This window comes from Citrus clementina, unplaced genomic scaffold, assembly GCF_000493195.1.
Source record: "Citrus clementina cultivar Clemenules unplaced genomic scaffold, Citrus_clementina_v1.0 scaffold_3, whole genome shotgun sequence".
Classification (NCBI taxonomy): Eukaryota; Viridiplantae; Streptophyta; class Magnoliopsida; order Sapindales; family Rutaceae; genus Citrus; species Citrus x clementina.
The window spans coordinates 41,684,757-41,747,227 of record NW_006262339.1 but is presented as its reverse complement, the minus strand read 5'-3'; the positions used below and the strand labels follow the sequence as shown (position 1 = coordinate 41,747,227).

The following is a 62,471-nucleotide window of genomic DNA, read 5'->3' as shown; positions in this document are numbered from 1 at the left end:
AATGTTTTAGCCCCCACAAAAATAACTGCTGCCCTCTCAACCAGGCTGCCAAAAGCCGAGTGGCGTGTGTGGGTTGCACCTAAGGTTTCCCCCTATAAATGATACAGACATTGAAACTTGGGTTGCACGGCAAAACCACATACACATAGCTCGTCCTTTATTAAGGAAGAAAAAAAATAGTTGTCACTTCAAGGGGGACTCACTTGTCAACAATGTTGTGTTGTACTTTAGCAATGGATGTCCCATTTTTCATTATTTCTTCCTAATAAAGCAATCGATAACAGAATATTAAATAACGCAATAATATTCTTGTAACCGAGTAGTTGAGGGTGATGGCATTTCTCAACTAAAGTATTAAATTTTAAAATATCTTGTAACATATACACTACTCATACTGTCATACATATATATATATGTTTTTTTCAATCTAAATATCTATATTTTGTAAAATAAAGACTTGTAAGATTGGCAAATCAACACGAACTCATTAAGATATAAAAATATCCAAATTAGATAATAATTATTTAAGGGTATATAATTATCGATCGTCGTAACTTAACTTTTCTCAAATATAAAACCCAAATAATCCAAATTTTATTAGAAACCCCCCCCCCCAAAAAAAATCATAAGCTAGTACTAAATGTTTATCGTTAATTTATTTGTGGGTAATTTTCTTAAGTATTTTTAAGCAATCAATTAGTGAGAAAAACACTTGGGATTTCTTTTTCTTTAAAAATAAAGTTAATAAGTTGTTGAAAACCGCCTTAATTGAAAATGAAGCTAAGGTGTTAGTGCAGGCACCAGGGATTTGTTTGGTTACAACAATTATAAGCAATGGAATTTGCGATAAAATTGTCATTGATTGAACATTTGAACGTGATGAACCACCTCATCCACCCGACAAGCAGAATTAATTGCATAAAAGGTTTTTATTTACTTGGGAAAATGACAATTAAAATGAAAAGAATAAAATATTGAGCAAGTGGGAATTATTATTATTATTATTATTTTGTTCTATTGGGTCAGCACTCAGCAGTGCCAGTGCCCACTGGGATGATGATAATATGGGTACGTGAATAGTGAATGTGACAACGTTAGGCCAAATTCTATGAAAGACCGAAACTCACAGTTGGCTTCCATTTCTTGCTATCCAGCCTGTCTCATGAAAAAATTTGTTCTATACACAACTATTTGACCTGCTCAATTTTCATGTGATTCTTCTCAAATATGTATGATTTTGAGGTGTTGTTATTTTTAAATTCTATTTCTCGGCATACTGAATGAAACTAAAGTTGATCAGTGGCGTGTGAGTGATTGTTACAATGACAAGTGGATTGCCGAACACTTTTTAAGATTTTTTCAAATGATTCTTTTTAAATATTAATGATTTGGGGTGTTATTTCTTTTAAAATGAATTTACTAGTTGTTCATTAGTGTGCCAGTTATTGTCGTAATATCAAGTGGATTGCATAGCACTTTGCTTTTTTTTTTTTAAATAAAAAAAATTATATGACATTATTGATCATATTCCAACTCGTATTTACTTATATTTTATGAGATTAGTATACTGATATTTATAATTAAATAATTTTGGGACAAGCACAATCCATATTTTTATGAGACTGCTTTCACTCAAATTAGAGAAGAAAATTAAACCCCCACAATGTATTGTTGTGAGGGTTCGAACGCATAATCTCACAATTGTAAGGGTTGTGTTTTAACTACTAGATTAAACCCTAGCGGCTTAGAACAATTTGCTTAAATGTAGCTGCGGGTGTTAATTAATTTGATTGGAAAAATTTTTTAGATATAGTACCAAAGATATGGAGATCATATACACTCACGTGACTGGGAAAAAAATGGGTATTAAAATAGTATTGTTAGTAAGATCTTTTGTTACGTTAAGTTTTGGAATTGAATGATGAAGCTTAAAAACAATCACGATGCAATCGTGTAATTAAGCAAAATCTTAACCGAAAGTCTTTTGCTAATAAAAAAGGCAATAGTATTTCATATAATAATAATATATACCAATATGCCTAATTGGCTAATACAACATCTAAAACAATCCAAAACAACCAGCTATCATTATTCCGAATATAATATTGTCAGTGAACAATCATGTTGATTACTTCATTCAATAATTTTCCAGTATCTGTCGGTACATTTTTAACCCTTCATTCTCCTTAATGGAGGTATTACAATAGGGAAAGCAATTTTCATGGAGTTTTTTAACAATTAGAAACTATTGAGAATTCAAGACCCACGTAATAAAGAAGTGATAAAAGAAAGAAAACAAGAACAAGCTAAGCATAAAATTGAGAGCTTTTTTTTTGCATGATGGCAATGTAAAGGTGGTGGGAAGTCCATGTCCCATGCCATATCACATCGTCCTTTTTCTTTTGCTTTCTCTTTTCAGTTGTTAATAATTCTTAGAAAATTTCAAAACTTCAAACCCCATCATAATTGAAAATTCATTGTCAGAAGATCTTAAAAAAAGATGGGTTGTTTCTTTAATTATAAGAAGACTTTATTTTGGCCATAGATTTGAGTAACTTTCTAGTTTAGAGGGACCTTTAGGACTTTCCTAGTGAATGAACATTGGATAGTCAATTTGATCTTGTTAATTTAGAGAATCAGATTGGGTTGATTTTCAAATTATAAAAAAAAGAAGATATTATTAGTTTATTACAAATTTACACCATCTCAAATTTACTAACGCGTATGGAGAAACACGTAACACCAATGCATTCAAAAATATCGAAATTCAAAATTGATTTTTGACAATTATTGATGGCTACTAATTAGTAATTGCGCAGATTCTCGAAGTCAAGATATAAATTAGTGAGCAGCTCAAAGTTTTTCCGTATTAGCAAATCCCAAATTAGGGCGTCAAATATGAACAGCTTAAAATTCCTGGCTCCCTCCGTTTGGCCCATCGCGCTTGTTAATGAAACAGATCTTCACATGTAAAATATTGATTTTGAGGTTATTTTTCTATTGAAAATTTTGAAAAATTTCCAACCTAGGAGCATACAATGTTTGATATTTTAATTAATTTTCAGGGCCCATGGTATATCCATCAACTAACCTATGATTGCAAAATGACAATTATCAATTAAGGTTCTTCTGAAAAGTTTGCTGATATTATTGTGGCAATCATTGAATGCAAAATCCCAAGTTAATTACTGATCAGGATTGCCGCCATGGGAATGTGTAGTAGTCGGTTACAAGCCCGGCCCATTGATGTAATATTAAGCACTTCTCGGCGCGCTCGACAGCCCAAGTAAACATCTCTTGGGAACATAGCAACACCAAGGCCCTCGACAGCCCAAACCTCCATTTCTCCTAAGCCGGGTTTGGACCTTCCTCTAAGGGAACTATGGCATGAACCATGATTTCAATGGTACAGTGTACTCAAGTAATCAAGTTATTAAAGAAGATACCGGGATTAAAGAGAAAAAAGAAAAAGAAATGAAATTTTGCTATTAACATAGTGAAAACTCAGGTCAGGAAACAACGTAATATATGTGTATATATAAATACAAAACCATTGACTAGCTATGAAACAAAAGAAGATAATGCGTTGAAATTTTTTTTTATCACGCGACTGTGGGCTGAAGCTAGTTACAGCTACTACTCAATTATCTGCGGTCCCAAGTACTCAATTTCATCCATGTGTGAGTTCTCTGGCACCCCAATCTCTTCCAACCACCTACAACTCTCACCACCATCATCCTCTTTTGCCTCCTGATTCTCTCCATCTGCATTAACAAAATCGGTGGGTTTAATTGGTAAGACCTCTGAAAGCGCTACTCGAGGAGGTTTAAACGAGGTTGTTTTTAATCAGTAACAAGTGGTTTTGTTTCGCTTACTTGGAACCGCGGGAAGTGGCAACTCCTTGTAATATGAGCAGTCCCGACCATCGTCCTTAGAGTAGGGAGGTCCAAGCACATCGAGCACGGCACATGTCGTAATGGCTGTGAATTCATGGATATTGCCTCCTGTTGTTGGATATAGCACAGAAGTGTTGCAAGGTGCTGTGAAATCACTGTCGGCTATCAACTTCGCCAATCGCGCTGCAAATTAATTAAATCATCACTTTCAGTCACAAATGATCATCCTAGTCCGAGCTAGCACATTCAAGTTATCGTGTTGTTTTGATATGTGAGTGTGTGTGTGTGTGTGTTCGTGTGTGCATTATACATGGACATATATGTATAAGGTAAGCGGTACTCACGTTTTGTGGGGGCTGCAGAATCGTTTGCGTCAACAGGATCGACCCAATCGTACGATTTTATGTGCATTGTCCCGAGCAAAAGCTTGCTAAAAACAGTCATTCCCGGATGGTTGTGCAAGGGGATCACAGCAGTTGGAGGAAGAAAGAAAAGACACAACTGCACAAAAGAGAATCCAAAAGGTAATCTATCAAGTTCTAAATCAAATTTGCACTATTAATTAGTATGGTTTACAAATTAGTATACGATAATAAAAGAATTTAATTTAGCCCAATATGAATAGCTTATGTCTTTACCGAAAAGTTCTGGCATTTGTATATTGTAGTGGATGTGACAATTGGCGTCCCTTTCATTGCATCTTTGGCACTAAGTAACTGTAACTTACTGCTAAGCCCAACATCCTCTGGCTTCATTTCATCTGTAGCATCATAAATTTAAAAAGAAAAGCTTGTTTGAGTCACTGGCAATCTTTATGATAACGAGAAAATGGAAATTTTAACTTAGCCAAGTGTCATGATCCATGCATTTATACATATTAAAAAAAAAAAAACACACATATATATAATGTGCCAATGCTTCCAGTTTTGCAACCAAACCATTGCACATGTACACGTAGCAACAGTAGGCAAATGTGCTTATGTATCCTTTCTAATGCAAAGATTTTTGCGTCGTCAGGTAAAAAAAATAATCACAATGGCTGCTGAGTAGGATCCCATGAGATTGAGTTACGAATTAAAAAGGAATTTGGAAAAAAAAAAAAAAACAAATATGATATTTTTGTCCCCTCAAGCAACACTGTGGCTGGGTAATCAACCAAAAGGTACCATGTGTCCGCGTGAAAAAAATCTGGATTCACCTAGAAGCAACCACTTTGTTTTCTGAACCCACCTTTTCTCGAAGAATCCATTTCGGATGGTTTGGTTTTGTAATTTCAACTGGAAAGTTAATTAAACTACATTTTTGAAAATTGGTACCATCCACTTAGATCCATAACCCCATCCACCCCAAAAAAAAACCCCCCCCCAAAATTTAAAAAAATTCAGTACAGATTTCTAATCCTTTTCCCAGTACGTCCTATGAACACACATGACATTTCGGCACTGAATCCAATAAAAAGAACCAAAAACTGGAACCAAATTGACAAACTACGTAAACATGATAAGTGCACTGATGAATTGAATTGCTCAAAACAATTCATTACTGCCAATAAAGTAAAGCCCCTTTTTTGAGAAGGTTTTCGTGCTGTAAAGAGTATTGCCCCTTGCTTTTTACGTGGCTATATGTATTATTACAATTGATTGAAACACAGACGTGACAGGAAATGAAATAAGGAGCAGTGCTCCTTTCCCATCTTTCATAGATCATCTCATGAAACAAAATGGTATTGATTTGATAATATTGAATCTTTCCTTTTCTTTTTTTTTTTCTTTTTTTAATGGCTGATTCAAAATTTCTCATGACTGATAATATATATGTGCATGGATGAAGGATGATGATGGGTTCAGATTTCACAACATACACGTCATGCGAGTGCAGCGGCCAAATGAAAAACAAGAAAATTGGACCAGAAATGATGAAGTGTAAGAAAAAAAACACTTACCAAGAATAGAGCACAACATTTGGACATGAGAAGGAGCGGGAACGGTTCCAGGGCCTCTGAAGACGTCTTTGCAAGAAAGAAACAGACGCTGCAGCGCCATCGGCACCGTTTTATTATCGGGTGCATATCTGTCGTGATTTCTTCTCCTGCATCGACCTCGATAACCGCTCTTCTTCTTCATAGCAACCTTACTATGCGCATATCCAACCTTGCTGACCGCTTCCGTCGTCATAGATCGATCTTTGATTAATTAGCAAATTATACCCAACAAGCTTAATTCAATAGAAAAAGAAAATTATAATTATATTTCTGAAGAGGGGGTTTGTTTTGTTTTTTTTGTTTTCGTTGGTGGGGTTGGTGATGAAAGGAAACCGTATGGACTGACTGATAGATGGAGATATTTATCATGAGTCTGCGTAAAAGGATTAAAGAAATAGGCAAAACCAGGGGCTCTATTGTGGAACTGGGAGTATTTTTTTTTTTCTTTCTTTTTAAGAAAACAAACGGAAAAAAATTAAAGCAAAAGCAAAAGCTGTTATTTCGTTTTGCAATTCCCGCCCCCAAGTTTGTGTTTTGGGTGTTGAAACTGCTTATCGATGCGTCCCTGGTTTTCCAACGTGGGGGCGGGCAGGCAATCCGGATTGAGGCATGCATGACGGCGAAATGACTCGGTTACCCTTCCGGATCAGATCCTGTTGGCATCAACTTGCCTTGTTTTTTGATTTTTCCTTTTTCGAAAAAAATAAAAAAAAATTATAATAAATGATGGTTGCTTTTGCTTGACACGTGGTTCAACTTACACTGTTGAAACTATTTAATTGTGAAGGCATGTTTGATTAATCAATCAATTAATTAATTATACCAATAGAAATAAAATAATTTAGTGAATTAGGAGGAGATTAGATTATTTAGTTTTAGTTTTTATCTGTTTGACTTCTCGATTAGTACTAGTCTGCTGCTTTTTTCTATTAATAGCTGTCCTGTCCTTCTGATCAAGTTGATGAAGGGGCTTTATCAGGCTCGAAATTGTCAGGTCATCAGCCTGTCTGTCTATTTTAATTGTAAAGCACAAAAGCACTCAAGATGGACCCACATGTGATTAACGTGGACTCCCAAATGAAGGACATTTCACGGTTGTGCTATCACGAGTTCCATTGCCAACGTGCGAACCGCATTTGCTGATGATTGATTGAATCAGAGCATTTCACCAGAGACTACATTTCCATTGTCGTAATCTTCCAACATTTTTTTTTTTTACATTAATTTTTCCAAATAAACTTTATTCAAATACGTCAAAAGAACAATCATGATTTTTAGTAAATAATTTCAAAATCCCATTTTTAATTTAAATTGATCATCTTAGGCAGAAAGAATTAAACTAAAAGTGGATAAATAGTGATATTGGAAAAGAAAAAAAAAAAAGATAACTTGTTCGTAGTTTAAAAAATAAAAAAAATTATTCACCATAGACAGATAGATATGAATACTTGACTTTAAGGATGAAGTGGGGAAGTGTCTAACTAACCTAAATTTTAAGTTGATGTTCGTAATAAAAAAAAAAATTATTTAGTTAAAATTGAAAAGAATAGTTTGGAGAGGGAAAAAAAAAAAAAAGGAGAAAAAACACGTCAAGCGAGGGCAGCAGTCCGCAATACGTAATAGACTTCAAAATCGGGCAAAGTTAAAAAGAAAAAAAAAGGAGTAAAAGATAAGGGGTAATTTGGACATTGGGGTAAAAATTATGTGAAGAAGCTACGTTCACGTGGCATTCACATGCGGGAGTCTGGTTTGCCTGAGGAGTGAAGGCATCGCACGAACGTGTCAATGATTTGATTCCACCGTTTTTGGCTTAAACCCGTGCCGTTATATTAAAAAGTCATTTTCTTTCCTCCCTTTTTTCCTCTGGTAAAGAACCCCGTTGGGCGGTTTCAGGGTTTTACTGTGGTCTGTGATCACCGAATTTATGTAATCAGTATAAAAATATTATGATTTTTGTATATACGCCCACCAGGTCGCCACTAGGTCGCCACTAGGTCATGATTTTTTGTAACTACAAAAAATATATATTTTGAGATTGCTTTTGTAATAAAAATGCTTCTTTTTTTTAATAAAATTACATTGATCAATTTAATCATATTTCTTTATTTTTTTTATTTTTTTTATAAACTATTATTAGTAATAGACACCTCATTATTGATGTTGAGAATTCAATTTCTTCAAGTTCATTGTAAGAGTGTGCAACTTTAATTATAAAACAATGAGACAGGTCCGTATTAAGGTGGATTCATTTTTCGACAAGACTTTTTGATACATCTATTTATGTTTATAATTTTGTATTGTAATGTCAAATGAGTCATTCTATAATATACTATAATTGAACATAAATTGTGTAAATAAAATATAAGAGGTGTAAATTTAACATAAAACTTGTAAATCAACATTAAACGTAAAATAAAACATAATAAATTATGTAAATGAAACACAAGACTTGCAAATTGAAGGTAAAATAAGTAAATTAACAGTGGTAAGTTGATATATCATTAGTAAATAAAATAAAAACTTATATCAATATAATATAAAACTTGTAAATCAACATTAAGTATAAAATAAAACATGAATTAAGTAAATAAAACATAATACATGTAAATATAAAGTAAAACTTGTTTACAAATGTGATATAAAACTTGTACATCAACATTAAGTGTAAAATAACATATAAATTATAAAAGTAAAATAGAAGAGTTGTAAATGAATGTAAAATAAGTAAATATTATAAGAGTTATTGAAAAAATAAATAAAAACTCACTATAATAATGATTACATTATATATTTACTATTTTTATTTCTAAATCAAATAATGATAATTCTGTGGTTATGTAATAGACGTGATAATATATGTGGAATTTTATTAAGGATAAAACTTACTCTCAAAATCAAATTTTAGAAATTTTTTTTCATATTTTATTTGTGATATAAGTGATTTTGCATCATTTTAAACCTCCTCGATAGCAACCTCAAATGATCTTTTAGTATAAGAAGTAAAATTTGAAACTAGATGAATTATGTATAAAACTGAAAGTTAGATTCAATTGTATTAATATTCCATATATGTCTAGTAATATTCAAATGTATTTTTATTTTGTTTTGGCTTGATCCACATAAATAATAATAATAATACTAATAATAATAATAAGTTTACTTAATCAACTTGTATAGTAAACAAATACTATGATAGAAAATGAAAAAAAAAAACAGTTTATAAATATCCTGACATGAATATAAAATTCATGGTTAAATCAATTAATAAAACTTATTCCCATTGTTTTCAATACAAAATTTTTGTTTTCAATTGATGAGTAAAGTTTTTCTTTGCTTGAATAAATTAAATAAATAAACTATTTTTACATTAAAATTTAATGTTGATTTATAATTTTTATGTTATTTTTATAAGTGTTTGTTTTGTTTATAATTTTAAAACATTATTTACCACTCTTATATTAATTAATTTATTTTACATTTCACTTACTAGTCTTATATATAATTTCTAAAATTTATGTTTATCATAGTATTGATACAATAGTTTAATCACGACATCATACAATTTTTCATAATGTAATAATGTAAAAGAATTTGAGTAGATCTCGAGGCTCGAGCACACTCAAGTTTTCAAAGTCATTTATTAATTTCAAAATTTTAAATATATTTAAAATTAAAAAACAAAACAACTAAGAAAAACATTTTTTTAGAAAATAAAAATGTTAAGCTTTTTTCTTTTTTTTCATTTTGCCTAACAATTCAATTTTCTTCTAATCCTTGTGACTACGTGAGGGGATTTGAAACTCCAGTACTTTTACGACACTCTAATTTTCTTCCTATCCATTTAAACGGATTCCAGTCCAGACCATTTGTTTGCATGAAAAATTTTTAGCAAGTCAACTAATTAAGTAATTAACTATTCTTATTTTGTAACCCTTAAAAATGAAAAATTCTTTTTACTTCATTTTATTCGTTTATCATTTCCACTTATCCTAGTTATCTATATTACTTTCATAGCGCGTCATTTGGACTTTTCGTGAAGCATCGATTTGAAAGTGAGTTTACACCAAATACTATCAATAGTTTACCGTGTGCACTAAAAATAAAGAAAATAACATGTGCCGAACCATTGGATATAAATTTAGAAGAAGAAAAAAAAAACTTTAATTTATCTGCGACTCATTCAAAGCCTTTTCTCATAGTTTATTTAAAGTTAAAAAAAAAAACAATCAATGAGCGGCGATCAGAACTTCGCACTACTTAATTTTACTGGTTTAACAAACACACACCAGCCACGTGGACACCTTCAAGTACGGACGCATAAACAGCAGATACAATATAATTGTTCTTGATTTTATTTGACCATATTATTTTCCCAAGCATGCCCTTCAATAACTGCAAATCCACTACATAATTCCGGATTTAACCGTCCACAATCAGGCCGTTTTTGCGTTCTGACAACAAAACAAAATTGGCGCATTTCTTAGAATCTTCGAACTCTGTAATTCCCCTTTTGCCAAAATACAAAAACAACTAGCACGTTTCGTCAACTTCGCTCTAAATGTTCAAGAATTGCAAAGAACCTTCTTTGGGAGTCCGTCCTATACGAGTTAGTCTCTTAACAAAGAATGCTTTATACATCCTCATAAGAGGATAGTCTCTCATCAAAGAATGCCTTGTACATCCTCATTAACCCTCTTATGGGGCAAATATCAAGAACAAAACTTAATCATTCCAAAGTATGCGGATTAATGATCTATGCGTGGCTAAGTATGAAGATCGGATCACCTAGTCCACCTCCAGAAGAAATATAAGATGACCACTGTAGAAACCATTCCTACGTATTTGATCCATGTATCGACACGGTTCCTCCTCTCAATGAGCCTCAATACTGAATTGGACAGACCCACAGTGTTGAGAACATCCAGAGCTTTCCTTTGTGCTTTCTGAACCAAAGATGGAAGTTAATCAGTTAAACTCATTATCAACATCAGTGGCAAGTGCTATCAATGATAGCATGACTATTTTTTTTCTGTGACCTCTATAATACCATTTAAAAATCTGTTTCTTTTCGAGAAGAATCAGTGGCAACAGTGACATCAAAGCATCACCAACTATTCAAATCTAAACAGCTAATTTGATTCCTAGAACTTCGTTTAGAAGTTCCCTTCTACCCATAAAAGAATTTCATTTTAAATAAGCAACTCAAATTACACTTCATTAGAACAAATAATCTGCCGTTTCTCACAATTGGTAATGGATCATAGGTTGTGACATTTAAATTTGTGAGAAATGGTAGATGGTGTGTTCTTGCGAAGTGTAATCTTGAGTTGCTTATTCAGAATGAAATTTTTTTATGGATGGAACGGATCTTTTAAACAAAATTCTAAACATTGGAGATACTAGATATGAACAGTTGCTGATCATTTTACATCACTGTTGCCACTGAACATTTCAAAGCAGAGATCGTTTTTACTTTAAACCTTAAAAAAACCAAGTCTTTGCCAGCCATTATGAAACTAAATTCTGGAATATTGGAGATATTATATATAAACAGTTGGTGACACTTTCACGTCATTGTTGTCACTGATTATTTCAAAGCAAAGTTTGCTTTTACTTTAAAACTTGAGGATTGTTTTTGTCAGCCACTGTTGAATATTTGGAGTTACCAGCTTTTAAAATTATTACCATAGACAGACTAAATTCTCTGCAGCCATTTGTGCAGGTGCTGCAAACACTTATAATTTCTATAGCAGTAGTATAAATCAATATTAAAGATAATTGCTTTGAGGATCTAACATTGTTCTCATTTAAATATTTAATCATGTTAAGAATACAACCATGACAAGAATGTAAATTTCTCATTTGACCCTGTTTAGTGAACTTTGTTTGCACACAGTTTGAGTGAGCTTGGCAAAAATTTCTAGTGTGCACTGTGCATGTAAACAAGGAGCTTAAGTGTCAATACCTTTAGATGCTCCCTTTGTTCTGCATATTTGGCAAGAATGGCTGTCCCAGTTGCAAACGATTCTTGCAACATCCTCGATGAATTGCGTACTGACTGCATTGCTTGCGCCTCCTCGTCAAAAATTCTCAAAATATGAGACGACTCTCCATTCTATAACATAAAAGAAATTCATCAGATTGGAAAGCTAATTCTCGTTTCCAGACAAGAAAAACACTACAGAATCCGTTCAAAACTTCTAACGAAAACTGAATAAACATACAGCTCTTCCAAGCAATTCCGCCCTCTCTCTAGCTTCATTTATCCGTCTCTGATTTCTTAAAAAGTACTTATCGAGACTCTCTTTCAATGATTCAGCCTCTTCTGCTACTTGTTCAACTTTTCTGCATGACATAACATAAAAACACACCTCTGAAAAACCAAGCAATCAAATTGCGGCACTGACTCGATAGAAGGTAATTCCATTTAACATCAAACGCAAACAAACACACACACACACACACACATAGCGAACCCACACCAAGCACATTTAGTTCCAAATGCAAATATACCAACGACCTCAAGCAAGCAACAGCATGAACAGCTATTAATGTACTTCCATATATACACATGCCTGTAACACATATAAAACTTATATAGACTGTTAACATAGAAGGCAAAACAATAAAACTAAGCAACAAGTAAACGTGGAAGCATGCCTTGTCGCTCAGACAAAATCAATAATGTAATATTCAGTATAAAAATTGCGGTTCATGCACAGAATTGCAACCGAACTGGCGTAGAGCAATTAGGACACGACACAAGGTTGATTCGGTGCCACGTGGCAAAACAGTAAATGAATAGGTACCTCTTCCAGAGATCGCGCTGAGACTTGTCGGCGATGGAGCGCCATAGGCGATCCATCTCGACGCAGAGTGACTGGATCTGAGAAATATCTTTCTTGACAGCGAAGGAGAGCTCCGGCGAATCGTATCCCCCAGTCGACGTCGAGCTCTCCAGTCTCTCCAGTTTCTCAACTCCGTCTCTCGCTCTCAACAGCAACTTCTTCGCACTTTGATATATCTCCGATAATGTCCCTCCTCCTTCAACCGCCATCGCCATCGCCAATCCTTTTACTTCTTTTGATTTTTTCAGACTGAATGAACAGACGTTTGTTTATTTGTTTTTGCTTTGTATTTGGTCTTGGGGCTTGATTTGAATTCGGCGTTGATGGGTTTGGAGCATTTTGAAGGTAACGGGTTTTCTTGTGAGGACAGTGAGATGGCGTGACACGTCAATCGTCAAATGGATGTTTGACGCGTAATAGCTGGAAGTGGATCGGTCCTGAACTGATTAAGATCCCGGATCGGATTAAGAATCCTCCCTTTAGTTTTTATCATAGCTCTATTGAGCTTTTAAATTATTAGATATTGAAATTAGTTTATAGTCAAAATTTAACATTTTATATTTTATTTATTTATTAACCATAACTCACATGAATTAATTTTGTTCTTTCATAAATAATCACCATTTAATTTTATTAATCAATTGATGAGATATGACGTCACAAATATATAGAATTATCAAATGTTATTATGATATTATTATTATGTTTACTTTGTAGAGTGGGAGTCAAAAATATGAATTTCTCCTACTTAAACGTTTTAGTACTCATCTAAGGAGGAGAGTTAGGCTTCTACTCTGTGGGTCTCATTTTTGTTTTTGAATAAAAAGTAGAAATCTACTCCCACTTCTTTCTTTTTATCATTTCCTTATTGAATATAATATAATTATATTGATAAAAATAAAAATAATATCACATTTATTTAAAAATAAAAATATCATATTTATTTTAATAATATCATTATAATATTTAATAATATTTCATTTATTAAAAATAATAATATTAGACTTATTTAAATATAATATTATTATATTTATTTAATTTTAATATTATTATATTTATTTAATATTAATAAGTAATAGCAAAATAAATAATTTATTCTAAAAAATATCAATTTTGTACTATATTTTTAATAATATTGTTTCAATTATGCTGCTCTTATCAATAATTTTTAGTTTACATAATTAAAATTAACAAAAAAATCATGATTCACATGATTAAGAATAATAATAATTATTATTAATTTATATAATTAAAATTAATAACAAAATAAATAATTTATTGTGCAAATATATTTTTTTATTTACTTTATAATTAAAAACTACAATTCTTTAAATAAGGATAAAATTATAATTTAAAATGATTCACTCTCAATCTAAGACAAAGAAAATACATAATTTCTAATTTTCGTTCCACACTCTCATAGTGATGTAAGTAAATAATTTACTCCTGCTACCACTCCACAATCTTAATCTTAAAATTTCTCCTTCAATCCGAGAATACATAAAAATTTCTCTTTTTCACTCATTGCACCGAAAGCATTATATGGTCATGTAGTATTTTCATCCGGCCACCACTATCATGTAACAACAGTTTATATAAAATAATTTGCGGAAGCGGAATCCGTAAAGGAGGGCAGCTGGGCAGGAGGCCCCGATGACCGTCAAATTAAGCCCTTCGATATGGTTTGGCCGACATCACGGAACCAGATGTTACTAAGCCCTTTACAAATTATTAACATCGCACCAACCATCCTCAACAGCAGTTATAAGCAATTGAGATGATGGAGGAAAAAGAAAATTATAATTATAATAAAAATTATTAATAGATATCAAATATAATTTTTAAATAATAATTTTAACAAAAATAATATAAACATTACAATTTTTTCTTATGCAAGTGTGAAATAAAATTAACTTCATTTCCTCTTCCCAAACGAACATATAACTGAAAAATTACACTAAATAAAGCCTAAGATGACCACAATATCAAATAAGGCAGAAATAAACCATAGTACAGAACCATTTTTCTAAAAATAAAACCCGTAAAGTTACAAAAACAAAAAGATCAAATGCTTTTGATTACAAACCGCACTTTGGTTTGAAACCATCCTGTTTTTTAAATATGAAGATAGTAGGGCAATTACTCAAGACTATCAAAAACCTAATATGAAACCTAGAACCATCGCCCATTTTACCTTCAAATAGACACCGGCCTCAGGTATCACTTGCCCATCATTGGCTCCTGCAGACCATACATCTCTCCTGTTACTGAATATCAAAAGATGATCAGGTTAGCTCATGCTGTATCAGACAAGACCTCAAGCAATGGAAATATACGTACAACCATTGCGAATTTGTCCACCAGCATTAATTTCCATTTAAATCAAGAACATGATTGTGAAAATCCAAAATTCAACTAATTTCTGCTACACAGAGCAGCATGATTGATACCAGAGACTCAGCGAAATGTTGCACTTCGATTTCCAGTTGCAGGAAAAGCAGAACGTCGTCTACCTTGTGACAGTTCTTTTGTTCCATCATCTTTTTGAGCTTGATCTACAGCTGAAACTTTTTTCTTATCTCCAGAGTTCACTGGTTTTCTTTTGTTTCCATCAACCCCAGCTGATTTTTCTTTGGCATCTTCTCCAAACTCGATCTGTTTCCTAGCTGCTTCGAAGTCAAACGGCTTAAGCTGCAAAAAACCACTAGGTTCTTCAGATCTCTCAGGCTTTCCAGGTTTTCTATTGTTGTTAGCAGAGTGGAAGCACTCCTGGAAACTAGTTGATAAATCAGAGAGAGACATGGTCTCATCTTGTTTACCCATTTCCAAAGCAGACCCTGCAGAACCGTCCTCTCCGGGCGCACTTGCAGTTTCCAAATTACCAAGGTTTTGTTCCTCTTCATCTATATCATCTTCCAACGTAATAATATCTTCTGTATCAGACCTAGCAGCCGGAGCGGGTTCTTCTGATTGGGAAACTACTGTAACTCTATTGGATTCCTCTATGATTGGTTTCGTTTGTTGCCCACTACCAAAAGATGAAGGAAATGGAATGTCAGGCTTATTTGGTTCAGACTTCATCACATCAACTGGTTTTAACTGTTCATCTCTTGCAAAAATTGAGTGGAATGGAAGATTGACTGAGGATTTAATCTGCTCTAGTTTCATAGCTTCCTTGTCCTAATTAAGACAAACAAACAATCAAAAGGAGGATAATAAGAAGGGTGTTAACCAAATATAAAATGCAACAACACACAAATCCAGATGATAGCAGCGCTTAGTCATGGGACCCGAAATTTTGCATGTTTGATTATAGCCCAACAGTTGCCCACTCACAATTTCCGTATAATATAAATCATAATTCATAATGACTCACGCAACGAAAAAGGCAACAAGAAGGCAAATGTACATGCTAGTTGACAAGAAAAATTGAAAAGAAAGTGAATCATGGAATGAAGATTCAAAAAAAAAAAACATTCTTCTTTTGTTGCCTTCTTTGCAACCAACATGCAGAGACTGGCTGACTGGCAGGCCTCAGTAGTAGTTATTTTGCTATGTAAGAATAACATAGCAAATGTTTAACTATATTCTTCCTTTGTTGCCTTCTTCCCAACCACACATGCACAAACTGGGTGACTGGCAGGCCTCAGAAATAGTTATTTTGCTATGTGACAATGACATAGCAGATGTTTAACAACCATTACTAGCAAATGATTAACTCACCTTTTTCTCGCCATCAAACTTTCTCTTTGGGTTACCCAGCAGTGCTCCAAAACCACGGTTCGGCTTCTTTAGAGCCTGAACAGCAGCTTCAGTAACCTATAAAGAAAAAGAAATTGAATGCTAAACCTCTTAACCAAAAAAAAAAAAAATCCACATTAAGGCATCAAATTCACAACCCTTGGTGAAGGTGACTTGCAAGCATTCAAGTCTCTACTTTGACCAGAGCTGGAAAGTGTTGAAATATGAGTAGCTTCTTTATTTTCTGAAGCAATTGCTTCTCCAGGATGCGCAAAAGACCCTAGTCCATTTCTGTCAAGTTCTGCGACACTGCTTCCAACCTTTGGAGGCTCTTGTTTCAGCTGGGTGTAAGCTGGTGGGTGAGGCATCGTGGTACCAACTAATGCATCAACACCATCAACACTCTCCCTTCCAACATTCGGAATTTTCAAGTTTGAGGAAGTATCAAGAACTAAAACTTCAGTTTCTTCTGATGCCTACACAAATAAGGAAAAATGGGGGGAAAAAAAAAGATTAGTTTGATGTAAACAAAGAAAAATGGTGACATAGCTCTTAACAGCCATAACATGGAAAACTGACTGAAGTTAATCCTCTGTAGCTCACAAAACCTACTACAAACATGGGACCCGGTCAGCCAATATACAAGGAGTACCTAATTATTGAGCATTTACTGCTATAAACCATAAACTTACTTCTAATGAAGACATCACTGATAATTGCTAAAAATCACTCAAATCCCTTTCTCAACTGGAACATCCTTTGTCCATGAGTTTTAATCACATTCCATGGGTTAACAAATTATGAAAGCTTAATTTTGTAAGATCAACTAGGATTCTTTTTCTTCAATAGAACTGGATTGGATGAATTTCCTTTTTCCTTTCATTTGCCGAAGACAACCAGCTGAGTGAATTACAAGAACTTGCACAAAAAGTAGCAATTCATCGTAGTAGACCTTAAGGTTTTGGACCATCATCCTCGTTTAAAAGATGGTTGGTCTGATTCTAACGAAATCCAAGGAAAAGAAAAAGAAAATCAATGTATGTTGGCAATCCATTGAAGGCATTAACATCAAATTCTCAAAGAAAAATAATCAATTTGGATCACTGATATAACAAAACAATCAAACATGAGCATGCAGGTCTTACCACTTCCATACGTTCCTCTTTCAATTTTTGAGCAATGACTTCAAAATTAGCAGCATTTTGCATAGAATTTTTTATGATGCTAAGTACCGGACCCATATAGCGTTCAATATATGAGTGCTTTGATTTCAACAATCGACGTAACTTGGCAGCAGTAGTAGGCAACTGTTTGGCTTTTACCACAAAAGGAAAATATGATTAACTCATAACTCACCAAATGGATTATATACATATAGAAGAGAGAGTTGGAGGAAATTCAGACAGGTTTCTACCAATTTCAATCAGAGTTCTGTTTGGCAATACATAGCCAGTACTTTCATCATCTGCACGAGCAATAACATCTCGCCATTCACAAAGACCCTGCAAATCATTGAAGTGGGATCAATGGGGCCAGAACTAGCAAGAATACTCAAGTATGCAACAGACTCTATCAGCAGTTGGCAATGATGTGTCAGCTACTTAAAATCCACCCTTCTATCATCCACTCAAAAATTTAGAAGTAAATTTCTCAAGACAATCCTATTAGTGACTATTGGTGCGTTACGGATTCTTCTGGGTCAAGACTTTGTTTCATTTGAAGATGCAACTAGTAAACAAAACATGCGGATAATACATTTTCAGTAGCATCCTCATGCATATAATATCCAGATAGAAAAGTGGCAAAGTTTGAAAAACACATGAAGAACTGACATACCGCAACAACAGCAAGCTGCTGAGCATTGAGACCAGCCCCCTGCAACCTATTTCAACATAGAGAAATAAGCTCCACTGATTAAGTTCTGTCAAATCACATAAATACGAAGTCCAAAATAGAACTAAAATTAAACAAGAGAAGTAATGCTAAGTAAAGAATGAAACAAACAAAAACTGTATGAGAGAAGATTTTAAACAGGCGAGGCCACTAAATGAAAACTTAAACTGAGATGAATAGGGACAAAGACAAACCCATAAATGTGGAGATAAGAATTTTCTGACAGAAGCTCCTTCTCATACAGCTGCCTGCATACGTCATAACTGCGCTTGTAGACCTGTTTGCAACAAAATGTTTGCTCAATATGGTAAAATTATAGATAACTAAAGTAAAATTCAAAAAATGTGTTTGCCAACAGACTGATACGTCTTCATCCTTGGGAAGAGAAATCAAGAGTTGACAATTTTCTTTAGTCCACAATCCAAAAAAGGATATTCGGATTTAAACTATCTTCCTTAAACAGTTGAAGAATTAGTCATGATAGATACTTCCCAATATTTTATGTTCTATTTTTAACATTGTAATTATTAAGCTCCATGCCAATCTCCAGACGCAATGGTCTGTCATACATGGCACAACAAGATCTGAAAAAAGCATTTAAAAATGGATTCTCTATAATCATAGAGATGCCCAACAGTTTTACAAAACAACACCAACAGTTAAGCAAAAATCATACCTCTGTCAGGGGAGTATCAGAATTCTCAGACTCCTTGGGCATTGAGGACAACTTGATTTTCATTATATCATATATATACAACAGATAGTGTGTATCTTCTCTAGCGTATCTGTCATCACAAGTATAATCAATTGGATGATATGCCACTAACGAATCCTCAAAGCTAAGAAAATTCTAACAGAGAAACTCTATGATGAATATATATTTTGACTAAATAGGAAAAAAAAGCACCACAAAGTAACATCAGCCCAGAGAAAATAAAGAATCCTCAAAAGGGCAAATTAAATGACATACAGCAGTAATGCAAAACCGTCATAAAGTACGACATGTTACTGGTGAGTGTGTGGGTAATCCATCCATTTCTCTGGGAAGGATCTAGACTTGGGAAAAATTAATGAAATAATCTCAGGCCCTTAGATATTATTCATGCTTTAAAGTATGAGAACATGAGGTGAAGGGAAGAACATTTTATAAGACCAAATGGTATGGTCATAAACCACAGGCAACCTGATTCAGCTTGGTAATAACCAAAAGATAAGTCAGTACATTGTCACTACAGGCATTGTCTCTGACAAAAAATTTAAAAATATTTATAAAAACCAGATCACATAACCGCACCTAAGGATGCCTTACAAGTCTGCATGAGTAGGATCCAAGTGATATCATGAAAACTTCTTGTTAGACATGGAAAGAGTCTAAAATTTTATATATATAAGAAGTAGTAATAATAAACGCGCTGGAATATCACAAACACAGGCAACCCTACAATTATCTATACAGGCTGGAATATCTCAATCTTATAACCCAGATCTCCCAGAAATACCCAAATGAGGAAACCTATACCTAATTAATTATAAAACCATTCATAACTTCAACTTATAAAAACCCAAAACTTTTGTTGGCCTTCCCCTTCCTGGCTGTCCAAATATTTGTCCACTATCAAGAGTCAATGTGCACTCATTATTAATTTCCAACATAGATATTCCCACAATTCAAATCCTAAGCCACAGAAAAAAAAATATTATTAGTTTCTACAAAAATACAGGCAAAGATGAAACCCCAAACACTTAAATGATGATATATGATTTCTGCTTTTCCAAAGAATACAAGAACTTTAAAATAGTAGTAATTATTTTCATGCCAAACAGATCATAATTTTTTTTTTTTTGGAGAACTCATTAGAAAAGTAGGTTACAAAGAAGATAAAAAGAGAACCAAAGGTACCTCAGCATCTCGTCGGGAAGAGGACGTACTCTCCAATCTGCGTTCTGGTATCTGCAATGAGTTGACTTAGGATGATGAAGGGCGGAAACTATAAGGAGAAACAGATCAGGTACTTTACAAAAGGACTCACTCTTTGTTGGCATTAACTCCACAAAAGTGATGTAGAAGATACTCCAAACTATTTCTCTCCAATTTCAAGACTCTTGAGGCCTTATGAAAAGACAGAAACAAATTCCCACGATCATCTCCCAATGCAAACCAAAATAAATATACAGTATATTTACAATAAACCAATAAACTTAGGACTGAAAAAAGCAATTCTCACTATTATTTGAAATGCAAAACAAAATAAATGCCACGGTAAAATTTACAAAAGAGCATTACACAAAAACAACCAAAAGAACATTAATAAATGGGGGAAGTTCCACATCAAAATTGAAAATAATGATACAAATAGTTCAAATGACAAGCGAAGCTACTTTGAAAAAATTAAGGGAGAGATGACATGTAACTGACAAGGCTTTTTGAAGCCAAACCTTGACTCAAACACATAAGATGAATTACAAAATTGAAAATACAGTATCAAAAGATAACTCAATTTAACTAATTTAGTAGAATAAAGGCTTGCATCAACACTCATAAATTAGACCACAAAAAAGCAGATAAGATAAGATAAATTTAACCATTGTACAAAAAACCAGACAAGATCATCAATAAAGTCTCAAATTTCAAAGAGAGTTTCAAGGGATAAAACCTGTCCTGTGTCAAACATATTGCACAAATATATGCCAAAGTCCCGTTGAAGCCACACAATATCTCGATCTGCTCCATGCATCACCTAGTAAAGTAAAAGTTAACATAATTTGGGGGGGAAAAAATAAGATTTATCACAAAGCTACGCGAGAGCATGTTGAAGGGACCAACCTTTTTCTTGGTAGGATCTTTAAAAACTTCCCTAAGATATGGCCCAACTTGAACGCGAAGCTTTAACGTATCTACCACAAAATCTTCGGTTCTGGTGGAAATTTGCATCAGGCAAGTCAATCCTAGGAAAGATCGATATTGATTATGTTCCAAGTCGACCTAGAGAAAAGTTACAAAAAAATTACAATGTTTTCTAGTTGCAAACAGGTTTACTGTTGAGATGAAAACGAAAGCAAAACCAAGTCATGCTTGAGAAAAGGATTACAGCTAAAAATGGACTCACTGTTAAAGATGAAAGATAATTTTTTAAACATGCAAAACTTGTATCAAGATTAAATAGACAGCTGGTTTACTACTTTACGTAGACAGGAAAACTATTACAGGCACATTTCTTTGTATATGTTTCGAATATTAACATATTTGTATGTATCTTCATAGGCGGCCACACCCCTTTCTTGTCTTATTGGCTTAAACCACATCCAGCACTATATAATTTTGAAGTAGCTGACATCGGTGACATGTGCCTTAACTACACTATATCCTCTACATAGGACAGTGTTCAGTTCTGTATATGAAATGCCCCATCAGAAAAGAGAAATCAAAAGGCTGAAAAAAAGAAACTACTGCAGTAAGGCTGAACCACGGCATTATTTATCAATAAAACATAATCACAGAAGTCAGACTTTACCGCAAACTCATCTACGCTCTTCAATTTAGCAGCTAGCTCCTTTAAATCTTTAACTTCTTCCACAAGCTTGAATGGTGTCTGCTCCAACGAGGGAGGTTTTACAGGTTCCACATCCCCTATATCTTTATCAACAAAATCCAAAACAGAAAGATTGTCCTGTACAAATAAAGCAATAGCAATAAGCAAAAGTGTTTTGGTATATTTTTGGCAAGCATGAACCACATGATAGTGTTAAAATTCTCGCATGAATAATAAGAATTGCACACAAATTCCAAACAAGATAAGCGTAAACATATACCACAAACCACCCAAAAAGAAAATGAAAGAAATAATTGATCACTAAAAAGTCCCTAAGAAAGGTACTATTTTCAGATTACAAATTTAACAAACCCAGTAAGTCAAATCCAATATCAAAATATTCAAAAAATAACAAACTTACAAGAGGATGGATAAACCGTCCACTGTCCTCAATCTTCTGCAACCAAACATGCTGAAACGGCTGGTTCGCATTGTTCACAACTATCTTGTACTCCTCTTGCGGTTTTGTTATAGTCGATATATGAAACGGCACCTTGCTTTTCTCTTTCCTGTCCTTCACTTTCACACTGGCCGGGGCAGAGCCACCCACAATGTCGCCCTTCTTCTTGTTCTTCCCATAAACCAACTGAAAGCCACCTTCATTTCCATCTCCTTCCCCATTTTCCCCTCTTACTTTACTAAATTCGTCGAAAGAAACATCCATACGCTCGAAAACGTTGTCGTTTACGTCGACAAGCCAGTCGTAGGCGTCCGAGATGTCAACCTCATCAGGAAAATTGATCGGTTGGTTAAAAATCTCCGATGAGCCGATGGATTGTAGGAGGAGCTGCGATTGGTTCGCGATTTCTTGGACGGGTTGATTGAATTCAGGGAAATTGTAGAAGAAATGGAAATCTTGATTAGAGGGGATGCTTCTTGAAGAAGAAGAAAGGTTCGAGAGAGAGGATGAGAGCGGACTTGTTAACTGGGCGGCTTTCTGAGCTCGCGATTGCTCGTCTTGGTCGCTCATAGTGGCTAGGATTAAGAGCCAGGGTTTATGGTGGGTTAGGGTCTCCGGGGGAACGTTAGGGTTTTTGGGGGTTTTCAAGTTTGCATTCTTCCTGTTTGTCGGAAGGCGCCTGAGGAGGAGTGAAAGTGACAGTGAAACTGAAATGAATTGGGAATGATCTGCTGTCACGCAGTCAGAGTGGGTTAAAGTTTCCAGCACGCGAGTAGTGGGATACGACACGTGTCGTTTTTTAAAAGGCGCGAAGAATATGACGTCGGGACTTTTTCTGTTTTAACAGATTTAATGAGAAATAAATGATTGGGTAGGTACATCCATCGTACATCCATCCATTGGGTAGAGTTATATTTGAGATTCACTAGTTGCAAACTTGCACGCTAGTAATGAAGAAGTTACTTGTTAGCTCAATAAGCCGCAAAACGAGAGGACGTAACTAATAATTTTCCATTTTGCTTTTATTAACATGCTAATAGGAAAAGCACAGTCACATCTTCATTACTCCCAGCAATATGCTATTTTACATCAAGAGAACAAATAATTAAGAAACTTGTTCATAACAAAAATTAAAGAAAATGCAGAATTTCAACGTTACTGAATGTCTTCAATCCTTTTCTACTTGTGCTTTTCTCCAAATTTGTAATGAGCATTTAAGTGTATGCTGTGTTTCAGATACAGTTCTACTCTGATGGCAAAAGCAAACTCAGAAGTGTATATCGTGCAGTAAGTTGATAACAAAAGTTCAGAAACAGAGGATTTAGGCAACTGTGATTGTGCAGGAGCCGACACATTATTTTGGGCACTCAGGAAGCTTGTCCACGACGCGAACAGGAATAATAGGGATTGACTCCCACCATTCTTTTAGACGTCTGTTGCCGCTTTGGTCGTTTGAGTTGTTTCCCAGGTACTTCATTGGCTTCGAGTTCATAATGAAGCCGTACAGCACACCTCCCATGACAATATACTTGAATGGAACAACTGCTAATACTATTGCTAACCCAGTCAATGCCACCATAACCGTGTCCGCATGCTGCAACCCATTAAATGAAACGAGGATTTAGAACAATTTGGAAATGCAACTAAGACTCCTCAATAATTGAAGACATCCAACAAATGTAGTAGGTAAACGAACTTCAGCTAACGACGAATAAGCAATATTGATTGAAAACGATATTTAATTGCTAAGCTGAAAGCATAGGTTATCAAAATGAGTACCTTGCGGGCCTTTGAAATTAATATCGACCATATCTTCAAAATCATAATGTTTGCTGCCTGCAACATCTCATGAATAGTTATCAAACTGTATTGAGCCGACACAATGCTCTCCACGGTGCTCTGATCTGAAGCAGTGCATACTACTATCTCATTGCATTTGTCTGTCAACCTTTTTTTTCTTGCCTGAAGCATCTTCACCACGATGGTGAGCAAACAAGCAGCTATAGCCTGGCCTACCCACTCCCTACATTGCCATTATATAGTTTACTAGTCATTTGCAAAGTTTACACATTAATAGGCCAAGTAATGAAGTGGTTCTTGATCAACATGCACTTTCAAAAAAATTTCCGTATATAAGAAAATTACGAGGGAGCACTGACTTACTTGTACACTATTAGTAGAGTTGTTGCAATCACAGTGAGGGTGGTTGCTGGTTTTTCCCATGAAACAACTTCTCGAATCCAGGGTAAAACACTTTTAAGTGGCTTTAGTAGCTCCTACATTATTAAATCAAACTTAACATCAATACTACAAAACCAAATAAAGTAAATAACAGTAACCTCTCTGAGACAGCTATACTTCCATACCATACAGCATGCCAAAGGTGCAGAGATTTTTTGGTACAAATTATAGGGTGCTATAGGAATTTCATAAAATTCAATTTCTTTGCTGTGTTTGATAAATGTCAAACAAGCTCTCAATACCATGATTTGTTGAGATGTCATTACTTATTCTGTCAATATAAAATCAGCAGCATAAACAACAATTTGGAAGTAAAAACATACCAAGAGAACAAGGATACTATCACTGATCCCTTCATCTTTCAGGCCCTCAGTGGTAGACTTAGCAATTTCAATTGCCTTTGCTTGCTCTTTAGATTGATTGATGGCAGTTTCCAGTGATGAACAGCTTTCATCACTTATATGTTTATGTTCCTCCAGTTCTTTTCCTTCTTTTACTTCTCCACTTGCGGCAATTGACAGGTTCATACATCTCAGAATTGAGCTAGCACTGGAAGGATGTCCACAATTAACTTTCTTCAGACTCTCAGCAAGCTCTTCTAGCACGTAGTCTCCCTTTGGCAACTCATCATACAAAGCAAAAATCAAGAATTTTGTGGGATCTGGAGGCAATATCCTCAGCATTTCTCTTGCTGCATGGAGTCTTATGATGCAAAGTATTGTCCTTGCATTCATCTCCCATGCTTGTATTGGACATTCCACCTTGAATTTTGACAGGAATTTGTGCATTAACATTATCTCCTTTGTGAGGGCCAGCCAATGATCACGCCTTGTCGAGCTAGTTATCTCTGGAAACTCCAGGACAATTCCCTCAGATCTAGAAAAGTGAAGGGCAAAAAACAATTGCATAACCACACTATGAAATATCCACGAGATTTGCTCATTTGACAGTGTAACTAACCAATATCTACAACCAAATTAGAAAAATCTAGCAGCATTAATATCTTTAGCTTAATAAAAGACAAACTTTAATAAACGAATCAGAATGCTTTCTGATGTCTGCCTTGTATGTTATGCATTTAAAATCTAGCTTATGGGATAACTACCAAGCATTTAACAATTTTTAAAATAAGAATAACGATGCTAATAGCTCCAGTAATTTCATATAAGTGCAACTATGCTTACTGTTCAGGGGACTCGACTACAATTGCCTTGTCAAAAAGCGGAGCACCCCATGGACCTGTGGCAGTTGGTTTAACAGATAGTTCAGCATCTTTTGAGAGGTCAATCTTTAGAGCATCTTCATATGTTATTACTCCCGAAGCCTCGAAGTAGAGCGCATAATTTGTCAGTGTGAGCCTACCTAGAGACAACAATTATGATTAGTAAAATCCAAGTAACAATTTCTACAGCAGTTAAAAAGATGTAAGACATCAAACTAAAGACATACCAGGCCAACTTGTTTTCCCAATATGGCGCACTACTCTCTGTGTGCTTGCAGTTCCCTCCACATGCAGTATAAATTCATCGTCAGCCAGCTCAACACCCTTTGGAGTTGCTTGTTTTTGCAAATGTTTTATGCATCTATGAAATCAAGATTTCCAAAAGAAAATGAAAAACGGCTGAAAGCACCCAAACAAGTCGAGCAGAGATATTGTTATCAATAAGTGGTAATAATGCTTCTGCATTTTCAGATATGGTTAGTGAGTTTGCAAATTCTAGAAATTGTTAAGAACAACTCATTTTGAGTGTTCCATGATAATTTGCATGTCACAAAACCAAACGGCACTTAAAGTTTCTGAGTGGTAAAATTGCTGCATGGAAGAATTGGAAGAATTACTTGTCCATCTCCTTTAGAAATATATCATATGCTGGAGAATGGAGCCGGTTTCCTGTTGGCGCTGTCAGAATTTCATATGTAAATCTCCCATTAATAACATCTGAAACTAGAGGAACTAAGGATCCCATCCATACAAATGCATCTTCTCCAACACTCGGTTCATTATTAACCTACCATCATATATATGGGCCAGAGGGTAAATTATCAAACCAAACAAATATAAAAATGAAGAGTAAAATATAATTGATGGCCAAATATAAAGCAAATCCAAGATCAATCGCAACATTTATATATCTAATTTGATCAGATCTCATAGAGTAGTTAGCAAAAATAACAATTAATCAATGTTCATGAAATCATATACGAGTTTCAGTGAAGGCTAATGCTTGGTCGGTACATTAGCACTCAAATGATCAGAAAGAGACGCTCTTACTAGAAGAGGCATGATGTCTGTATAGAAGAGAGGAATTTCATCATGATCTGAAGTGACTTTTACAGCCTTTCTATCCTCATTCTCCTTTCCCATGCACTCCTGCACAAGATCAAAATAGTAGTAACCACAGAGAGGAATAAAAATCTATTGCCCAATCATTAGAACAGATTCAGCAGATAAGTGAAAGAATTCATGCTTCTTTTAATTGGAGCGAAAACTGATGAGAACCAGAGAATGTATAATGAAAAAGAAATAGAAGAAGCAACTTGAAGAGAAGATAGGCACACCAAAATTGGGATAATATCATAATGATTTGGTGGACCATGAAATAAATATAGGATATGAGTATTATGATGATTGCTTACAGTATGAGACTCCTCATCGGCGGCACTAGGCATTTCCCAGGCAAGCATCATATCAAATGTGAGTCGACTAAATGATCCATCACTAATCTTTTCTTCTATGCTCTGGCACATGTTAGTAAGAGCCTTTATGCTGCAATATTCCACAAATTTCTTCGAATACTGTCCGATTTCAGGCTTCCATTCAGCTTCAAACCCCTCCACCAATGAATCCTCAGAAGCCTTTACTTGCCTGCAAGAATTTCAGGATGCACAAGTTAATGTGCTTTACTGCAACTATATGTTAATATCAAACCAAGTACTTGCCAAATGCTTTCCTTTATTGACCAATCCAATAATGTGTCCAACTAATTTAGAAAAAAAAAAAAATTCCAATAACATGGTAACGGACAGACTTATTATAATCCTAAAACTATGATATAACTAAGCCTCTTGAAATTAAATACAGAAAAGTACATAATGTATGTGGATTCTACTGACACAATAATTTTGCAACCCAGAATAGAACTATTGCACATAACCACTTTAGTAGAAACTAGAAAGGGCTACAAAAGGCTGCTGGCCATCTAAAGGCTAGTAATAAAAAATTGAGTGCCAACTTCTTGAATAAATGGAATAAGCGAACGCGCCTTATGTTAAAGCCCATTTATGTCAAAGAATTAATGCTCCAGTTTTGAAGCATGCACTCAAATAATCTCAATCGACCAAATTCATTGAGTGGTCTACGATGGAATGAATTCCTCCAAAAGAATTAAGTCTGCTAACAACATAATTCTCATAAATATTTCAATCTCCTATTGAAATTAAGTCTCGAAGAACAGGTATAAAACCGACCCTCCCATTGTAACCTCTGCACTGCATTTGGCAGTAATACATAAAACAGTTTTTAGAGGCACTTACATTACATAAAGTGCTTCCCAAAAGTGCTTTTGTGTGAAAAGTTGCCAAACAAAAACACACTCGAAACCACCTTACAGTCAGCTAAATGCACACAAATTAACTGGATCAAGGCAAATTCATTAATTTACTCTCTCTTTTTTTTTCTTTTTTTGCATTGTCTTTGTGTGTCATCTCAATTACCATTAATTATATTTAAATGCACATCAAATAATGTGTGCAACAGATATTTATACAAAACCTACTACGTTCTACATACATTCGTATATATAAAGAAAACAAAGTGATCGGGGAGAAAAAGAAAAGGAGAGAGAGAGAGAGAGAGAGATACGTACAGTGCACATCTGTGAACGACGTCGTTGGCAATGCAGGACAAATGCTTCCTGTTGTTCTTAGTATCCATCGTATTATATATGTAATGATTGTTTCTTTCTTCCAAGTGACAATATTGGTTTCTTAATTTTTCCTTCACTGTCTCTTTGCTTGCATTGATGAGTGTTGTGTTGAAACGCCCTTAACAAGGAGAGAGGGGGGCTTTAACTTTTAAAGATGTGTTAATCGGCGGAACTGCCACGTAAGGGTGGCCATGCAATGCAAATTACACCTGGTGTATGCTCAATGCCTTTGTTATATATATTACTCCACGCTTTCTTTCCTTTGGATTTTGTCACGAATTTTAATTAGGTTATATGTTTATTGATGAACTTTTTATATGTGGACAATGGACACCGTTATTGTATGAGGACAAAAGTTACGGTTGTAATAAAAATTTGTAAAAATCCTTAAAAGTGATGTTATTTATAAGGCTAGTGATATGTTACGTTAAACGTAACATACACGCACTCACAGCAACAGTTCTAATGATGGGACTTGTTACTGTTGTTGTGAGTGTGTGTACGTTACGTTTAATGTAACATAGAGTGATCCTATTTATAATCAGGCATGGAAAAATAAAAAGCATATGAAGAGAGTCCTCCGTCGATAGAGTACATCACTGCACGATATACGTTGCAAAAAAGACTCTTAAATTGTTAGTCTCACGTTATTTTTATTTAATTCAGAGTGCAGAAGGACTTTCATATATGGACTGCTTTTATAAAATCTATTTATAATATTGTAAATATTTATCCTATACTTTAATGAAGTACGAAAAGTAGGGAGGGTGAATCTTAATGGAGACTATAGTAAGCCATGGCTCCCGTAAAAATTTTAATTTTTTTTAAATATATATAATATCCCCTAAATTAAAATAGATATTCAAAAATATGTCTAAACGATATATACATTATTCACACCGACCCCTGTAACCAAAGCTTTTAGCTTTCGCCTCTGCTTACTTGATATCTCTTTGTATATGAGTTAGCTTCATGCCTGGAATTAAAAATTAGGATTAAAATTACTTTTATCATTGTTTTAACAACGAGTTTGAAATGCTTGTTTTCCATTTCCGCAGATGGCTTTGAAATGCATGTTTGAAAGGTATAGCATTCCGATCTTCTGGATTCGCAGTTAACTATTGACCTTGCTAGGAGCTCTATCGTTTATTAGTTTTGCAAAATGTAATCTAAACTAAAGATTAAAAAGAACATAACTCGAGTTTTATGGATGACATGTTGTCCGTACAAGAACTGCAATTCATATACACTGCATGTAGGGATGGCAAAACCCTGGGCTGGGTCGGGGTATCGTAATGACCGGACCCGACCCGGATGCATAGATGCCTGGGTCGGATTGTGCCGGGTTTTAATTTGGGTACCCAGATTTTATATTTTTTAATATTATATATGTATATATTTTTTATTTTTTGGTAATTTTATAAGTTTTAAATTTATTTTAATGAAATTTGACATGAAAATATAAACTTTAAGTGTCTAAAACTTTATATATATGTACTAAATGAGTCAAATAAATATAAATATTTAAAATAATATATATTTTATAATATTTTCTTAATAAAACTCGGGTTCCGAATTTATCAAATGATGCCCAAGACCGGGCCGGATAAAACATCCGGGTGCGAACCGAATCCAGACCGGACAGATATTTTTACCACCCCTAACTGTATGCTTGCGGGCAAAAAGCCGACAGGTCATACGTGGATGGATGCTAGACAGACGCAGAGATAAACAGTTTATGACCGAGTCCTGAAGATGTACGCAGCAGCGTCATCTACTCAGATAAAGTATAATTCTACATATGCCAGATAAATGTTAAACAAATTATAATCAATATTAATCAAGACAAAACAATCGTAATGCCAAAATAAAATATGACAAATGGAACATATGTATTGCTTATAATATACATACTAACGACTTCAGAATTGAGGTATATAACAATTTAGAAGCTTCCGAATTTTTTCAAACAAAACATAAGGCTGCCACAGTGACTGGCACTGTACTCCTTTCAGTTTCTACAAATCCAAAAGACTATTTAATTCGAACATACACTTAAACCACTTTTTTTTTTTTTAATTTAAACATAATTTTAGTTCTTTTGCTCATCATCAAATAAATAATCTGAAAAATCATCAGCTGGCTTAGGATCTAGGAATTTCAGCACAACACTTGAAGATGATCTCCGAAACTTCATTATCCTTGAGATAATCTTCCCTTGATTCTTAACATCTGCCACCCATCTAATACTCATTCTCTGCAATACATGTCCATTCCTTAGAAGAAACCTCACAATTTCAAGTTGATTCATATCACCGCTAAAATGTTTTATTTCAACTGTCTTGAGATGATTTGTCAAACATGAAATAGCAGCCTTGTTCGGTGTTTTCCTATAAGCATTATATCCACGCCGATGCTGCCAAGAGAAAACAGACCGAAATGCAGTCAAGGAATCAAATCAAAAGGAGAATTCATTTTTAAGCAAAGAATAGAGTAAGATGAATTAGAAAAAGCTATATCATTTTCACAAACTAAACAAATACTAAACTTTGCTCTTTTACAAAACTTGCACAAACCTCAGAAGAACACAACCGATTGATTGACTCTAAATTCAACCATCTGCTCAACAAGCAATAGCATGGGAACAACCAAGAGGCCACAAGATTAACATTTACTTTAAGCTCTAAGCGGTAAACATAATATATCACAAATACTTTCAGGTTTCAACTCTATTGCGATAATTTAAGCAAAGCCCAGTTGCACTTTAACAAAATTAAAATTTTAGCACATAAATGGGAGATATGATTTTTAAAAAAAATGGATAGAAGCGACGGTATCTAACAAATGGAATAGTTTTTGGTGTTAAGATTACCTTAGGAGAATATATTGCAAGAGCTTCTAGATTTGGAGAGCAGTTGAGCAACCTAAGCATTGATGGCATGAGACATACACCCGGACCTGCAGAAAGTATTAAGGACTTCAAATTATTGAATGAAGTGGAAAAAAATGCTGGTTCTTCGTGAGCAGGATCAGGATCAAGAACCTGGAGGAACAATGGCAAAAAGAAAGAGAATACATTAGTCAAGTTAAGTGCAATAATCACACAAAAAATCTAACAAACGATAATATACATAAACTCAAGTCACCAATGAGTTCTAGTCTTTGACATCAATAACAATTGATTACTCAGATAAATGAGACTTCATACAATGTCACAATGACTTATACACAGTCTAAAGAACAAATTAGCATTTAGGAAGGTTCCATAATCAATAGAATTCTTATTTTACCAAACAAAGAAAGTAGATTCAGTTTACTTAAGCTTCATTTCTAATGTCAAAATAAAAAAGTGTAGACAAGTTCTGGCAGAATCATGATTTGGTGCAATGAATGTATTTGAAATCATACCTCGAGAAGAATGGCTTCTGATAATTTCAAAACTTTAACTTCACGAAAGTCATTGAAGATTGTAGATAAAACATGACATCTTTCGTTCTCCATGTCATCCTCGTTATAATCATCCAGGTCAATGAATGCATTTTGCAAGGAGTTTAAGCTCTCAAAAGCAAAGTGAGGTAACCATGGAGCTAAAGCTATATAATTAAAAGACACAAGATTTGGACAAGCAATCTTAAGCTTGTAGTTGCCAGCATCATCATTGCCAGCATCATCATTGCCAGCATTATCATTGCCAACAATGGATTCCAGAGCCAAATTCTTCAAATTAGTGGAAGAAATGTCAAGAACCTTCAATTCAGGAAAAACACATGACAACATACACAAATTCTCAAGCAGGGGAAGATTTGAAATAAATTCAGGAAACAAATTATCATCCAACGCAACACTTTGTAAATCAAGAGACTTGAGCCCAATAAAACCAGCAGCAGTAGGCAGCTTTAAAAAACATCGGTGAACATGAAAGCTCAAACTCAACTTCAGTTCCACCAATGAATCACAAGTTACAAGACTATGTGGCAAGTCAAACTCAAATGGGTATAGTGAAGCTATAGCCAGATCAAGCACTTGCACGTTTCGACGTGCCATAGCAGAAACCCATCTGTAAATCGTTCTATCGTTATCGTAACTTGCTAAATAATCCCAGCAGCAAAGACGAAATCTTTGAATATTAACAGACCCATTTTGAGAAAATATTACCCAGTTGACAAAATCTTTGAACTTATCATTGATTTTCCTACGAGACCATCTACTTTCCGGGTCTGACCAAATTGTGTGATAGTCGAAGTTCAAATAAGGAACGGAAAGCCACAAGTACCTCCATCTTCGCGAAACAGTGCTTGCTCTAACAACATCAACTGTTTCCATGAACGAGAATATGTGATAAATGATGTGCTCCGGAAGATTGCTAAGTCTATCACCATCTCCTTTACCGCATGTCAGTCTTGGAATTTTAGGGGTTTTAGCACAGTCCACCATCGAATCGGATTTGGCGGTTTGGGTTCCGGTCAGGTTTTTTGTTTGAGACTTGAGACGGTGAGAGACTGATTTGGGGGGTTTAAATGGATCTGTAAATTTAGTACTGAGTTTAAAACTAGGATGCCATAGCGGTTAACCGGAAAAATCTATATGGGCTTTGCGTGGATTCACACTAAATCCCCGTAAGGAACTCATATGCCCACCTCTTTTGCAACTGAGAAAGTGTGTGATCAGGAAATTCTACAGTACATTATACAGTAAGGTCCAGAGGTTCTATATTACGTTTTAACGTGGAACACCGACTAATAATAATTAGATACATGGCATTATACGTTGAAAAATTTTTAAAATTTCTCTTTCTATTATCCTTCCAAAATTTAGAATTTCAAAAAATTAGAGATAATAAATACTACTCTCTTCTGAGAAATTGTACAATACATCAAAAATAAAATGTCAGTCATACAATAAGTAAATGATTTTATAACATATGTATATTTATTTTGAAATATCACCATACAAGTGTTAGTTATATTAAGGTTAATTACATATATCATGCATACATCAATGAGTTATATTACTTATGATGTATTATAGAATTTCTTCTCTCTTTATTATCTCATTCAAATTATATTTTTCTCTCTCTCCAATCTTCATCTCTAATTAGGGATGGCAAAACGTCGGGTCGGGCTCGGGTTTGGCCAAACCCGACCCGACCCGATCAACAAAAAATTAAAACCCGACCCTAAAAAAGCCCTACCTCTTTATAGTTAGGGTCGGGTCGAGCCCGACCCTATCGAAACCATTTCCCACCCCACAATTCAACTGTGTGCATTGATCGTTGGCTGGCAGGCGGATGCGGCAGGACGGCGACAAAGGGCGGCTGGTTCAAGTTCATGTCGCAGCGTCGCAGACGGTCACGATGGCTGATTGGTGAGACATGCGACGACGAGACGACGGCTGATTGGCTGGCGTGCGGCGGACGGTCACGATGTTGGCTGATAGGACGGCAGCAGGCTGGGTGGCTGGCTTAGGGTTTTTGTGAATTTGTGTAAGTGTATTTTGTGTGTGTGATTTACGATTTAGAGAGAGTGAACTGTCATGTGTTGTGTGCGTGTGTTAGTTTTTTTTTTTTTAAATAGGGTCGGGTCGGGTTGGTTTTAAGTCCGACCCTGACCCTAAATTTGTTCGGGCCTTAAAATTTTGACCCGAACCCGACCCGAAATCAAAAAATTCAGGCCAAAGTCTTAAAAATTAGGATCGGATCAATCAGACTAAAAATAGAGTCGGGCTAAATTGTCAAGCCTATCTCTAATCTATCTACTGTCAGTTTTTAAATTACTTTTGACGGTTTAATTAAAGATTTTTTAAATTACTTTTGACAGTTTAATTAAAGATTGTAGCAAGTTCGTAATTTAAATCATACCAATGCAGAAACCACACTAATATTGCAAAAGAAACCTCCTCAAATTAATCTATAAATGCTTATTAAAATAAAATTTTTCATTATGCCAATAAATAGTAGGCCAACTGAAAAGTAAATGAATAAAACTTGAGGACAGCCACTACATCGAAAAATATGAAGGAAAAAAATAAACGGCAGCCACTCATGCTTCAAAAATCATCTTCTTCGCCAGCAAAACACATCTTTTTCTTCATTGGTAGTCGCAGCAATCATGTTAGCTTTGGGTAAAAAAGGCTGCCAAAATCATTTCATCGACAAAAACCTTCTTCTTATTCTTCAATAGATTTAAAAAATGCTAGCAACTTGATTGGAGAGAGAGAGAAAAAAATAATAATTAGAATTAGATAACAAAGAGAGCAAGCAACATTTATTCTCTAATTTTTTGAAATTCTAAATTTGGAGGGATAATGAAAAGAGGGAATTTAAAATTTCTCTAGCATCTATTGTCATGTGTCTAATTATTATTAATCGAAGGCTTCGTATTAAATTGTGACGTAGAACTTCCGATATATTATAAAATTTCTCAAGTTGATTGATAGCATGAAACAAAAGTTGGTGTTTAATGCTTGAGTTTTTTCATTCTCGTATAATTTAAAAAACAAATAAGTGGTATGTATATTATGTCAAAACTTATATGAATATATATATATAATGATTTTTTAAAGCTAAATGTACAAAAAATAATAATTATAATTTTTAGTCACGATTTAGTTAAGTAATACACTTTTTTTTCTTATGAATAAGGTTAAGAATTTAAGTCTCTCAATACGTGAAAATAATTTCTTTTTTCCTTCTTTAGATTTTTTTAGGCTAGATTTGACTACGTTAAGATAAATCATTGTGATGTTTAAAGAAAGTCTTAGTTATGTTAAGATAGATCACTTTGATGCCTAAGGCAGGTCTTGACATATCTAAATTAAGGCAGATCCCTACACAATATTGAAATTTAAGTTGGATTTCAATTTTGATCTGTTGAGGTGTTATTAGGCTAGACTCAAGAATTGGTCTGGGCTTCAAAGTCCCGATAGGTCTACATTGTAGTAAATATTATTTTTTTTAATATATTACCGTTTGAACGATATACTTATAACCAAAATTCTTTTGAGACTCAATTTAATTCTAATGCGGCACGATTCAGAAATTTGTCCTTAATTTCGAAGAGTATATGTACTCTGCCTACAAACCGGTGGATGGAAAAGAATATTCCCTTCTTGTAAGAGAACGAGGGGTCCCCAAAAGGGCCAAAATGTAATAGCCCACGGGCGGGGCAATATAATACTGAAAAAAAAAATCATTTAAAAAAAAAAACCTAGTTCCTGGTTTGTTGGACCACTGTTGACCAAATCGACGTGTTGGCTTGCCCGAGATTATCACTTTCAATTTCTTCGAGTAAGCACACTCTACCCAGTAAACAGCAGAGTCACTCTCACTCCCAGACAGTTACACTTCTGTTCATCAATCGACCCACCGTTTTCAATCATCCACCAGAATGAGGTAATCTTTCTGATTCTCTCTTGTAACCTTATTTTTCTTCTCCAATATTAATCAATATTGTTGTTAAATGTCTCTAATTATTAGTTCAAAATTGTCACAATAAAAAATAATAATATTATTATTATTATTATTTCTTTTATGTTCAGTCGCCATCCGGAGGTTCTTTGGGCTCAGCGCTCCGATAAAGTATACCTTACCATTTCATTACCCGATGCGAAAGACATTTCTGTGAAATGCGAGCCTCAGGGGATTTTTGGCTTCTCGGCCGTCGGAGTCCAAGGCGAGCTTTACGACTTCAGCTTGGAACTTTTTGGCAAAATTTTACCTGAGGTCAATTCGGTTCTTGAAATTGCTCCAATTTATCATTGCATGTCTAAATACCCTGTGAAATGAAACTATGAAAGACATTTAGTATACCAAACATATTGTTAAATTTTTGCTTTCTGCATTTGATTTATGTATGTTTGGGATTGAGGCTTGATCTGCAGTTGTTGTGAAATCAAATCACTAGCTTAAGGCCTTTGGTATTGTGTTGTTCTGGCTTAAGAAGACACGGCTATTGTGGAGTGAAAGCTCTTTGATATGAATTGGAAGTTGATAGTGTTTGGTAAATATTACTTATAATAATAATTTTGACAACAATGTTAAAGGTAGTATAGGTTTTTCATTGTAAAATTTTAGGGTAAATTCGCTTTAAATGTTGTGGCTTAAAGCCACTACTGATAAATAGCTGTACCAAACGAGAGACTTAGTGTGTGGGTGGGTGGTAGATATTAGGTGCAGAGTAAAAGTGGGTGTTTGCCAAACATTTTAGCTCCAAAAGCATAACAATTACAAACATTTTAGTCTTTGTTGAAGCAAAAGCTTTATATTAAAGTTAGCTGTTGCATAATCAATCTCATAACATGGATGTGGATATACCTAGGCTATTTATCCTGTTCTCTCACTCGAGTCAAGAGCGGCTAAATATACCTCTTTTGTAATGCTTTGAGTTTTGTTGCTGGTGGTGCAGAAATGTAAGACTAAAGTTGGCTTAAGGAACATAATATGCTCGGTCCAAAAAGAAGAGAAAGGTTGGTGGAAAAGGCTACTCAAGTCAGAAGAGAAACCAGCACCTTACATTAAGGTTGATTGGAACAAATGGTGCGATGAAGATGATGAGGGATCAAATTGTAAGTTCATTATTCGATGTTCTCATGAAGTTTAGAAGCAGATTGTTTTTTTATATATGTACTATGTATGAATCCAGCACAATCTTGTGTGTTTTCGGAAATGTTGACATGGTAGCCTATACATTTGAAGCTAATTACAAGTTTATTGCATCACTACGTGTTGATCCAAAGTATGAAGAATATCAACCTGATTTCTTATCCTTCTGCACTCACTTCTTTCGATATTTTAGTGGTATTCATGCTTCTTGATCTCTCTTGGATCTCAAAATTTGTATCTGGCATAATATCATGGCTTATATTGCTTGTTAGCTGCAGCCCATGCTATATATTAGTTGCCATATGATCTTGATTTCTCATTTTGTGTCTATTTAATTTTTGATTTTCTATTATCTCATTTTCTTTTTACCAGAATTAGGATCTCGATAATCTGGCGGACAAAATCAATGGTTTTTTCCTGCAGTTAGTTAAACCTATAGAACTACTTAGATTAATGTTTTCTAGCTGTATTGTTTTCTGGTAACTTGTTTTTATAGGTACCTCTCATTCTAAGTGCATGTAGATTCAATAAATGAATAAATGTGTGTATAACCTAATCAAACCTAGTAATCTGATGAAGTTATGTCAAAGAATGAATTGCTGTATCCATTGGAAATTAATATCATATGTATAGATTTTACATTTTGTGATTGTTTCTTGTATCCGTATCTAAAACCACGTCCTTAGTATGTCTTTGTCTTTAAAGGTGGCCATGTTAGATAAACTGTTTCCATGTCAAATACTTGTGCCTATTTCTGGAGAAAAGAAGCTGTTGGGAGAGAAGAGAATTTATGCAGTTCTGGTTTGTTTCTACGGATGAATGACAGATTCACAAATTTCCATTTACTACCTAGCTAACCGGCGAGTAAAATTGGTTTTGGTCTTGTTATTGGAGGGGGAAGAGTTGATAGAATAGGTTTCAATACTGTAGTGGGAGTTGGCAGGAAGGGAAAAATGAGACATGAGAGAAAATGGTGCCAGAGGGAGGGAGAGATCAGTGACCTGCTTTTTAAGCCACAGACTGTTGTAGATGGTGAGCAGTATCAGGATATCTAGATTGAAGAAGGATATTTCTTTTTTCTTGCCTCGTGGTATTTCCCTAAATCCTCTGGAAGGTTGTTAATTCTCTTCTTACTTCCGTAAAAGATGTGAGCTTAACCCCTTTAAATTACCTAATTATAGAAGGATGTCAGTGGATTGCTTGTGCTTCAGATCCAATGAGAACATTTATTTCTTTCTTTCTTTTTGGGGTGCGTGTTCAGAGAATGTGAGCTTTTCCATTTCTTGGTTAGTTATTATCCTTTATTTATTTTGCTTTACTTATGGGTAGTGAAGTTTCTGTTTGTTTATTGTAATCACACTGCAAATATCAGTCTTCCTTATAGTGGCTAAAAGTTTATCTCTAATTTTGGCTTCTTATTGACTTTGAGATAATTTATTATTGTGTATTCGGATGCATATCATGTGTGCATGTGCGCTATATCTACTAGGGATTCCTCTAGCTTATATTAGTGAATTTAGTTGATGTCATTCCGTATTCTAATTTTCAAAACTTGGTCACTGGATATGAAAATCTTTGTCATTACGAGATCTTTCGAAATTCAAAAATTAAAAATTTTAGAGTAAGACTTCCACTGGTTCTAACCAAACATTTTGTGGTCTTTACAGCTGATTTGGCTTCCAATGACGATGATGCTGAGGTAATTTTTTCTTCCTGTTTCTTCTTACCAATATAGACTGAAATTTTTGTGGAGAGAGCATTAATTTTGCACGTTTTTTATTGTTGCTCAATCATTTAACTTGAATCATATTCTTTTTTCAGCATGTTGGCCAAAATGATGAAAGCAGTGATGATGAAGGAATGCTCTGTAAGTTTTTAAGCTTCATCTCTTCTGTCTGTCTGTGGAACTTTAACCTTGAATTCAATCCGAAACTATGTGCTTCCATTTAAATTATACATCATATATTTTTCACTTACCATCGGTGAAACCCTTAGTATCTTCATAGTCGTGTGCATAAGCCTGCAAGTGTTCGCGATTAACTGTTCATGGTATGAGGTTCATCCATCTATATGGGATTTGTTTTTACCTACTTGGTCTATAAAAGAATTTTGAGTTCACCTAGCCAAAACCATAACCTCATTAAGCTTTTGTCTCTTCCACAATCCAATTCGATTGTTTGTTGGAGGAATTGTCCATTGCATTCAAAGTTGTTTTCAGCTTGCATATTCTGAACAACTGTAAATGACTCTGTTACTTTCTATTCTGTGCCTATGCCAAAAGCTCCCATTTTCTATTTCTCAAAGAAATTTAATCTTTTGGCTGTTACCTTTTTTTTTTTTTTTGGCTCTCTTTCTTTTATCTGATTACGTGCTTTACACATTGCAGACCTCCCCGATTTGGAGAAGTTATGAGGGAACCAGTACTAATAAGTAGAATAACATGGAAGATGAATTTATGCTGCCATGCTTTCTCATTGTTAGGTACACCGTACACGATGGAAATTTCACTCCACATAATGGAGGATTCGATATGTATATATCAGATCTTATTTGTGCTCAGAGAGCATAGGCTGAGCTTTGATTTTCAGAATTGGCTATTGCACGCTTGGCTTGTAACCCTGGATTACTAAATAGATTTAAATATATATGGTTTGTTACTTTCGATCTATCTGACAGATTTAGAATTGAACTTTATTATGATCCCTCAATTATTAAGGATTTTTTTTAGGGTGCTCTATAATAGCAAGCATTTTTCTGTGAAGCACTTATCAAGTAATTCTTCCAAAAGGTAAAAACATGCAAATGTTTTCTATTTTTGATCCCAAATTTAGTTTTGGAAATATTAGATCACCTTGTTTAATATATAAACTCTCTTTAACAATATAACTTTCCAGCCAAAGCTAATAGGATTCATTATAAAGCTTCAAAGCTGCAAAACTACAAGGGAGGCGCGTGATGTTATTAAACCAAGTTATAAAATATATCTACTCTCTTAATTTAGCCATAATTTTATTACTTCGGAATTAAAAAAGAATGCTACTTTATTCTTTATTAATATAAAATAATATACAATCAGAACTTCTATAAATTAATACTCGATAAATTAATAATCTCTATTATATAATTATTAAATTTTCAAGGTCTTGACATGGACTAATGGATTAAATTAATAATTTCGATAAAATCTTATATAACTTTGTGGTCTCATTTAAATCATAGAGTAATAATTTGTTGAAATTACAAATGTAGTTGACTATGATATTTTAATTACATAAAATATGATTTTATTGTTTTTTTCTTAAAATTTAAATATAACTGAATCTTATTTCTTATTTTTCTTATTGCATCTAAAAGCTATGAGGTTGAATTCTTGAATTGTAATAAGAAATTATGAAGTATTGTTAGTGCTTTGAATTGTAATCAGAAATTATGTACATTGAATGTTTAGTTATTAAATGTATGTTAATTGAATTATAAATAATTCTGTAAATTAATAAATTATTAATTAATAAAATATTTAATATCTCTTTTACTTAATAGATTTAAGATGGTCTCAGCCCTATTAATTTATAGACATTCTAATCCTTTTAAATTTTTTTTAAAAAAAAGCCTCTGATTTTCGATTTCTTGGGCCGAAGCCCAATTTCCAAAATGCATTTGTGCCCACCAAATCCTTGCTGTCCTTCGAACAGTGTCAGCTATGATATAAATACCTATGAGCGCAAGTAAGACGACAAGTCATTACACTCGACAATGGCGAAGGACTCCGATTCGTCTTCAATGGTTCGTCTCAACATCGGTCAGTTACTATCCCTCATTCTCTTTACATCATCTGCAAATTCCTTTACTTATGCACTACACAACCGACATGTCGTCGGTTTTTCTTTATTGCGATTTATCTATTTGTTGCTGATCGTGGTAAACTTTCATAGAATTGACGGATGTTATAAGAACCTAATTTTCATTATTTTTATTTAGCTTGGATTTTGTTGCTAATTACTTGTAAATGAGTTTAATCAACTGAATTTTGTGAATTATTAGCTCTTTAGTTTACTCTTTGATTGCTTTCTGTTTAAAAAGGGCAAATCTCATTTTCTATTTCTTGTTTCTCTACTGTATGTAATATCTGCGCAGTTCTTAAGCCGTTTAGTTATGTTATGATGCACTTATTGTTATACATTTCGGTGAACGTTTGTGAAAGAATGACATTATTGACAAATTTGCACAATTCATGCTTTTAAGTGAACAAATTTATATTTTATGTATTAATATCCAGGGGGAAAGAAATTTTATACAACAATTGATACTCTGACTCGTCGTGAGCCTGAATCTATGCTTGCAGCTATGTTCAGCGGTCGCCATACTGTGTGCCAAGACTCTGAGGTGTATAACTCTCTTATTTTTGCTTACACTCAGCATCTTTCTTTGCCTTGTTTTTGCTGGTGAATAGTTAAAAATTGTAATTGTTTCTTGATTTCTTCCCTTTGGGATTGGGAAGAAGCAATGTGAGGAAAAGAAAGGGGTAGAGTGCACGATGCCTTCAAATTGAGAAAACTCAGTCTTAGTTAAACTTTGTGAAATAATAAAAAAAGGAATGAATTCTTTTGAAGGGAGGAATCACTATCAAATTAATATCTACAACACTTCCATCATATCAATTAATCACAGAGAAAGAATGATGACTCACCTGAAAGAATGATGACTCACCTACTCTTCTTTCTTCTTCTCCTTCTACCAAAAATGGAGTAATGATTGCAGTTTAGCCATGACCTCGGCATAAATAATCCCATTTTCACAATTTTATTTCCATGTGATCTTTTTGATCTGGTGAAACTCCAAATGACCAGTTTTGGGTTCTTATTCTGATTTATGGTTTTCATGTTAGTCATAGAGCTGTTCCTTTGTGTTCTTCCATTAAGAAAAACGTTTTGACTTATTTTCTTTTTATTATTCCAGGGAAAAGCACTTCTCTTGGGTATATTATTCAGATTCTTATCTTTGAGCATATTGAATTATTGCAGGGCTATATCTTTGTTGATAGGGACGGAAAACATTTTCGGCATATTCTGAATTGGTTAAGGGATGGGGCTGTCCCCACATTAACAGAGTCAGAGTTTTTAGAGCTTCTACGGGAAGCAGAATATTATCAATTACTTGTAAGACATGGTTTCTTCTAGTTTATTAACATCCATTTCTTTTTTCTGTTTGAAAAGAATCATCATTTTATTTGGAAGCACCTGTGCCAACTGCATGCCCTTGATTATTTACTTTACTACTTTAAATTTTATGGTTGAGATTTGTGGTCGTTTTGGTTTATACTGGCATGCTCCTGGTGAACTTCTGTCCTTATGCTTTATTTTATTTTATTTTTTTTACCTTTTATTAGCATGACATTGTTGTTCAGTTTTTTTCTACTTTTTTAAAGGAACTTCACTTAAAGAGATCCTAAGTTTTTTGAACGCTAGGGCATTTTAATTTGTTATCGAAGATGATTCAGATAATGGTATCTGTGTCCATGTGTACTTTTAAAATGGTTTCGCTGGCTTGAAACTTCACAGCTAAGTATCTGGATTGCAGGACGGTATCTGGGGAACAGCAAAGGTAAGGCAGTATACACACAGTACTGAGTGTAGCCTTCTTTGGTTTGCTTAGGCAGACCTTATAAATTCACGTGGAATGTGGAAATTACATGTAAACAAGTTTGATGTGCTTATTGAATCTTGGCAGATGAGTCTGATATGACCGTCCTTCCTCAATTATTGTATGATTGCTGTTGAAATCCATGTGTGTTAGTGGATAAAATGTATTTCTTTTTTCAAATAATAGTTTGCATCTAATGTGTTTCATTTCAGGGACTAATTGAGAGAATCCATGCTGTCATAAATAAGAGAAAGGAAGATAATGAGTTAGATACTGAGCTAACACGCATTGATATCATCAAGTGTATACAGTCTGAAAAAGTCAGATTTCGAGGACTTAATCTTTCTGGCCTTGATCTTTCTAAGCTGGTAATAATTACTGAATTGAGGTGCTTGAAAGATTTTTATTCTATGAATACTTCCAAGTTTTATGTCTGCTATAATTTGGTTTTCAGAGGAAATCATCGAATTTGCCAATTTATGCATTTGTTTTGCTAGTTTTCAGAAATCCAGAGAAGTGATTTTACTTGCCAATAGATAGTTGGGGTGGTTTATTCTGGTCATTGTAAGTTTGTAACTGCTTTAGGGTTTTATGTGGCTTCTATGGTAACTTATTGGAGAAGGGTCTTCTTTACCTCCTCAATTCATACTCATGTAACACAAGACTTCTTAGCAGTAGCTTAGAGTTTTTTTGATAATCTCATTAGTATTCTCAGATAAGCAAGAAAGAACATTATATATTCATTAGATATTGTTTCCTCTGATGCTATCTTATTAAAATGGCCAGGATCTTTCACTTGTGGACTTCAGCTATGCGTGTCTTAGAAATGTTTTCTTCTCACGTGCAAATCTTCAATCTGCGAAATTTCGGGTTGGTATAATTTTTATTTTTATATCTTCCTTAAGCCAGTATTGATGTTGATTTGAATTTTATAGGTTTCTTATAATTGGACAGCATGCAGTTTTCGTGTTTAATTCTTAACATGCAAGTTGACAGTGACAAGATGCGATTTTGTCCTGTCTTCCAGCAACCAGTTATATTAATCATACTGAATCTGTCTGTTCTTGATACAGGATGTGGATGCTGAGGGTTCCATTTTTCACAATGCAACTTTGCGTGAGTAAGAGAGTCAAAGCAATACTGGATATTCTCCCAATTATATGTATTTTTCAAAATTGCCTTTTAAGGGTTTTATCTTGCCTAGGGAAGATGTGAATTTGCTGGGGCAAACCTTCGTGGAGCTTTACTAGCTGGTGCAAATCTTCAGAGTGCAAATTTACAAGGCAATTCCCATACTGGAATTTCTTATCTGAATTAAATTGAAATTAGTCAAGATTCAGTATGTAGTTATGCATACCCATTTTCATATTATTTCCATAACAGATTTTCCATAATTTTCTGTATGCATCCGCTTATTCATTCCCCCCCCCCCCCCCTCACAGTTCTTTTAATTATTTAACATTTATGATTGAAGGAATATTTTTTCAATATTCAGTTCAAAAAGATTAAGAACAACCTATGGCATCACAATTTCAGAATTTGCAACTGTACCTTGGTTAAGATAGCACATGATTGTTATTTAGCTTAAGGAATTACAATGAATACAAAATAGCATTTCTTGTTTGTTCCCAAAATGGCTGGAACTACTTGCGGTAAAATGTCATTTGGATTCAAATTTATCTTAAATCATTGCAGATGCTTGCTTGATAGACTGCAGCTTCTGTGGAGCAGACCTGCGATCTGCACACTTACAGGTCTAGCATCTTGAGTTCTTTATCTGTTGCTTTTTCCCTTACTTTTGCAGGTGTTTTTTTCTATATGGAACATTTGTAGTTAGCTAGGAGTTTGCGACAGTATTTGCTTCTGCCTTATGTGTATGCCTATGTTATCTCCAAGACCTGCCACAATTATTGGGTCAAAATTGCCATACTAAACATGGCTCATTTGCTTCATGTCCTTGTAATTTTGCTTTTATCCCATCCTCTTAATCTAAAATGTATGTTGCCAATTGTGCTGCTCTTCTTTCATGCAGAATGTTGCTACTTTGAGATTTTAATCAAATTGCAATCTGTTTGTCCTCTTGACTTTTCAGACTGCTGATCTTACTAATGCCAACCTAGAGGGAGCTAATTTGGAAGGAGCTAATTTGAAGGTAAGATTGTGAATTGTTCGAGCAATCTGTTTGTGGAACAACATAAGGTGCAACTAACTTGTTAATTTATATGCTGATTAAGAGTGCATGCTTATTGGTTGTGTTTTTTTTTATTAATGTGTGCACTCCTAGATAATAATTTTAACTGTAGTGCCAAGACTCTTATCACCTAAAAGCTATCGATCGTCAACATCATTTTAGCTTTGATTTATTGATTCGACCATATGAAGTGTTTTCAAAATGGTTGCTTGTTACTGCTTTTCATCAATTTTCATGGCCTCAATACAAGCTGCATGTTCAGTTCTCTCTCTTGACTACAGTCCTTTTGTAATCGTGTGATAATCACATCTTGCCCCTTTGGTTTGTGAAAGTGCACTTTCCCCCATACACTTTCACTGTGGGACAAGCACCCCTGATTGAATCTTGTACATTAGATGCAAGTTTCAGCCCTACTTTTTCGTGACATGTATTTCTCAGGAGACTTTAATTTGTTGAAACTTCGAACATTTATGCGGCAGGGTGCAAAGCTACGTAATGCCAATTTAAAGGGTGCCAACCTTCAAAGAGCTTATTTACGGCACGTAAATCTTCGAGATACGGTAAGTAAAATAGACCAGACATTCAGATCATGTGAATTTTGTGTTTCTATTATGTATTAATGTCTACTGAAGGTGTTATGGTGATGATTAAACAGCATCTGGAAGGTGCAAAGCTTGATGGCGCCAATCTTCTTGGAGCAATACGATGACATTGAACTCCAAAGCTGTGTGTGTGTGTGTGTGTATATATATCCATCCTGTTTCACTCTTCTGTATGTTTAACATTTTCATTTTCCAATTCACAAATAAGGAGAAAAGATAAAACATTTTAATTTTCTGCATCCTCTGTATTATGAAAATTAATGTGTCAATTGTTGTTAGTTGATGTAATTTATTTGATTGGCATGTTGGTTTGTGTGATTTATATGTAAATTTATCTGGGTTTAATATATTACAGTTGAAGGTCGGAGACCTTCTAATGGTTAACACCGGCTTTATCTAACACTTAAAATCCCTTCCTAATGGGGCCATTCTTTTTTCCTTTTTTTTTTTCAATCTAAAAACTCGAGGATAAGCAATCTCATATGGGTACAATTTTTGTGCGTTTACTTTCGGATTGGGGAATTGAAATCAAAATCGTGTTTGCTTCTTGAAATAAGAAGGGGAATGGGATTTATTTTAGTAGGTCCAACACCAAGTTAGGAATGAAGAATGGGAGTCTGCTACGAGGGAGTGGGGGGTTGGGAATTAGACTCTCATACCCAAAATTGTCTAAAACATCCCTACTTAAATTGCATTATTACAAGTTTATCCTCTTTTGAAACAATCAAAAGTACAAAATACAAAAAATAATTGAAGCAAACAAAACCAATTCTTCTTGTAAGGCACCGTGGGTATTTTTCACTTGATAATTTGAAGATGAAGAATAGACGCAGAAGAAGAAGAATTAATAAAGAAGAGAAAAAAAAAAAAAAGGGAGAAGAAGTAATGAAGAATAAGAGAAAAAGTAAAAAGAGTTTGAAGATAGAGAATGGACGGAGAAGAAGGAACGATAAAGAAGGGAAAAATTAAAAATAAAAACGAAAGAAAAAAGAAGAAGAAGAAGTATCGATGAATTAGAGAAAAATAAAAAAAGAGGAAGAGAAGAAGAAGAGAAAAATAAAAAAATAAAAACAAAAGAGAGAGAAAATAATAATAATAATAGAAAATTACTACTATTACTACTACTACTACTATTATTATTACAATAAAAAATTAAGGTCAGTTTAGTAATTTGAAATTATTCATTCTGATTCCAAGATAAAGTAAACACATCAATGACAGTACAATTTATTCCAATTCCGATTCACACAACTAAAGTAAATAATTTATTTTGATTCTCATTCTCTAGGGGTGTTCAGAACCCAATTTGATCCGCTCAATTCGTCCGATCCGTAAAAATATAATTTGTGGATTGGTAGATCGGATTGGAATGAAAATTTAAAAAACCACAGTCGATGGATTAGATATGGATTTATTTCTGTAAATCCGTAAAAATTCGTGAATCTGAAAAAAAAAAGTATTTATTTAATAAAAAATAAAACTTATAAATGTAGCAATGCTACTTACTAATAAATTAATTAATTAATTAAAGTATAGCTAAATTAACACAATATTATATCTTATTCAATAATAACATAAAATAAAAAATAATTAAATATTTGAGTAATTAAATAAACAAATATAGCTTCCTAAACATTAAAAATTCTAAAGCCAAACAAAATATTTTGGCATATAATGCCAAATTTGTACCCCATTGCACGCACAAACCATCACTGTTTCACTTCACCATTAGAGGTAGTTAAGCTTAATTTGTTACTTTCTTTTCAAGTTCTTCAAGTTTCTTAATTTCTTCCTGTTACATCCAAGCTCTCAAATTTCAACATTTAAATTCATAATTTTAGTTAATTTTCATATATTAATCTAAACAAATGAATTTTTTTTCGATATGTTATATTTAAAAATTTTAAATAAATTATTCTAGTTTTATTTAAATAATTAATTTATTTAAATCTTGTTCAATTTTGAATTTAATTGGTAGTAAAATTATTTTTACGTTAATTTTTTATTTAATAAATTATTTTTATATTAGATTTTTAAATTTAATTACCTCATAGATTGGACAAAATTAAAAATTTTTAATTCCAAAATCAATCCGTCAAATAGTGGATTGGATATGAATTGAGTCAAATCCGCATCCGATCTGCAAACATATAGATTGGATTTGGATTGTGTTGAGAATTTATAATCCGTAAAATTATGGATCGGATATGAATTAATGTCCAATCCGTAAAATCCGATCCGCGAATACCCCTACCATTCTATATTCAAATTCCACTCCATTCTGATTTCTGATTAGTAAACACACCATAAGGGTCTTATAGTAACTTATAAGAATTCATTTCGATTACAAGAAAACATATATACATCAATGATAATATGGTTTATTTTAATTTTGATTTCTACAACTAAAGTAAACAATTTATTCTGATTTTCATACTCTATTATGATTTCAATCCATTTCAATTACCGATTATTTCACACTCTTTTAATATTATGTCATCCCACTTTTGCACTCATAGTCGTATTTTTATTGAAAATTACATAAAATGACAAATATGAATTCAATTAAACTAAAATGTCTTTACAAGTTATGGATCCTAATTAATTTTAATCCTAATATATGACATAACTAATTTTGTTGATAAAATTATAATAATTTTGAAACAATGAAGAAATAAATTATCTAATAACAATAATTTTATTATGAAAAAATATGTTTACAGAATTTATTTTCAATGGCAGGGAAAATAATTAAAATGCTATGTCTTCTCTATAATTTCTAAAAGAAAGAGATATAAAAATAAAAGGTAGGATTTCTTAAGAGTTTTAGTGGGGTGTTAGAAGCTTTACTGTATTTTAGGGTTCTTTGTCCACCCATTGTCCGGCTTGGGCCCAAGATTTAGATGATCTCATCCACAAGAATTACAATCCAAGCATTTGAGAGTTTCCAAACGTGACTGCTGGTGTGTCCAAATAACCTTCGGTTTGAGATAGCCGATTGAAGTAGAGAACCCAATACTATATAGCCATAGGACGTGTACGAGTAAAGCTCTTAATTTTTTGTTATGTTATGAGAGGAAGAAAGCGAAAATTATTAAGCCTTTAAAAAGTTGTGAAGGGCTACTCTGAACTTTTCCTAGTAGAGGCATTATAATTAATTTAATTCTTTATAAACCTCCCAATGTTCAAGTTACAACTAAATGATGCAAAAAAATTGATTACAGCTTTGTGATTCCTTTTTCACCATAGAGTATTCACACCAAATTAGTAACCAAGCCCGGAAAAAAAAAAAAAAAAAAAAAGGTCTCTCTTGGAAACGGTTTGTGCAAGTACTCTAAAAAGAAAAGAAAAAAAAATCTAGATGTTTAATGTGTAGAAAATATTCTTTTATATTTTGTCACTTCCTTGAGGTTAAAAAAAAAAAGAATTATTTTCAACAATTTTGAATCGTCAAAGGGAAGTAGGCAACAAGATCACTTGCATTGGCTTTGAGATATGTTACGCAAGATTAATGGGATCATGAGGTTTTCTGTGAGATGCGTCAAGGCGTGAATCGAGTGTTAAAAAGGTAGGAAACCCCTCCATTAAATATCGATAACAAAATAGTTTAGAGGTGTTTTGATTTCGTGAAAAGTTTTCGTCATTGCAAATGCAAATTTTTTCAGTGTGTATGGTACTGAAACAAAGTGCGTGGAGCTTTTGACTTTTAGAACTCCACAGCCACAGCCTCAGCCTCTTGGGACCACTTCACTCTAATCCAGATCCACTATTGTCGCCATGCGACTGTTTACTTATCCCAAAAAACATTTATTATTATTATTATTGAATTAATTGAGATGTACGATATTATAATTGATATTATATGATGTTATAATTGATATTTATAATTAAATAATTATTAAAATTAGTTTGTATTAATTTTAATATATTATTATTCAAATTTTACTCTCTTTAATATTTAAAAAATATCTATTTTACTCATATTTAAAAAAAAAACCTACTTCACTTAATTATATTCTAAAATATTATAATTAAGAAAAAAAATAAGTTCTTACATGTATCACAGGACTCCAACCACAAAGTTGTGTAAGGGTAAGGTTCTTTGGCCAAGTGGTCAAAAAACTTTATTTATTAAAATTTCAGAAAAGATGGAAACATACAAAATATGCATTGGGACGGTGGGACGTGGGACCATGTCTCCTTATCCATAGCAAATATTTTGTAAAATATTGAATACACACACACACACATATATATATATATATATATATATATATATATATAGAACATTAATATATTAAAATAATAAATATACCTAAATTTATAATCTGAATTGATTAGGACTAATTTAGGGCAATTTTATTGTATAGCCTATAATTTTAATTTATGTCGAAATTGAAAGTTGTAATTACCATAATCTTTTGAATAAAGAAATGGCACTTCTCCCACGAATGAATCTCACTTGAAATTCAACCTGGCAAAAGTTTCTTTCTTTAAATTGTTGTTAAATAAAATAAAGAAATTTTGCCTGGGTGGGATTCAAGTGAGATTAACGAGCAGGAGAACCGCCATTTCTTTATTCAAAGGATTAAAGTTATACATTTACTCCGTTCATATTTGTAACAAAAATATGTTAGAAAAATTGAAGTCTTAGCTATTATGCTGGAACCGAGGGCACCGCGAGGCATAAAAGTTGCCATAATGGGGCATGAATAAGCCTGTGACATGTGTAATACTTACTGGAACAATCTCTTGATCTCTTTTTCCATTCCAAAAAGGACAAAAAGAAAAATATCTCTTCTATGCTTATTCTGGTAATTTCTTTTTTTCTTTTTCAATTTAAATTCTTTGCACGTCAAAATCCAAGGCGTTGTCACCACACACCATCCGAAGAAAATGGCATTGCCTACTGCAGTGTTCCCGTCTCCAAGATAAAATTCCTAAGATGTCGGCACGCTAATTTCAACCATCCACGTGTCGAAAAATTACAAGGAAGGGATTAAAGAAGCATTTTCTTTTTACGCGGATATTTATTTAAAGCAACACGGAATCCAAGCCCGACACTTGCTATTATTACTACTAAGTAGAGTAAATAGGGGCTTTGTCGTAAATAGATGCTAAAGTAGGTCCCGTTATAACAGATCTTTCTTCTCTCTAAAGACTGGGCCGCGATTGCAGCCACAACATCAGTTGATGGGGCGATACGTGTCAGAACCACGTGATCTCCTCTCATCGCAGAAGATATCAGTTAGTTATTGCCATCAGGACCGCCATGCTTTGTGATCTATCTGCGTGTCGGCTATTACAAACTACGACCTTTTCTTTGGGTTAAATTTTTTTAAAGAGAAAAACTTTATCCTCATTATGCGGACTGATCCCTTTACCCATAATCGAATTATGTTCCACTACGCTTTTGCACATCTTGTATTTATTGTTGCCCAGAGAAAGAAAGACAATGACAATCATATCATCTAAAGGAATATAAAAAAAAATAACTAACAAAACTTTAACTTAGCCCGTTAATTCTCTAATGAATTGATCGACTCGAAAAAAATCGAATTAATTTGATTCAGGAATTAGAAGGTGATTTGCTGCTGCTTTAAATAAATTTTTGAATGATAATTTCTTGAATGGTATACTCAAAGATAAAGATTCATCACAGACTGTTAACACGGAACTGCATTTCAACATCTGTTAGTTTAGTTTCGTTTCGTTTTGTTTTGTTTTGTTTTTTAAAATAAGTATCAATTTCGCCATCTATGACCATGACTATGGACAACTGATTTTTAACTAACGATATTTGATTGTCTGACAGGTGTCGATATTACAATCAACTTCTAATTCGCTATCTCTCTCTCTCTCTCTAAATTTTCCTTTTTTTTTTTATTTGGGTAAAATTAATTAAAAGCAATGAAAGATTAGAGAAACACTCTGTTACGTGGGACCTCTATTCGATTAACAAATATATAACACGTATAATTAAATTAAAAATAAATTTTCAAAATATATCTAAACTCATTTCGTATGAAATATTATTTAATTATTGTACGATCGAGAATCGACTCGATTTCTGGACAACTACATACGGCAGTACCGCGGCTGATATGCAACGTGTCGATTTAGCATTGGCGATATAATTGAAATACCCAAAAAGCCCACGAAGACGCGTACACGTAATGGGTGCAAAAGGGTAAATAAGGAAAACCAAAAGGATAATCTTATCTTTCCAAATCAGAATTTGCCATAAAATGTATTAAAATAATCTATAATCTAATCCTAATTCTAGTCCCTCCTTTTGGAGCCTATAAATACCAAGCCAAGATCACCCAACAAGAACAACAACAACCAGAAGAAGATCGCAAACAACTATTTTTCATTGAAAAGAAAAGAAGAGGAACAGAGTCATTTTAAGGGAAAATGTCAGGAGTTATTCACAAGATCGGAGAAGCCCTTCACATGGGAGGAGGGCAAAAGGAGGAGGACAAGCACAAGGGAGAGCACCATAGTGGGGACCACCACACTACTGATGTCCACCATCAGCAGCAGTATCACGGCGGCGAACACAAGGAGGGCTTGGTGGACAAGATCAAGCAGCAGATCCCCGGTGTCGGCACTACTGATGTTCACCATCAGCAGCAGCATCACGGCGGGGAACACAAGGAGGGCGAACACAAGGAGGGCTTGGTGGACAAGATCAAGCAGAAGATCCCCGGTGTCGGCGGCGGCGAGGGCGCCGCCCACGGTGAAGAGAAGAAGAAAAAGAAGGAGAAGAAGAAGAAGCACGAGGACGGACACGAGAGCAGCAGCAGCAGTGACAGCGATTAAATTAATTAACTTTTATGTGACGCATCCATCATCCATCATCTTAGATTTATTCTATAATAAAAGTTTGGTGTGTGTGTGTGTGTGTGGTCACAGTAAGAGCTTGCTGCTTTATTTTTGGGGTGTCTCCTTAAGGTGGTGTTAGTGTTTAAATTATTGCTTTTGAGAGAGACTGTTTTTTATTCTGCCCAGTCAGTGTGTAATTTGCCTTTTGTCAATGTGAATTTCCATTATCAATTATATGATAAAAGAGATTAGTTATTATTATTATTATCATTATTATTATTATATAATAAGAGGCTAACTCCTCATTTCGTCTGATTCCATTTCAACACTTGCGATGCTCACGAATCGGAATCTCTCATCGAACGACGACAAACACGGAGATCTGCTGCTGCGTTCACTGTTTTTTTAGTTTTCGCTGGATAACTACAAAATCAGACAACTAAAATTTGTTATTTTCTGGTTTCATAATCACCATGACGTCATCTTTAAAATGGGGAGAAATAAAAATAAAAATAGAAGCCTTTTTACGTGTGGCCTGTTTTTTGTCCGGGGCAGTTGGAATCGGTGATTTTTTATTATTTATTTTTATGTAGTGTCATGTAAGCCAGATTGTTCCGTACTAAAGAAAAGAGTGTTGTGGCCACCAAAGTGTCTTCAATATTGTGACTCCACGTTTAGTTTGAATAGGTAAACGATAGTGCCACTTAGCTTCTCATCTTTTTGACAAATATAAAATTATTAAGGGTAAGTTTGGTATTATATTTTAAATAGTACTTTTCAATTTGTTTTATAAAATAAAAATGATTAGTTTTTGTTAAAAATAAAAATATGTTTGGTAGTTTATTTTAAGAATAGTATTTGAAAATAAAAAAAAGGTGAAGCGGTGTTTGGTTACTTGTCTGTCCGAAAAAATAAAGATAAAAAGAGAGAGAGTAGAGAATTATTTAATGAAACTACTATGAAAGAATAATATTATATAATGAATATAAACATATATTTTATATTAATAAATAATTTATCTATTTAGTTATTATATTATGATGTATTATATATTATTATAAATGCATATAGGTTTGAAGATATTTTAATAATTTCTTAAAAACTTTTAATTATGTAAATAAATTGTAGTTATAAGATAATATTAATTGAGAAAATCTTTAATTATTTCATAATTATCATATATTTATTTATATTAACTGTCAAGATGTAACTTTATTATTGATATATTTTCATTAATATATGTAAGAAAGTTTGTAGTAATTTTTAAATAACTGCATATTGGTCGAACAATGTAATAATTTAGTATAATAATTATATGATATCACTTTTTATTTAAAATAATTTGGGTAATATATTAAGTAATTAAGCTGTAAGGTATGGAATGCTATTATTTTTAAATATTTGTTATAATAATTTATTTATTAGATTATTTCTTTATTAAATGGGCCCACGTAATTTATTACACCATGTTATAAAAGTTAAGATGGTAGGGCCTTGGCAGAGAGTAAAAGTGAAATAAAATAGAGAACCCAGTGTAATAGCGTTTTCTTGTTTCCTTTGTAAACATTGAAAAATGAATTTTTTTTTGTTTTTAATCACTGTACAGTTTTCCACCAATATGAGCTCACCAAACAAGTTTTCTGTATTTTCCTTTTCATAAAACGAAAAACAACAAATTGAAAATGGTAATAAATGCACCCTAAATTTTACATATTTTAGTTTTAACGGTATATAATTGCAAGAGTGTAATTGATTAATCGATTTAGATTAAAGCATTGAAATTTTTAAAACAATCCGAATCGTTTGAATTTGATACTACATCTTGAATTGCATTTAATTAAATTTTTCATTTCAATCGATTTCAATATACTATCGTCAGTTCGTCACATAAATCTAAAAACTTCGGAGTTAGAATTCATTATTTTGATCTTTATAAGGACAAAACTATGTGACTATGATTTGAAGTTAAAACCAATCTTAATAATTTTTAGTTGAAAATTTCTCAATTTACCTATCATCGGTTGAGTTGGTTTTTTAATTGAGTTATTGAGGTTTTCTTACAAGGTTCTTTATTTTATTGTCAAAACAAATTAAAAAAAAAAGTGTTATAATAAACAATAATGATATTCTCACCATGGTTAACTCCACAGTTAGCGTAGAATATTGTGTTTCGTTCTGTGCTAACTATAAATTCTAATTGTGGTGAGAGTCTCCATGCACACAACAGACACAGCTTACCTCACTCACACAACACACGCATTCTCCCTCACACTCATGCCAAATCTCACTTCACTCACAGCGCCACGAAACTCACCTCATTGAAGCCACAAATCTCACCACCAGTTGGTTCTCCCTCACCACGATCCATTCTCACCATTGGCTCTCTCTCTTTCCCCCATCCGATTGCACCTTGCTCCCTCACAGCGCCTCAATATTTGGGCTGTCTAGGGAAATTGACATGTGGCTTCACACGTCGTTGGTTGTTGTAATCAATTTATAGAGGCAATTTGCTTAATTAATTCCAAATTTGGTTGTTTAAGATTATGAATTTTTGAAGATTCAACCACCATTGTGTTAAACAAGTGAAGCTTACATAGGATATGAATAAGATATGAATTATTTACATATATTGTGACAAAAATGTCCGTAAGATTCTTGTATTTTGACACATTGCATTTCTTTTTTATTTTTTAATTTAGCAACACACCATTTATAATATAAATTCAAAATAAAACAAAATTTACTAAGCATTTCATAAATACAATGTCGAAGCTTTCGGTAGCTTCTTCTGTTCAAGTGGGCTTCCTACTGTGATCCACGGCTTCTGTGGATTTTTACAGTGACCCATGGTGAGAATCTCATTTTTTTAAGCATAACTAAGAAATGTTTGCATGAGGCGATGTGCATAAGTAGTATTATATGAAACAAAAACAACAATATCATGAGTAATTTTTTAACTTGCATATTTTTATAGACAGTATGAATATGATAATTTAAAAAAAACAAAAACACAAACTTCACAGTGCCCCCATTCCTCTTTTATCCCTCAATAGACATCGTCCACACCATGTATTATTATGTAAATTAAAGAAAAAACATCCACATTTTTTTTTCTTATTCTAATTTTGTAATTCGGAAGTTGAATCAAACAAACTGCATGTTCTGAATTTCAAAAAAAAAAAAAAAAAAAACTGTAATGCTCATGGACTCGAACAATGGGCCTTTTTGGTGGGTATACAGTCATTTATCACCCCTATAAAATACTTGTAAATCCCCCTCCATCTAAAAACACCTCATTAGAGTCCAAAAAATTTACATCACTTTCATTACAGCCATCTCAAATCTCATTGAACCCCTGTGAAACAAAACACTCTTTTATACGATATTTTTTTTTGAGGTACATAGTATCTCCAAAGACTTGCAATACACTATAAAACTGTAACCATGTTTCGGTTATTTATTTGATTAATCTCAATAATTATAATACAGCAGATCAAATTAAAGGGACAAAGCTTCCTCTTTGTTTCTGCACTCATTCATGGCACCAAAACACCCAAGCCAAATTCTTATATGCTTTCAATATCAGTTTGAATATTGTTCCATAAGAGTTCTCCCCATTGTACAATGATTATCCTCCATAACTTGCAAATTATCACGAGCGTTCAAAGCCCCTTTTTTTTTCTTTTCTTTTTTTAAAGTGCAAGTAGTTGCACCCTCTACTTAATTTTAAGGTAGCATGTTTGAGTCTCTCCAGTGACAACGTGAGTTTATTTTCTTTTATTTTTTGAGTTTCTTGAACTTATATATGTTGGATTTTATTAAATATTTCTATGAAGTTATTTATTAAAAGCATTGTATGTGATATTTAAAAAAAAAAAGAAAAAGATACAAACAAAAATTAAAGGGACAAGAGTTGAGAGATTAAGATTGAGATTAATAATATTCGGCCAATTATTCCACGCAATGCAAATGGGAACGAACCGTAGCATAAACAAATGACACAAATCCTAGAGAACTAAGTAGAACGCAACATCGCCTTCTAATTTCTTGTTAATTTTTCTGACCATGCAAAGGTGTTTATTTGTGAATGTTAACAGTCGCATCGAAGCCAGACACAAATATTTTCCTTCTTTTGATTTGGTTTATGGAAAGTACGGCCATAAGAGTACTTTGTCTGAAAGCTTTACGTCCTGTTTTTATATTGACGGGTTTTCAAATAGACAAACGCTACGTACATTGACTATATTTTTTTGCCCCAAAAAACTCACATTTGTGCCCATTTCTATTTAACAATATAGAAAATTGTCCGTCTTCCCATCATCAGTTTCCATTAATTTTGTTTTTTTTTTTTTGGTTTTTTAAGAGAAGTAAAACTAAAGTGAAAAACAAAAACAAAAACACAGAGAGAGAGAGAACAAATTATAGCTATTTTAAGAGAAAAGGTTCAATTCAATGAAACAAACCTATTATGTCATTTTAACAATACTCATCAATGCATTAATAATTAATATTATTTATTTATACTGTCACCATATTGATCCTAGAATAGTCCTTCTGCCCTCATTATTATTATTTGCTTTAAATAAATAATTATTGTTTGAAATAATATTAAGTAAATATCATGCCTTTTTAGCTGCTACAATCGTTGCATATATCAAGACAGTAAGATTTCCAACTGGCTCCAATGCAGCTTTTACATGCGTACATTAATTCCTTAATTTTTAAATATTATAAATACTGTACATATTAATAAAATATGGTATATTATTGGGATCCTCCTAAGTTACATGCATGTAACTTAACATTAACCATATTATTGTGATTTTAAAATTAACTAAAAGTACAACAGCTAACAACCTTCCATAAATTATTTATTTAGGGAGATTGATACCTCCACTTACTTTTTTGAATATGACATTCAACTGTAACTTACGCCACACATAACAACAACAACACATTAATGAGAGTCGTGTAATTTGTGTGTGTGGCGTAAGATACCTCCACTTACATTTTTGAATATTATTAACTGTCTTTCTGCATATTTCATAGGACATTATTGTCCCTTTAATGCTAAAATTTGAACAAAAAAAACACAAAAAAAGGTGGTTGGGTGTAATAGGGATAAATTTTTTCTGTGAATATTTTAACATGTATTATTAGAAAAGAATGATAACAGGTTAGTAGTAAAACAAAAAAATTATAGGCTATTTACTATATTTTGTTACATAATCTTACAAACGAATGAATATGCTTTTGGTGTTATTAGGATGAGAGATCGTAAAAATCGAAGCTAGAAACTTTGATCGGTGAAATTTCGAATATATTAAGATGAAAGGGTAGGGTGATACTAATTTAATTTTATCGGCAGTTAATTCCAATGAAGCTTTGTTGCAATTCAGGTCCCATTTTTCAATTTGTCCTTTATACGTATGATTTCTCACTAATCAAGTAATCAACTATCCTTCCTTTTTTTTTTTTTTTCTTTTTCCAAAAGAACAAATCCGTTTACAATTTTGTAATTTCATGATAATCAACTACCTTCTACTTCAAATTCTTAATAATAAAAGTAGTATAGGAGCACATATGGTTATAAATTCTAATTAATGAAGCTTTATTAGTTTTTACATTTTTTTATTCTCATTTCTCCTTGACATATTCCTTGTGAATATAAACGTGTTTGGAATTTCCTATAAAGTGCTGATCAGTTTTTGTGGAATATTTACTAATTAAACAAAGACGCACTATAAGTTAAGTTAGTTTTATGGGGCAAAATCTAAATTAGATTTGATACGTCTTCTAACTTTATAAGCGTCACTGTTACTAAATTAAAGAAGGATTGCTAATTTGCTAAGGTCTTTATACTCTTTCCTTGTCTCATTCAGTTGATAATTTTATTGCTTGTAAATATTTTCGAACTTCATTTAACTTCAAAATTAGCCAATACCGAGAAACCAAGAACTTGTAATTCTTTGATCCACAATACAATACAACAGCTACAATCACTAAGTTTCCTTTTATTTATTTATTTATTCATTAATTTAAATTTCCAAGTTTCTTGTATATTTTTCAAGTTGGGTATCACTGACATTACCATGGGTGGACCTAGTTAAGGTCAAGGACTCAAGAGAGGCTTTAGTCCTTTATGCACCATTAATTTTTTTTCTTTTAAATGTGCCCCAAATCTCTTATGAAATAATTAAATAATAATAATAATTTGGATGCACTTTTAATATGTTAAAAGATTTGTAATTTAGTGGTAAAAGTGTTATTTAGTAGTTTGAGAGACTTGGTTCAAATCCCCATAGTCACATAATTTTATTTTTTAAAATATTTTGTGAAGATTATTTAGAAAAAAAATATAAATGATACTTTTACATATGTGGTTGTAATGAGCTCAGTATTTAAAATAAGTATTTTATTACTATTATTTTAATATTTTAAAAGAAAATAATCGAATTTGAGACTGAAAAATAAGCACCCCAAATTGAGTGTTTGGATCTACCACCGGACATTGCTCTATTTCTTTTGTACATATTAGAACTTAGTAACATGAAAAATATGAGCCGAGATGTGTAAGGGCCAGCACGACACAACACAAAAAATACCATATGAGCATCAAGAGAGTTCAAATGAGCTTTAGGTTAGAGTCACATCTTAAGCACCAAAACAATAATAATCGGATTAATTTTTAGCCGAGTAATTCGGCTTAAAACACACACACACACACACACACACACACACACAAAACCTAAGCTTTTTCAAAATTTGATACTTTTCCGCTTAATTATATATTTATTTATGGGGCACAAATCCAATGGCATAAGCAAAGCAAAATGAAACTGCAGAAATGCACCACTTAAAGCAATGAAGAAAAACTAATCCCGCCAAGAAAGAAAGCAACTTGTGCTGACCAAGTGCTCGAGCAGCTACTGACGAAGTAGTCACCGTAGTTGGCCACGTAAATGACTGTGCCATTTCGGCTTCTTCACAGACACAAAAGTGACATTATTTTTAGTGAATTAATTTAATTAGTAAGCCCACAAAACAATTCACACAGGCCATGTCCATTGTCCAATTTCACATTGTAATCATTGTTTGAATTTCATATTTTATACATTTGGCAACATATTCTTACGAGTTTGTCCAATGATTCGCCTTTTACTAGAACAACAAAAACTGGCTTTGTTTTTTAATGATACAATACAATCCTGAAAGTGACTTTGCAGAAGCCACTCCGAAAATAACTTCAGGATTTCTTTAACTTTCACCACTAACACAACTGTATATACACTCCGGACGCCGAACAGAACAAGTCTCATTGTTTTTAACACCACCACGTGGCAGTCTCCCATTAGAGCCGGCCCTCTCTTCTCCTTATATTACAGTTGATTACACCAACACTTGCAGCTCTTACAGTTACTCCTCTAATTCCTCCCCATGCCACCAAAAGTGAAGAAAATAAGCCTGAATCAAAAAGTTCAAAGAACCCCTTTCAGCAGTCCTTGGGAAACGGAGAGAAAATTAATCAATGGATAGGCTTGTAAGCTTGGAGCCGTCGAACCTTGTAGCTATCAGAATTGAACCAGGGCAGAAATGTTCCGGGGAGCTGACTCTCCGCAATGTCATGCACACGATGCCTGTTGCTTTCAGGATTCAGCCTACAAACAAGGCTCGTTATACTGTGAAGCCGCAATCAGGAATCATATCACCACTCGCAACACTAAGCGTAGAGATTGCGTATCATCTCCCTCCAGGATCGGTTCTTCCTGATTCTTTCCCTCACTGTGATGATTCCTTCCTCTTGCACAGCGTTGTTGTTCCTGGAGCTGGAATTAAAGATGCAACGTCGACGCTTGATTCCGTCCCCAGTGACTGGTTCACAACGAGGAAGAAGCAAGTGTTCATCGACAGCGGAATCAAGATCATGTTCGTTGGGTCTCCTGTTTTGGTTCTGCTTGTTAAGGATGGTGAAATGGATGATTTAAGAGAGGTTCTTGAGCGGAGTGACCCGGCTTGGAACCCGGCTGATTCTGCCGATGCGCAGGGACAAACGTTGCTTCATATTGCTATAGCTCAAAGGAGGCCTGATATTGTTCAACTTTTGCTTGAGTTTGGGCCGGATGTTGAGTCTCAAGGCAGGTGTGGCTGCAGTACTCCACTTGAAGCCGCGGCGGCTGCAGGGGAAGCACTTATTGTTGAGCTCTTGTTGGCGAGGAAAGCCAGCACAGAAAGATCAGGAACATCAACATGGGGGCCCATACACTTGGCCTTACGAGGCGGCCATTTGGAAGTACTAAAGCTTCTCTTAATCAAAGGTGCTAATGTCAATGCTTTAACAAAAGATGGTAACACAGCTCTGCATCTCGCGGTTGAAGACAGAAGAAGAGATTGCGCGAGACTTCTGTTAGCAAACGGAGCAAGGCCTGATATACGCAACGCTAGAGACGGTGACACGCCTTTGCATATCGCCGCAAGCTTGGGATATGAGCAAATGGTGAAGCTGTTATTGCAGAAGGGTGCTAATAAATATATTAGAAACAAGAGCGGAAAGACCGCTTATGATGTTGCTGCTGAGTGCGGTCACTCCCGTCTCTTTGACGCGTTGAAGCTTGGTGACAGCCTGTGTATTGCCGCTAGGAAAGGGGAAGTGAGGACAATGCAGAGGTTGATCGAAGCAGGCGCCGCGATCAATGGGAAAGACCTACATGGATGGACTGCTTTGCATAGGGCTTCGTTTAAGGGAAAGATTGAGGTTGTGAGGATTCTGATTGATAAAGGGATTGATGTTGATGCTAAAGATGAAGATGGGTACACAGCTTTGCATTGTGCGGTGGAATCTGGCCACACAGATGTGACTGAATTGCTTGTGAAGAAGGGAGCTGATGTTGAGGCAAGGACAAGTAAGAACGTGACCCCATTGCAAATAGCTGAGTCCTTGCATTATGCTGGGATTTCAAGGATTTTGATGCATGGTGGTGCAACAAAAGATGGGATTCAACAAACGAATATGAGGCAAGTTTCAATTCAATTTGGAAATGGAAAGGTTGGAAGAGATCAGATGGAGGGAAAATTCGGAATGAAGAAGAAGAAGCCACCGAGACCAAGAGTCATGCGAGGGAGCTTTGATAGATCTATGCCTCTGGCAGTTCTTTAATTAGATCCTTGATACAAGCGCTTTTTGCTTCTTCATTCATAAATATTTCCAACAAAAATTTGATTCTTTTTTGTTTTGGAATAAAGTTGAGGGAGCTTATTAGATTAAAGAAGAAGTTGTAGATCCTTAACATGTGTTCATTTTGTAATTTGAATATAACCTACATATAGGAGAAGTCTATGCTACAGATCGATCTGGTCTGTAACATACATATACACATACAAGTTTTCGTTATGTCAAGATCGATCTGGTCTCTGCTTCCTATATCCATATCTATGTGGGTTGATGAATTGCATTATTCGTGCGTCAAAACATTTCTTAAAATTGCCAAGTTTATCAATAAAATTAACATTCATGGGAATTCTCCTTATTAATTTTTTTCAAAAAAAAAGGAAAACATTCATGAAAAGTGTTAGGATGTTCAAGATCTAATTCAATTTAATCCAATCAAACTAATAGAACTAATCTAAATCAGTCCAACTTTTGTCAAATTGACATTTTGATTAGACTGGTTTAGATTGCAAAATTAAAAATAAAAAATAAAAAAAATCTCCGACGTTAATTTGTCTTCAACAAATTAAATATTTTTTTCCCCTTAGAAACGACAACAATTTCTTTCTTCTCGAAGTCTCCGACGTTAGTCGTTATGGATGACAAAAATCAGTGCCCGTGACTCTGTCCACTCAATCCACACGGGTCACGTGTCAACTTGCCGTAAGTATGCACCAGGAGAAGCGCGTGTTGAGAATTGCCACGCCAACGTACCACCTGACAGCAGCCCGATCGTGCGTGCCCCTCTCTAGCGCAACGAATCTGAATCTGGACCTATTTACGTTTACATATTCAAATCTAAATCTGGACATATTTACGTTTACCTGAACTCCTTAAGGGGCTTCTGGCATCAGCACAGGCTAACCAAACCTTTTCTTATTAAAACACAT

General features: G+C 33.9%; 9 protein-coding genes across 11 annotated transcripts; 4 read left to right on the top strand and 5 right to left on the bottom strand.

The window, feature by feature from the left end:
* Window positions 1-3,465: 3,465 nt before the first annotated feature.
* On the bottom strand, window positions 3,466-6,344 carry LOC18047200 (plant cysteine oxidase 1). Its single transcript, XM_006443422.2, has 5 exons — window positions 5,839-6,344; window positions 4,535-4,656; window positions 4,241-4,397; window positions 3,876-4,079; window positions 3,466-3,764 (listed from the first exon to the last, which is right to left on the bottom strand). Exons 1-5 carry the CDS (start codon window positions 6,068-6,070, stop codon window positions 3,637-3,639), a joined length of 843 nt encoding a protein of 280 aa, XP_006443485.1. The 5' UTR covers window positions 6,071-6,344; the 3' UTR covers window positions 3,466-3,636.
* Window positions 6,345-10,114: 3,770 nt separating this feature from the next.
* On the bottom strand, window positions 10,115-13,153 carry LOC18047199 (membrin-11). Its single transcript, XM_006443420.2, has 4 exons — window positions 12,687-13,153; window positions 12,102-12,222; window positions 11,843-11,992; window positions 10,115-10,820 (listed from the first exon to the last, which is right to left on the bottom strand). Exons 1-4 carry the CDS (start codon window positions 12,938-12,940, stop codon window positions 10,659-10,661), a joined length of 687 nt encoding a protein of 228 aa, XP_006443483.1. The 5' UTR covers window positions 12,941-13,153; the 3' UTR covers window positions 10,115-10,658.
* Window positions 13,154-14,694: 1,541 nt separating this feature from the next.
* LOC18047198 (protein RRP6-like 2) lies at window positions 14,695-23,143 on the bottom strand. Of its 2 annotated transcripts, XM_024188148.1 has the most exons (15): window positions 22,311-23,143; window positions 21,872-22,027; window positions 21,184-21,342; window positions 21,014-21,097; window positions 20,390-20,469; window positions 20,260-20,310; window positions 19,036-19,144; window positions 18,554-18,636; window positions 18,303-18,348; window positions 17,881-17,968; window positions 17,612-17,781; window positions 16,625-16,942; window positions 16,449-16,544; window positions 15,545-15,905; window positions 15,326-15,416 (listed from the first exon to the last, which is right to left on the bottom strand). In XM_024188148.1, the coding sequence occupies exons 1-15, from the start codon at window positions 22,917-22,919 to the stop codon at window positions 15,412-15,414; spliced, it is 2,415 nt and encodes an 804-aa protein (XP_024043916.1). In that variant the 5' UTR covers window positions 22,920-23,143; the 3' UTR covers window positions 15,326-15,411. The 2 variants fall into 2 exon arrangements, with proteins under 2 accessions (XP_006443482.1, XP_024043916.1); XM_006443419.2 differs by having other exon boundaries at window positions 14,695-15,905.
* Window positions 23,144-23,672: 529 nt separating this feature from the next.
* Window positions 23,673-28,524, bottom strand: LOC18047197. The gene is made up of 10 exons (XM_024187542.1): window positions 28,457-28,524; window positions 27,228-27,456; window positions 26,827-26,961; window positions 26,430-26,599; window positions 26,040-26,173; window positions 25,775-25,952; window positions 24,914-25,466; window positions 24,513-24,625; window positions 24,129-24,372; window positions 23,673-23,943 (listed from the first exon to the last, which is right to left on the bottom strand). Exons 1-10 carry the CDS (start codon window positions 28,522-28,524, stop codon window positions 23,704-23,706), a joined length of 2,064 nt encoding a protein of 687 aa, XP_024043310.1. The 3' UTR covers window positions 23,673-23,703.
* A 1,928-nt stretch (window positions 28,525-30,452) lies between these two features.
* On the bottom strand, window positions 30,453-33,207 carry LOC18047196 (F-box/FBD/LRR-repeat protein At5g53840). Its single transcript, XM_006443417.2, has 3 exons — window positions 31,925-33,207; window positions 31,389-31,559; window positions 30,453-30,932 (listed from the first exon to the last, which is right to left on the bottom strand). Exons 1-3 carry the CDS (start codon window positions 32,948-32,950, stop codon window positions 30,609-30,611), a joined length of 1,521 nt encoding a protein of 506 aa, XP_006443480.1. The 5' UTR covers window positions 32,951-33,207; the 3' UTR covers window positions 30,453-30,608.
* A 2,510-nt stretch (window positions 33,208-35,717) lies between these two features.
* LOC18047195 (uncharacterized protein At3g03773) lies at window positions 35,718-39,774 on the top strand. The gene is made up of 6 exons (XM_006443415.2): window positions 35,718-35,906; window positions 36,053-36,236; window positions 36,919-37,078; window positions 38,783-38,814; window positions 38,937-38,982; window positions 39,502-39,774. The coding sequence occupies exons 1-6, from the start codon at window positions 35,902-35,904 to the stop codon at window positions 39,525-39,527; spliced, it is 453 nt and encodes a 150-aa protein (XP_006443478.1). The 5' UTR covers window positions 35,718-35,901; the 3' UTR covers window positions 39,528-39,774.
* Window positions 39,775-40,814: 1,040 nt separating this feature from the next.
* LOC18047194 (FH protein interacting protein FIP2) lies at window positions 40,815-45,909 on the top strand. 2 transcript variants are annotated; one of them, XM_006443414.2, is made up of 11 exons: window positions 40,841-40,914; window positions 41,392-41,498; window positions 42,137-42,271; window positions 42,968-43,123; window positions 43,542-43,625; window positions 43,829-43,875; window positions 43,965-44,038; window positions 44,451-44,509; window positions 44,848-44,907; window positions 45,426-45,506; window positions 45,602-45,909. In XM_006443414.2, exons 1-11 carry the CDS (start codon window positions 40,869-40,871, stop codon window positions 45,653-45,655), a joined length of 903 nt encoding a protein of 300 aa, XP_006443477.1. In that variant the 5' UTR covers window positions 40,841-40,868; the 3' UTR covers window positions 45,656-45,909. The 2 variants fall into 2 exon arrangements, with proteins under 2 accessions (XP_024045587.1, XP_006443477.1); XM_024189819.1 differs by lacking the exon at window positions 41,392-41,498 and having other exon boundaries at window positions 40,815-40,914.
* Window positions 45,910-51,875: 5,966 nt separating this feature from the next.
* Window positions 51,876-52,644, top strand: LOC18047193 (protein SRC1). The gene has a single exon (XM_006443413.2). It carries the CDS (start codon window positions 51,966-51,968, stop codon window positions 52,371-52,373), a length of 408 nt encoding a protein of 135 aa, XP_006443476.2. The 5' UTR covers window positions 51,876-51,965; the 3' UTR covers window positions 52,374-52,644.
* A 7,097-nt stretch (window positions 52,645-59,741) lies between these two features.
* LOC18047192 (ankyrin-1) lies at window positions 59,742-61,535 on the top strand. Its single transcript, XM_006443412.2, has one exon. It carries the CDS (start codon window positions 59,905-59,907, stop codon window positions 61,528-61,530), a length of 1,626 nt encoding a protein of 541 aa, XP_006443475.1. The 5' UTR covers window positions 59,742-59,904; the 3' UTR covers window positions 61,531-61,535.
* The last annotated feature ends 936 nt before the right edge of the window (window positions 61,536-62,471 follow it).

Excerpts from the sequence above, each read along its gene's own strand:
- LOC18047195 (XM_006443415.2), top strand. Across the intron at positions 37,079-38,782 it reads AGATGATGAGGGATCAAATT|CTGATTTGGCTTCCAATGAC; the intron begins GTAAGTTCATTA and ends TGGTCTTTACAG. Across the intron at positions 38,815-38,936 it reads CCAATGACGATGATGCTGAG|CATGTTGGCCAAAATGATGA; the intron begins GTAATTTTTTCT and ends TTCTTTTTTCAG.
- LOC18047198 (XM_006443419.2), bottom strand. The coding sequence starts at position 22,919 with ATGAGCGACCAAGACGAGCAATCGCGAGCTCAGAAAGCCGCCCAGTTA. Across the intron at positions 22,028-22,310 it reads GACGGTTTATCCATCCTCTT|GACAATCTTTCTGTTTTGGA; the intron begins GTAAGTTTGTTA and ends TTATTTGTACAG. Across the intron at positions 17,969-18,302 it reads AGCAGCTTGCTGTTGTTGCG|GGTCTTTGTGAATGGCGAGA; the intron begins GTATGTCAGTTC and ends AATGATTTGCAG.
- LOC18047197 (XM_024187542.1), bottom strand. The coding sequence starts at position 28,524 with ATGGATACTAAGAACAACAGGAAGCATTTGTCCTGCATTGCCAACGAC. Across the intron at positions 25,953-26,039 it reads TGGGAAAACAAGTTGGCCTG|GTAGGCTCACACTGACAAAT; the intron begins GTATGTCTTTAG and ends TGTTGTCTCTAG. Across the intron at positions 24,373-24,512 it reads ACTCTACTAATAGTGTACAA|GGAGTGGGTAGGCCAGGCTA; the intron begins GTAAGTCAGTGC and ends ATGGCAATGTAG.
- LOC18047200 (XM_006443422.2), bottom strand. The coding sequence starts at position 6,070 with ATGACGACGGAAGCGGTCAGCAAGGTTGGATATGCGCATAGTAAGGTT. Across the intron at positions 4,657-5,838 it reads AATGTTGTGCTCTATTCTTG|ATGAAATGAAGCCAGAGGAT; the intron begins GTAAGTGTTTTT and ends ATGATGCTACAG. Across the intron at positions 4,080-4,240 it reads TTCTGCAGCCCCCACAAAAC|CGCGATTGGCGAAGTTGATA; the intron begins GTGAGTACCGCT and ends ATTAATTTGCAG.
- LOC18047196 (XM_006443417.2), bottom strand. The coding sequence starts at position 32,950 with ATGGTGGACTGTGCTAAAACCCCTAAAATTCCAAGACTGACATGCGGT. Across the intron at positions 31,560-31,924 it reads CAGAAGCCATTCTTCTCGAG|GTTCTTGATCCTGATCCTGC; the intron begins GTATGATTTCAA and ends TTGTTCCTCCAG. Across the intron at positions 30,933-31,388 it reads TTGCAATATATTCTCCTAAG|CATCGGCGTGGATATAATGC; the intron begins GTAATCTTAACA and ends TTCTCTTGGCAG.
- LOC18047193 (XM_006443413.2), top strand. The coding sequence starts at position 51,966 with ATGTCAGGAGTTATTCACAAGATCGGAGAAGCCCTTCACATGGGAGGA.
- LOC18047192 (XM_006443412.2), top strand. The coding sequence starts at position 59,905 with ATGGATAGGCTTGTAAGCTTGGAGCCGTCGAACCTTGTAGCTATCAGA.
- LOC18047199 (XM_006443420.2), bottom strand. The coding sequence starts at position 12,940 with ATGGCGATGGCGGTTGAAGGAGGAGGGACATTATCGGAGATATATCAA. Across the intron at positions 12,223-12,686 it reads CAGCGCGATCTCTGGAAGAG|AAAAGTTGAACAAGTAGCAG; the intron begins GTACCTATTCAT and ends TATGTCATGCAG. Across the intron at positions 10,821-11,842 it reads AACAAAGGGAGCATCTAAAG|AAAGCACAAAGGAAAGCTCT; the intron begins GTATTGACACTT and ends TCTTTGGTTCAG.
- LOC18047194 (XM_006443414.2), top strand. The coding sequence starts at position 40,869 with ATGGCGAAGGACTCCGATTCGTCTTCAATGGTTCGTCTCAACATCG. Across the intron at positions 43,124-43,541 it reads GCCTTGATCTTTCTAAGCTG|GATCTTTCACTTGTGGACTT; the intron begins GTAATAATTACT and ends TAAAATGGCCAG. Across the intron at positions 44,039-44,450 it reads TCAGAGTGCAAATTTACAAG|ATGCTTGCTTGATAGACTGC; the intron begins GCAATTCCCATA and ends AAATCATTGCAG.